The sequence below is a fragment of the Corvus kubaryi genome, unplaced genomic scaffold (assembly GCF_017639235.1).
Source record: "Corvus kubaryi isolate FWS band 111438036 unplaced genomic scaffold, C.kubaryi_AGA036_p1.0 37308, whole genome shotgun sequence".
NCBI classification, from domain to species: domain Eukaryota; kingdom Metazoa; phylum Chordata; class Aves; order Passeriformes; family Corvidae; genus Corvus; species Corvus kubaryi.
In genome coordinates, this window is record NW_024581096.1 from 13,674,729 (window position 1) to 13,742,261 (window position 67,533).

Genomic DNA, 67,533 nt, shown 5'->3' on the forward strand with positions numbered 1-67,533 from the left:
TGTACTTAGGCCTGAAGTGCTTCTGGAGTACCCCTTACCCCACCTATAAAACTCTTCTCCCATGCCAGCCTCATCTCCCTGTGGCTCTGTTTCCCTGGCTCTGCTCTGAAGGACAGCCAAGCTGCCCACCCTGCCTGCTCCATCCTTGGGAGGCACAAGCACAGCTGAGTCCAGGCTGGTGTTGTTATCAGTATGATACAGGGTGTGAGTTGCAGTGTCTCAGCACTGCTTTTAGTCATGGGGCTATTTCACTGCTCTGTTGCTGAGCTCTGCTGGATCGCAAGGCAGCACTGCTGGCTGCAACACAGGGAAGCAGTCTGGCTCTCCCCAACACTGCCTTGCAGCGTTAACACAGCTTTTCCTCATGTTGGGTTTTGGCAGCTGGTTTGAAGCTGTTCAGGAGAGAACCAGTCCAGGCAGTCAAAGGCTGCTGTTGGCAGATTCTTCCTGGCTGAGCCCAGGGGTGTTTTGCTGGGCAGCCTTGGCCTCTTTTCCAGTGTTCTCCTTACTTTCCTCCACCACTGGGCTGCTGGGAAGCTTGCCTTCTGGGTAGCACATAGAACCACTTCGTGGTCAAAACATTTCTAGGAACTCATGCTCAGAGCTGAGACATGTATGAGAAATGCATGTCAGTAATGAGGTCCCTCAGTAACTCTTTCCTAGTTCCTGTGCCAAAGAACGTGGTGCAAGCCCAGGGCTAAGACCCATCTGCAGAACAGCTCCTGTAGCCTGGCAGGGATCATGCTGAACTGAGGAGGGTGGAACCAAGAGTGCCTCAAGTACCTCCTGGGTGCTGCTGCAGGCAGAGCTCACAAGTGACACAGAGGAATGACATGAGGAGAGGGTCAGGACAATTCCCTGCATGGCACATCTGGCAAGCTTTCCCAAACTAGAGCAGATCAATCCCAGATTTCTTTTGCCTCTATTGCAATGGGTGGGAAGTTGAATCACAGTGTGTGCAGCCAGGAGCCTGGCACAGAGCCAGGCAGCACACCTGTGCTGGCAGGTCAAGTTTCTTTCACATTTGTTATTTCTGCTTTTTCTGTGGCAAGGCAGGAGGGAACCAAGTGAAGAGAGGGTGAGAAGCTGCTAGTCAGAGGAGGTTATGCAGCACAGGAGGCACTGGCATAATTTCTGCAGGGGTCTGGTTTGCAGAGTTATTAGCAAACAGTCCGTGCCCTGCCTACATGCAAAGTCTAGCCAAGCATCTGGAGAGCAGTGTGGCTGGTGTTGGGCTGTCATGGACACAAACATGTGCCAGCAGTTGGGAAAAACTGAGGGAAGAGCTGAGAATACAATAGGCTGCTGAAGAATAACAGGCACATTTGGTATCTCTAGTGTGGTCTTTGCCTGTGTGCCCCCAGCTCATGGCCAAAGTCAGCTCTGTGTGGAAGCTAAGAATTTATTTAATCTTCTCGCTGAAGATGACCTGTCCTGTGAAGACAAGCTATGAGAGTCAGGATTGTTCTACCTGGAAAAGAGGAGGGTCTGGGGAGACTTTATAGCATCTTCCAGTACCTAAAGGGGCTACAAGAGAGCTGGAGAGGGACATTTTATGAGGGGCTGTAGTGGTCAGATAAGGGGCAATGCCTTCAAACTGACAGAGGGCAGGTTTAGATCAGATATCAGGAAGAAATTATTTGGTGTGAAGGAGGTTGAAGCTCTGGAACACGTTTCCCAGAGAGGCTGTCCATGCCCTATCCCTGAAAGTGTTCAAGGCCAGACCAGATGGGCAACCTGCTCTAGTTGGAAGTGTCCCAGCCCATGGCTGGGAGTTGGAATGAGATGATCTTTAAGGTCCCTTCCAACCCAAGAGTTTCTGTGATTCTGTGATCCAATTATCCATTGAAGAGGAGCAGGTACATGGGCAGCCCTACCTCATTTCCTACAGCAGCATCTTACCTTGTGGCACTCAGAAAATCATGTCTCAGAAAAAAGCGAAGAAGAAATCATGTAAGCCAAAGTGGGAAGACCTTTCATGATACATCACGCTATATTTCAGCTGGTGTATGATGAACTGTATGGGATGAGGATGCCCTCACAGAGGGCAAGTGCCAGCCTCTGTTGGGCTGAGTGAGCAGGGGCAGCACTCAGAAGGGGGTCAGGCAGCCTGCAGATCCCCTGAGCACTGCATTTCACACCCTATGGGACTTAAGGTGAGCTCTGAGAGGAAGCATAGGAATAGAAATACAGGCATGGGGAGCTGGGCAGGGCCAGCACACAGGAAGGTGGGAAGAGCAGCAAGAAGGATTTGCAATCCACAAGAGTGAGAACTGGAAGTGCTCCTCTGGCTCTGAAGGCTTGGGAGGAACTTTATATCATAATTTGGGCCTTAATAGTCATCTCCCTACACTCCATCTCTGCAACTGCTGCTTCATATCATCCTTTAGAGAGCTTCCCTAACCTGCTTCCTTGTTTTTGCAGGAGGGTTTTGTGCCCCTCTCTAACCTCCCTCTGTCCTTTGCATTTGAATGATCTTGGCTGCAGACATTTTAGCCAGTCACTTTAGGACTAAGATCTACTCCAGGTTAGTCTTGTTCTGTCCAAACTAAAACTCTGTCTTGCCTCTGGCCCTTGAGGTATCTGACCAGTACCTCCCCATCAGGCTGGCTGAAACACAAATTTTCACTCTCTTTCCATTCTCAACCTTTCTTGTTCTCCTTTTTCCCAGTTCTGTTTTTCCACCTCCTCTTCTCGGTCTGACCATCATCTCTGGCATACACTTGAGTTTTAGGAATGCAAACCTGTAACCCAAGTGCCAGTATGGCACTTACACTCTTTTCACAAAACTGGCAGCCTTCACATTGTTTGCTTTCTTCCTGGGCAACTTTATAGTGTATGATGACATGTTTCCTTCCCCAAATGTGCCTTAAAGATCGATTTGGCCCTCAGCCCAGACAAGGGCTATTCCACACTACCCTTAGGCTCACTCCAGCCTGTGTCAAGTGACCGTGGAGTGTTTAACTGTTTCTCTGAGATACACTCTTTCCTATCTTCTAGATAACTGTTGTCCAAACCGAGTGCTCGCATGGTGTGGCTTTGCTTTGCAACAACATTTAGGACAGGCTACTTTGACAAGGGTTTTGCTTATCATCTTGCTCCTCCTGGTGCATCACAAGAGCATAGAAGCCACTGTGAGATTTAGAAACAGCACTGGATTCTGGCTGTGAAGGTGGCCAGGGAGGTATGCTTGGAGCAGATGGAGGAGCAGTGTAGGCATAAAGCCATACTTTCTCTGCCACGTTTTCAGTAATGCTCTGCTTAATCTTATTCTGACCAAAGTATCATTTTGCCTAGCAGTTCTTGCTGTGTTGTTCTTCCATAAGAGAACCTGATTTCTTCAGATCCATTCTGCATTGTTTTGCATCCTAGAAATCCTGATTAACTAATTCCTCAGACTTACAGAATCACAGAGTGGGTAAGGCTGGAAAGGACCACTTTTGGTACAACCTCCCTGCTCAAGCATAGTCATCCTAGAGCATGTTGCAGAGGATTTAGTCCAGATGGCTCCTGACTGTCTCCAGTGAGGGAGGCTCCTCAATGCATAGCAAAAAAGTACTTAAATTTGCTTTAATCTGCTATGTCATTACTTGATTAATATGCTCTTGTTCCTATACTATAACACGTAACATGTTATCATTTCCAAATTACCTCAGTCACTGCAAATAGTTTTCAACAGATCAGTTTGTCTCCTTTGGCTGTCTTCTTTGTCCTATGAATTTGATTTTCCGTTGCCCCTTTTCTGCATCTTCTTAATTCCATGGTACCTCCTCTGAGAAGGAAGGGAGAAAACCTGTAACTGATCCCCAGGCCACTTTCCCAGTTGGTGCTAACTGGTCTGAACTCCTTCACTGTGCAGGTAGTTTCTCCTTGTAAATACATTTACCCACACTTTAATTTGTTGTTTTATCCCCCAGCTCTTCATCCTGAGATGTCATTTTCACTACGCTGCATTCTTCAGCCTCATCATCAAACTCTTCCCCCTCACTGCTCACACACAGACCATTTATGAGTACATTAAAAATCACAAGCCCTAGCATAGGTCCTGGTGGGACACACTGGTGCATTCCATTTTAAACACTGACTTTTCCGTTCATCATCTTTGCCTTGCTATTAATGGGAATAAGATGGGAATAAGCATGTTGTGGAAGAGAGCAATTCAGGACATTTGGTCTGGGATCTTTCTGAAAATGTTTTGGGTATCCTGTAACATCCATCTGTACAGCCACATTGATTGAACTAGATTTCTCACTCCTTTAAGAGTGAGACATCACTTTCTTCTGCCACAGTGGGATTGTTCCTTCCCCTTTAATCCCATTTCTCTATGTGTCCATGGATGCTATTCCGTGGCACTCTGTTGGAATTCCTCCGGAGTTCTTGGATAAATGCCATTTGTATAATTTACTCTGTGTTCTCAGTTTGGGTTTAAACATACCCTGCTAACTGCTTCGCTTGAATCATCTGACCCTCCAAAAGGAGACTGTAGGATGGGATTTTCCCTTCATTCCTTGCTGGTGTAGATTACTCATTTTGCTTTTCTGCTGGGCCTCTACCTTCCCTGAATGGTCTTTCACACCTCTGTTATACTATTTATGGCAAACTTCCAGGGTGAAAATGTTTTTTTTTTTATTGGAATGGTTTGGTGGCTTGGGGTTTTGAGTTTTTTTTAGTTTTCCAGCTTATCACTCTAACAGACTGTTATGGTTTTCCATTTCATTTGTTGTGGTTACTCTTCTTCAGAGAATTGCTGGAGGTGTCGAAATATTCTCAAAGGGTGAGCTGTCTCTTCCGATATGTTTCATTTTCCCTTTTGCATGCTAATTTCATTTTTCGGAATTTGGAGTTTTCTGGAATCCCATTAGAAAGTCCTATCAGCCACCTTTTTGCCTCTCGCAGCCAACTTTAAACACCACTTCAGATTTCAGTAGCTCCATCTTGAGCTCTTTTAGAGCCACTTTGGAGGAGCTTGGAATGTGCAGGACTTTTCGCAAGGGCACGGAGTGATAAGACAAGGGGAAATGGCCTTTGGAGGAAGAGCATACGTTTAGATTGGGTAGTAGGAAGAAATTCATTGAGGTGAATGATGTGAGACATTGGCACAGGTCACCCAGAGAATCTGTGGATGTCCCATCCCTGGCAGTGTTCCAGGCCAGGCTGGATGGGTCTCTGAGCAACCTGGGAGAGTGGAAGGTGTCTCTGCCCACAGCAGGGGGGTAGAAAGAGATGATCTTAAGGTCCCTTCCAAACAAAACCATTCTGTGGTTTTACAAAGCATCCAGAGAAGGTGCAGAATTAATGCCCCATGCAGCACCATGGACCTGAGTCCAGCGGCAAAGTTATGGTCAGTCTTTAGCCCCTTCTGTGCTACATTCACACTTGCATGAGGCTTTGGGCACTTTTTGCTCTCGTCACATATTGGGAATGCTGCATGTTTCCAGCAGAATCTCTGGAGGAAGCACAGCGTATCTGAGGCTCACAGCTGCTCTGGACAGGGCAGGCCAGGCTAAAAGATTTTCAGCTTATGTTTTGGTCTGTGCATTGAGTCTGCTTACTGTGTCTGGCATCAGCTCTTTGTATCACAGATCCTGGCAGCTGAGAGCCAGGAGAAGCCCTGGTGTACCACAGATTTTGTTCCCAAAGCTGTGCTTGGCTTCCAGTCAAGCAAAAACATTTGGGAAATTACGATGTTGGAAAATTAGTAAGAAACACCACATTGTCAGGAGACCTGGTAGAGAGTTTCAAAGTGTTTCTCCCCCTGCTTTTGTGCTTTGGAGGTGTCTGCCAGCAACTGAGCCCTGCTGTGGCTGGTCTGGCAGGCATCAGCTCAGTTGCTCAGTCCCTGCCAGAGGCATCGTCTCACCAAATATTGGCCGGAATGACAGCAACAGCACAGCTGAGGGCCTGCTGAGCAGCGACTGCACCAGCCTCACCACACTGCATGTGCTAGGAGGAGAACAGAGGCACAGTGGCAGGTAGTTTTGCACAGCCCAGGGACAATGCGGTGGCTCCCCTGGAGGAACTGAAGCCATGGCATCAGGCAGATCCCAGTCAGGAATAGGCAGTTATCACCCCTGTGATAGGCTGTAAGAGATAGCTTGTGTCTTTGTATGCCTGCAGGTTTGCTGTTATCCTGGATGAAGATCGAGGGGGAATGGACTTCAATCCTGATGAGTTAGGAAATAGAAAATATTCACCAGTGCAAGACACAGAAATGCTTCTGTAGAAACCAGCCTGGATCCAGCATGGTCACCCCATTCCACAGCTCAGTATTCCTAACACAAGCCACTTCCAGGTGAAAGAGCAGGTTTAAGGTGCCCACTGTGCTCACTAATATTGGAGCTGGGGGAGGGAGTTGTCATGGGTGCTGTTCCACCTTCAAGCCAGCTCTGCACCACACTGCTCTCATCAGCCAGGAGCTACCTCTGTGTCTTCACATCCACAGCAAGGTTAATTTACAAACTGTCCTCAAACAAGGGAGAGTTGGAGTTTTGGAGGGGACTTTGTATTTGAGATAGAGCTGAAAAAACATAACCCCGTGCGTAGCCAACAACATCCAGCAATGTTTGCCTTTAGCTTTCAATTGCAGTTCTCTTCTTATTTCATCCAAATTTAGGTGCATCTGTTCTAGTTCTCAGAATCTAAATGCAGGACTTCTATCCCTAGTTCCAGTTCTCCTTAACTAGATTTTTCATTCCTCTCTAACCTGTCTTAAAAGAAAGAAGAAAAGGAGCTTCAACTGATTTCTTTGAGGAAGTATCACGGGACGTGGGGAGTGGCATGTTTGTGCTGAGGCCTCCAGGAAGAGGTGCCATTTTTCCTCCAGAGCAGTGCAATCAGCCGGTCTGGTGCACACATACTCTACTCTGTGTAGCTCCTGTGACCAGCTGCAAGCACAGGCCATTCCTCTGGTTCTGGGGCGAGGGAAACCTGGCTGCTTTTCAGCCAGATGGCTAATGGCTGGGGCAGGGGACGGCGCTGCTAGCACTGCATCAAAGGCTTAATGAATTCCAAAATCATGTGCTCCACGTGACAGCTTTAATGCTTCCCTTCAGCGGCTCATTTGGGATTTGGTTAAAAACACATTTGTCTGACAAGTTCCCAGAGCTCGTTACTGCTCTTTTGATCCTGTTATCCCCTCGTGGTCCTGCTGCAGTGGAGCGAGAGGCGGGGGCTGGATCTCCACAGGGCTGGGCATTCCGTGGGCCCCATGGCTGTCCCGGGTATTATCCTTGCCATGGGCACTAGAGCAAGGAGAGCAACACGGTGAATCACAGGAGACATGGGACTCCAGGCTCTGTGGTGGGAGTTCCTCAGTTTTTTTGCTGGGATTTGCCAAGTCCGGTTTTTCTGGGACAGATTTTTGTCATCTGTAGAAGATATTTTTTGAGAAGGAGGCTGCTTTGCAGTTTAATAATAAATGGCCCAGGTTTCCCTGCAGCATGTGCAGATGACTTTGCAGTTGTCCAGGTTTTGCAATAAGACGTGGTGTTTTCTGACCACGCTGGCCAAACTCAGTGTGATGTGAAGCTTTTCTGCTTCTTCTTCTCACATATATACACATATATGGATATGTTTAAAATAATCACATATTTCTCTGTTCTTTCAAAGTTTTGGTGATTAATGTCTTTGTTCCATGTTACCTTCCCACTGGTTCACTTCACACTGACATGGTGTACTGTGTGCACAGTCAATTTATACTTGAACAAGTCCTTCCCTGCCTCTCCCAGCCCAAAACTGCCCAGTTGCTCTTCTTTTGCCTCTTTTATGTAAACTCCATCCTTTTCTGTAGGGGCTGCTGCCAAAGGAGATGATTGATCTAGCTGGACTTGAGTAGGAGAGGAGAATCTACTATTTGCAGAGAGTTTTTGTTCGGTGAGGATTGGTTTTAGTCGCGAATTTGTAGCATGAACTTTGACTTGGCAAGGTCCTACCTATGTCATCCTCATAGGAGGTGAAACGTGGAGCTTTTTGGATGGAACAATGTCAGTCCAGATCAAATGCCAAAGGGTCTTCATTGCTCTTGAGTCCTGATAATATCTGTCAGCAACAGGAGTGGATATAGCACTGAGAAGCTCTTCTGCAGGAAGAGGTGGATAAATTGGGGCATTAAGTCGCAGCCCTGTGATTGCCTGACTTAATGACACTTAATTTGTTATTGCTACATGTTTTGCTGACTCTTTTTCCCCTCTAAGAAAATGGGATCCTATGTGTCAGGTAAATAATACGCTGCAAGACTGTGGGATGAGGAAATTACCTGCATCTGATAGAAATAAAACTGTACTCTCTGCATTCCTGCTGTAATTATACCTGTTAGAGGAGAGTCTCTGTGTAACATGAAGGTCTAATTAAACTACAACCAGGAAAGAACTTGTCAGTTCATGGTGTATTAAGTCTGCAAGAGACCACAGGATCACCTGGCCAGAAGTCTGTGGTGGCCCAGGGGAAGGCTTTCATGCAGCCCTCACATCATGCAAGGCCTCCATCCAGGCAGACTCTGGGCCTGTGTCGGTTTTGCTGCTAATACTTGGCTCATCCCACCTCATTTTCTGTCTTCTCAGAATGTCCGCTTGAGACTTGGTGGTGCATCAGCCTCTGCCAAGTGCCCTGGGCCACCTCCCCACCCAGGGACAGTCTCCTTTCCTGGTGACTCTGGCCTGTCCTGGTATCACTTGAGCAGCATTGGAACTGGTTGCTCTTTCCTGCACTGTTCAGAACATCTGCCCTCCTTCTGCTCCCTGGGCAGCTGGGTTCCTACCATCAGAGGCTGCCTGCTGATATGACTCTCTCCTGGGAGTACACTGCTACAAGGGCCTGTGCAGACTTGTGGTCTGGCTGGTTTGGGCTTCTCCACTTTCCTGGCAGGTCAGGGCAGAGGGACACAGGTGTCATGCAGAGCTAGGGGTTTTCTCATGCTGCCCCTGAGGTCTCACACTGGTGCCTGAGGCAGCAGTGATGGTTACACTACATACTATGTTGCAGCATGCTCTGAGCCCAACCCTCACCACGTCCAGAGGAGCTCAAAAAATTACATAATAGTTTAAATTGAAAAGGGCATAATCAAGGTCGTTTCTGCCACGGGCAGGGACACCTTCCACTAAACCAGGTTGCTCAAAGCCCCAGCCTGGCCTTGAACAGTGCCAGGGGTGGGGCAGCCACAGCTTCTCTGGGAAACCTGTGCCAGGGCCTCACCACCCTCATTAGCAGAAACTTCTTCCTCATATCTAATCTAAATCGACCCTTCTTCAGTTTTACGCCATTGCCCCCTGTCCTATTGCAATGGGCCCTGCTAAAAGCTTTGGCCCTATCAGATCCAGCGGTCCCTCTAGTAGTGACAAATTATCCCAGGAGAGCCTGGTGCCTTCTGTTAGCTTCTGAACCAAGGGTTGCCTGCTCTGGAGCACGTCAGCAGCAAAATTGATGCTAAAAAAAGCTATGAGAGGTTATGAAGAGTTTCAGGAGAAAAAGTACTGGGCGATTACTGTGCAGAAAGCTGCATGGGGTCAGGTCCCCAGCTGCTAGATGAACATCTTGGGAACACTCCTGCTGCCTGCATCACCTTCTTCAGGCATCACACGTGTCAGGAGCAAATGTGACTGAAGAGGAAACTCAGGAACAACTGGGTCAGAGACCTGTTAAGGCCAGCTTTCTTGGTAGCACTGTTTTGGTGAGCTGTTGAGGCTGTAGAAAGATTTGTTAGGGAACCCTCTATTTCTGCAGGAGGCAAAAATTATAGTTGGTCTAAAAATTATACCACAGTGGGCTATAGGTAGGTGTCCCCAAAGTGAGCTGCTCAGCCCTCACGCTCTACGAATGCTTCCTGCAGCTCAGGGTCAGTGCTGAGTAACACCCCTTTGCCCTGTGCTGTTGCAAGCCAAAAGGCACAGATTAGGGTAGTGAAGGAACCAGGTGCACGTGATAGCAAGGTCCTGCCAAGAAAACCAGGGAATAAAATTATTTTGCCAGTGCACCTTGTTCAGGCAATGCTCCCCTCATGCGCCAGAGCTAAATGCAGAGCTTAAGCCCAGGAAAACCAGGAGAGGAGCACACAGGGAGAGGCAGAACCAGCTTGGAAAAAACAGCAGTTAGCTAATAGATGTTGTGGTGAATTGAGGCAGGGGTCTCACAGTGTCCTCCTTTTCACAGTGTCCTCCCAGGAGTCATCAGCACCATCCCCCTCACACAGCTGGGAGTAGGAGTGACACAATGCTCACACATAACCCCACTGCCTCACCCTCATGTTCTGCTCCAGCTGCTATTCAGATTCTGGGCTGCCCCTCTCCCCTCTTTGAGGAAGGAACTCTTCAGCAGTTGTGCAAGGGCCTCCCCAGGACCTGGCAGCAGCACATTTCCATAGGCTTTCCCCACGCTCTTCGCCATCTCAGCTCAGACTGTGCTGCCAATCACGTCCACCCCAACACCCCGCTGGCAGAGCTATCTGTGGGTTTTATCGCCCAACAATGCGTGCAATGTTATTGTGCTAAAAAGAAAACAAAGACTAATCCATTTTAAATTAAAACAGTGCCCCAGTGTCATACATCTGATGCAGACATGGTCTGGCAGCGCAGTCCTGCTGGCTCCCCAAAGGCTTCACCCGAGAGGTGCTGGGCTGTTCACTCTGCTCCCAGCAGACATCAGTCACAGCCTTTAGGCTGGGGGGGTTGGTTTTCCCAGGCCCCTCTGGTCTGAAGCCTGGGCTCTCCTGTCTCCTAAAATGCTGTGTCACTTAGAGGTGGAGCATTGCCATGTGCCAGAAGTTAGCAGCAGACAGAAACCAGGGGAGACAGAAGTGGGACCTTCCTGTGGAAGGAAAGCTTGATAGGACAAGAGGAAACAGCTTCAAGATGCACCAGGGAAAGTTTAGACTGGATATTGTGAAAAATTTCTTAATTGAAAGGGTGGTCAAGCATTAGAACAGGCTGCCCAGGCTAGTGGTGAAATCACTGCCCCCAGAAGTGTGCAAAAAACATGTAGATGTTGGCACTTGGGAACACGGTTTAGTGGTGGATCTGTCAGTGTTAGGTTAATGGCTGGACTCAATGATCTTAGAGGTCTTTTCCAGGCTAAATTGCTTCATGATTCTATAGTGGTATAAGGCTAAAATAGAGGCTTTGCCAGGCCTGGCTTGGGGTTTATAAAATCTCGAATGGACTGAAGAGGGAATGAGCATGGGTCTGGTGTTCACAAGGAAGGGCACTGGTCCTTTCAGCCCGAGAGACCATATTTTTGGCTGTACTGCTTCTGTTCTAAGAAAACAGTTTCTATGATGGCCCCTCATACCTGTATTTGTCACCCAGCAGCATTAGAGTCTGCTCAGGAGGCAAGGCTGGCCCTGGGGGTGCTTTCCTGCACTGGGAAAGTGGTCTTTCCCAGCCCTTTTCCATGGTGATTTTGTTTCCAGATGATGTGTGCAAGGACACTGGCCACCCATGGTGCCCACACTGGGTTGCGTGGTAGAAAACAATGCTTTGTGGTTCTGATAAGTAGGCTCACCTCCACCTTTTCTTTATCCCCAGGTCTGGCAAGATGAATACAGTTTCATCCCATTGTGATGAGGGACATGCTGTGCCCCGCTGTGCAGAGCTGTTTGGCTTGTTTGATATATAGGTCTTTTATGTTTGCGCTGTTGTGCAGCAGTCACGGGTGTGAGCTTCGCTCCATGGCCATCACGTGGCAGCGAGCCTTGCCAGTGGGAGCTCTGGCTGCACGTCCTTTCTGACATCCCTGCCTGTCTCTCCTGTGCTGCTTGTCACTGCATGCAGGAGAGCCTGGTCCCCATGTACAGGGCTGGCTCTGCTGAGGAGGCTTAAGACTTGTTAGCTTTTTATAAGCCAAGTGGCCATGAGTGGCCAAATCTCTTTTGTTTGTGTGCTGCATCTCTCTGCATCTGGCCGGTGTCCCTCTGTGAAAGATGCAGCCCCTGCCCCGTGGCCATGAGTGTGCAGCTGGCATTGAGCTGCAGAGAGGTGCTGGCAGCCTGCAGCATCCCCCAGGGGATGAGCTGGGCTGGGCTGGGCTGTAGCACCTTGGGGGAGTCTCTTCAGCATATGCTAGAGCCTCATGATTTCTGTGCGGTTTTCTGGCTCTCCTCACCATTGTCACAACCCTGCAAGTGTCATTTGTGAATCTGACTTCCTTTTCCTCGGCCTATTTTGCCAACTCATCTCTGACAAGGATGATTCTTAAGAACAGACGTGAAAGAGTGCACTGACCTCCCTTGACTCTGAGATACCCTGGCCTGCTAAGTGTTAAAGACACTTCCAGTTTTCTGTCTATGGGCTTCCATAGGCAGTGTCAGAGATGCTTTGGGCACGGGAGCTCCACAGCTCACTTCTGAGGATGCTTGACAGCAGAGCAGTTCTCTCCTGCTGCTAAACAACCTGCTGGGATGGCTGTCAGGAGTTCTGCTGAAAGTGGCTTTATCTGGGGGTAATCTCTAGTTTGGAGTTTAATACAAGGACCCTCTGGCAAAATCCCAGCAGTGCTCAAAGGCTGGTGAAGTGAGAATTTACTGTGAAGCCTGAGTGACATGGATCTCTTCAAAATCATAGCACATGAAAGCCAAGTGTGAGGGCGGGGAGCAGGGCAGGCTTAGGAAATAAATGGTTTTTTCCTTGGAAATCCAGATGTTAGTAAATAGTATTGAGTAAATATTCAGTATGAAGCAGAATGGTATGAATTCCTACCAGGATACTGTGCCAGAAGGAGCTAATGCTTTTCCAGACAAGGATGAATTACAATGAATCACAGATTGGTTTCAATTGGAAGGGACCGCAAAGATCATCTTGTTCCAACGTTCCTGCCCTAGGCAAGGACACCTTCCACCCTGGATCTTGGATTAGCATTTGGGAGCAGGGAAGGGATTCCTCCTTCATGAGCAGTTTTGGTGAGCCTGTGGCTCATGTAAAGTGTCCTGTTCTTGTGTCCACATCTTCGAAATAACTGTGATGGAAAATTGGAGAACACACAGTAAAAAGTTATGGGCTCTAAGGCTGGAAAAGTGTCCTCCAGACACTAATTAAAAGGGCTTTGTTTTACCAATTTATCAAGAGGTGATATTTATTAATATTTATTAATTTATTGAGAGGTGCTTCGAGTGAGATATGGGAAAATACAGGGATGGTTCAGAATCCTGGACTGGCCACACAGCAGAATGAGAAGCAGCAGCATGGTGTTACAGTCGGACTAATGAAAAACAAATACAAAGCATTTAATTTCGACATCCATTGGAGGAGAGTTCTAAGAAAAATCCTAAGTCCCCTGAAGGTTTATGAGCTCCAGCTATGTTTCCCAGAAGCGAACACTGGATCATGTGCAAGCTGCCAGGCTGAGTGCCAGGGTGATTGGGTAAGGTGATGCCTGGTAGAATGGCCTAGTGAGTCTCTTTGCAGCTCCTAGTCTCTAAACTGCCACTGGGATCTTCCATCCCAGGTACCTTCTATTTTATTTTATCTGCTTTTTGTCAATAAGACACTGTGACAATAGTTCAGAGTGGTTCTTTTTAACCTGCTCTTCCACGAATTCCTCTTTCTTAAATATTTGTCTTGTAGTCTTATGGCCCCAACAGAGGCTTTGCTACTCTATCCCCTTTTTGGAGAAGAACTTAAGGAAGAAAAAGTCATCATTCACTACACCATACAGTCATCCACAATGCCACAATGTCTGAGTAGTCCTAACCAGCATCTAGTATCTCCTAAGCAGTGAAAACATGTTTGGTTTCTCGGGTGTAAAGTTTGCAGTGCTGGGGAAATTTCACCAGAAAGCATTTCACAATTTTCTGTAAATTACAGGCAAGATCCTCAACTCCGCTAATTTCTTATTCATTGAGACATTGTTGCTCTTTACCTAATGCCAGTTCACATGAGGGAGTAACTTGGTAGTTTCCTGTGACTATAACGCAAGTCAGAGTTTACTCTGAAGCCGCTTGCACCAGCCACGGCTTGCTCAATTTAAAGAACCAGGGAAACAGCCCGAGTTGTTGGTCATTAACATTGTTTCTTAGGCGTGTGGAAATTATTGTAGTCAGGCTAGTTGCAGAAAATAACCTTATGCACACTGGTAACAGTTTAATTACACCAAGTGAAAGGTTACATATGTTTATAATCATGATACTTAATTTCAAGGACAGAAACTGGAGCAATAAATTACGGGAACTAGGTAATGAAGTCACCTGGACTGAGCAGCACGAGGACTTGGCATGGAACAAAGAGAGGCATGGAATTTTTTAGTTCTCTCAGTACAAAAAACCATTTGAAACTTGTGTCCTGAATAATGTCTAAATATTTTAGGAGGTGACTCCAGCCCTCTGTGGTCTTATATCTATGGTGAATGATATTGAGGATGAACAAAGAATCTGAGCTGTAATAAAAGTGGTCAATCAACAAAGAATGCTCTGACTTGGAGGTCAGGTTGTGCATGGAAAACCTGAGAATTGTTCCCATTTGAAAACCTGCAGAGGAAACTCTAAAGCTCCATGAAAGGGTCTTTAGTAGTATGTGATGGAGAGCAGCAAAGAGGAGGGGAGCCTGTGCGAAGACTAAAAATCAAGTGTTAGGGGTGACTCCTCAACTGGACAAGCATCCCTGTCCATGTTGTGAGACAGGAGAACAGAAAAAGAGGACAAAATAAAAAGCAAGTATAAGGACAGGCCACCCCATCCAGAATGAAGTCTAGAGATTAAGGTGTCCCAAGGACTTGAAAATTGCAGCCTCAGACCAGAAAGAAGCAATAGTTCCCTACAGGTCTGGTGTCCAACCGGAGGTGGTGCCACAGGAGAGACTAAAAAAGGTACCTCACTTTCAGTGGAGAAAAGGGATATGAGTGTCTCTGGAAGAAGGAAAGTTATGGAATAACCAGGAAGAAGGATAAGAAAAGGAATACAGATTTGCTACAATGATTTTTTAGGGTACTAATCTAGATTCTCTCTGAACGAAGGAAAAGTTCTGGGCTCCTTTACCAGGATTTCAACACATTTTTAAAGTAATTTCAAATGTGAGTATTAATTAGAGTCAGGATGATAAGGAACGCAAAGATACAATTTAAAAAGGGAAAAATAATGGGTCATCCTAAGAAAAGAGTCCCTGCACAGTAAAGAAGATATTACTGAAATGCACTGAAGTGGGTTTTAGGACCCACATTCATAAATACTGTCATTAGAGACCTTCCCAAGGGGGAGAAATGTGCCAATGAAATGAAATGGGAAACACTGCTGCGCAGCTGAAAGTCAAACTGCTGCAGCATGGGTGTGAAGACCGCCTGTCATGGAACCTCGTGTTCCTGAGTGCTTATGAGCTGCTAATCAGAATTCCTGGTATAAAGTACTGTAGGAAAACAAAAAAAAAGAAGAGCATTCAAACCACCTGATTGTGTGCTTTCCGTGAGTGGTTTCACATGTGGCAGGAGAAGGATTTTCCGTGTAGGTTAAATGTATAATTTAGCGTGTGTACATTCAGAAAAGATTAATTAAAACTTGAAGAGGTGCAGAGGGTAATGAAATCCAAAGTAGAAGGGGCATTTAGCCTCTGACAAGCTAAACTCTTTCAGACTTGAGTCTGAACTTTCAAAACACAGTTTGAGAAGGGATAGAGTTGCTGCCTATAAATACATCAGAAATAAATGCTACCAAAAGGGCAGCCTTCATATATGAGCAAATAAATTCACTTTAAAGGAAAATGCAAAGGAGATTCATAAACTGAGGTTTTCTAATAATGCCAAGAAAACACAGGGCAGGAGGACTACTGCTTTCCACATGCTTTCATCAGAACATGAGGGAGGCCATGAAACTGATTTTTTAAAAGGGGGTATCAAAGTCAGTGCCCAGGCAAGTAATGTCAGTCCTAATTTGGACATAGCTATAGGTAAAGTCTTGTTCTGTTCACTGCAATTACAAAGATGATGTATTCACTATTAAAGAGAGATCGTGGTGCACCTCAGTGCTCTTGGAGGTGCTTGCCAGGTTCAAATCTCCACATTTTTGTCCTGCTGGGACAACACTCTCATTGGTGCTTGCCAGCAGCTGCTGGGGAGGTTGCTTTCCTACCTGGAACATACTGACATAAGGATCCAGAGGCTTCTATGTAGATATTGCCTGAAGTCAGATTTTTAAATTTACGGAAGTTTTGATATTTTGAGACTCTGATCCAGAAGCAAGCCTCTTAAAATAAAATTCTGTTTCCCATTATTCAAGCTGTTTTTAGCAATAGGCAGCAATGAGTGTGTAAATATTATACATTATAATTGTACATAGAAACACTGAAATGTGTATTTTAAACCTATCCCTATTACAGCTGCTAGAATTGATAGTTTTAAAGCAGCTCACATACCTCAGATTGGCCCAGGTCCAGGAGCTCCCAGGCCAGGTGGTTCCCCTGGCTACCTCCTTCCTACAGTCTGGCCACGGAGAAGAGCAGACCAGGATCTAGACTGGGTATAGAACCCCACAGCACAGGTGCTGGGGTTACTCTGGAACTGGGAACCATCACACTAGACATCCAAGGGAAAGCAACCAGCTAATTAACACTCTTGCCTCAAAATATCCCTTGTCAACCTACCCTCAGGCACTGAAAGTTGGTTACTTGCTGGGGACAAGCACTGTGTTGGTGTAGGGCTTGGGCAGCCGATGGCACCAGCGCAACAAATGTACAGATGGGGAGATGAAAGAAAAGATAACTGGGAAGAGATACTTTTTGCAACTTTTGCAATTGCAAAGCAAACTAATATCACCTCAAAGGAAAGATTGTTGTTTAGATAATTCTACCCAAATCTCAGTAACAAAATACAAACTGCAGGTGCGGGTATCTGGGATTCACCTCAGTGAGTGGCATAGATCAACCTGATTTTGTTTGGAAATCTTCCAGGGAACTTAACTCTAAACTGTGAATAGGCACAACAGCAGCACTGATAAAATAGTGTCCACAGTTTTCACATTGAAAGTAACAGACAAAAAGCCCTCCATAAGCTCCGGAATTCACTGGTATATCCCGTGGGAAAGGATTACTAGCACAATTTTGAACCAGGCCCAGAGTGCCAAAATTCTTCTAGATATCCAAGCCTTTCCTTAACATGAGTCAATTTTCCTGGGAATTACATCCTTTTCCTAAGAATAAACCCTTTTACAAGCATTTAGAGGTCGTCCCTCCCTACAGCACTGGAGCTAAAACAAGACCAGCCAGTGTTTCCAGAAGTACACCCACTCTGTCTCAGCCTGGTGCATCTTGTGCTGAACGGGATTGGAGAAGCTCCCTGGTATGCCAGTGCTTTGTGCCTCGGGCTGGATCTGTGCTGAGCTGAGCACAAGTTTGGTGCTGCACATCTCCACATAGCTCACAGCAAAGAAGGGCACAGAGCTGGGCTGTTTGCAAGGGCCTGGATCCTTCTGATCAGATCTCCTCTGACATAATTCTACCAGAGAATCCCAGGGGACAGATTTTGGTGAGGATATAGCACTGACGTGAACCTTGCACAGGACAGCAAACCCCTTGTGCTCTTCCCTGTGTGGACTGAAAGGCTCATGGAAGGCGGCTGTGATCCACAAGCCCCAGCATTCCCAGGAGGCACCATCCAGCCCAAGTGCCCTGATGATGGAGTCACCTTTCATTCTAAGTGTCCACAGCAGCCAAGTATCATCTCTACAAAAGAGCTGACAAAGTGTAAGGGATCACAGGTGGAAAGAAGACACGCGCGGTTACAGCGGCTGATATGATATGCTCATCTTTGAAGAGCAATAGAGAGGGAGGACAATGAAACCTAAGAAAGTCATGGCAGCAAAGAGAATGCAGGGTAACCTCCCTGGAGACGCAAGCAGAATTGATAGACTCAGGTGTGAGGTGAGAAGTCCATAGGGCTTGTCCTGAAAAAAGGGTAGGCTGAGTCTGTCATTCCTCTGCTGTATAAAACGGCCTTCTTCATCTCCGTCCAGGATAAAGACCACTTAGATAAACCATGGGAACATGAGCAGGAGAGAGCACTGGAATTACAGTTTATGGTTTGTTTTCCCCCCACACCCCTGTTTCCTTGAGCCTTGACAAATGAATATCTTCTTATCCAACGGTTCTGTTTATCTCGTGTTGGAAGGAACAAGGTGAGTCAGGACAATTGCGTTGATCCTACCTGCAGGTCACCCCTGGAAGCACAGTTCTCCAGCGAGGCCAGGAGTGAGGGACCATCTCTGGCACAGCCCATGGCAGAACCCCATGGTGTCAGGTAGACAATGACCAGCAGCCTCTATTCCCAGCTGCCACCTTTTTGGCACAGATTGCTTCTGCTCAGCAAAAAATCCAGCCCCAGCCAGAACTTCTGTACTGCTTGGTGGATCTTGAGCCCTCTTGCAGTGATAGCAAGCCTGTGGATACAGATGTATTCACATGGCTACGCTGAGCACATTCATAAAGGAAGGTGTTGGGATGACCAGTGACTTGGGCCAGGAAAGAGCTGGGCAAACTGGTTTAGCAGAGGCATGGAGCCTATGGGGCATGGCGTAGAGCTGTGACTCTGGCAGTGCCACAGAGCAAGGCACAATATCCCATTAACTTGTCCAGTACCTTTTTGTGTGTGCACAAATCACACATTGAGGGAAAGGATTTTCCCATTCCCTTCTGCACCACATGAAAAAAAAAAATTTGCTGGTTGAACTCAAACTTCCTGCTGGATTATTATCGTTGGTTGTGCCGTAAATCCGCTATCCCAAGAGAGTAAGTGCTCGTTCCCTGCTCTCCAGTCCAATCCAAGCCAAGATGCTTATGGGCACAGAGTTCTCTCCACCAGGCTGGGCAGCCATGCTTTGCTCCTTCTTTACAAGGAAACCACCCTCACTCCCAAGCAGCCCTGGGGCCCCATGCATGCTCTTTCTGTTCCGGATCCTTTTGTGATGGGAGAAACAAAACCATGGGCAAAAAATTAGAGGAGGTTTCACCCAAGATTTATTCAAGATCAGAATGGGGTGGGTTTTTTTGTTTTGGCTTGGTTTTTGTTTCTTTCTTGATAATCCCTGATGCTTAGTTCAGTTTTTTCTTGGCAAGTGGTGAGCTGACATCACCATGACTCTCTCGTCTGCTCTGTGAGTTTCATTAGCTGATTAACGCCCACCCTGTGCCACACATTGATTCATCAAATGTGCAGCACTTTGCACCTACCAACAGGGACCACAGTCTCTTGTCGATGTGCCCAGCCACTTTTGGTGCAGGATCTTTGTTCAGAGCTTTTTGGTATCCAGGTACACTCTATACACACACTGAGCAGCACCCATATGTTTCCTGCCACCTCTGAAGAGCAGGAGAAAGACTTCTGCCCAGAGTGGGGTTGTGGCATCCTCTAGCATCCATGGAAATCCTTTTCTTAACTGTACATGAGTAAGAAGAGGGGACATCCGCCACTGAGGAGTCCCTTACCTACTGCTGAGGAGAGGGCACAGCCATGGTTGAGAGGTCTGCACCCCAGCAGGGTCCTTCACCCATTGCTGAGGTGAGTGGACACCCACCACTGAGAGGCCCTTTGCTCAGGGTCCCAGCACCATTCCTGAGGAGAGGGGACAGCCAGTATTGAAGGGTTTCACCCGTCTCTGAGGAGAGAGGACACCCATGATGGAGGGATTCCTCATCCACCATTGAGGAGAGGGAACAGTCATGGGTGAGGGGTGCCAACCCTATTGCTGGGGAGAGGTTTCACCCACTACTGACGAGAGTGGAAACCTTTTGGCTGACAGATCCCAAACTCGTCACTGAGGAGAAGGGATACCCGCTGCTGAGTGATCCCAACCACAACACTAAGGAGAGGGGACACCCACTGCTGAGGGGTCTTTCACCCGCTGCTGGGGAGAGGGACGCTCACCTTTGAGGGCTCCTTGACCCATCACTGAGGAGAGGGGACACCCATGGCTGAAGGGACTGAGGAGCCGACTGGGATCCCCCGCCCCCTGCTCCACCGCATGTCCCGGCGGGGGACTGGGGTGGGGTAGGGACACCCCCGTGGGGAGTCCCGGATTCGAGTCCCGCGTCGGGCGGCTCACCTGGCCGGACCGTGCGGCGGCAGACTTTGGCTCCAGCCCCTATAAAAGGTAACGGAGGCGTGAGTCAGAGCCGCCGCCTCCTCCCCGCCCGCTCTCACTTACGTGCGGCCGGGCGGGCGGGCAGGCACGGAGCCGCCGTCCCGCACTCGCGCACTTGCCGGAGATGAACCGCGCCGCGCTGCGGGTCTCGCTCCTTCTCCCGCTCCTGCTCCTGCCCGCCCTGGGCCGTGCCGGCTCCGACAGCGAGAGCGACCAGGAACACGGCGGCGAGGAGCCCCCGCATTCCCCGGGGAAAGGTGAGCAGGGGTCCCTCGGTGCGCGGGGCTCCACGAGGCGTGGAGCACCCCGCTGCTGCCTTTGGGGTCCCCGTGCACGAGGCGCCTCGGAGCTTAGTTAGGGATGGCCGGTGCCTGAGCACCCTGATGCGTGCAGCACCCCGATACTGAGTTTGGAGTCTCTGATACATAGGGTACCTTGATGTGCAGAGTTCCCTCTCTTGCTGAGTTGGGAATCCTTGATGAATGGAGTGCCCCAGTGCAAGGGGTGCTGGATTTGGGGTGTCTGATGTTTTGTGGAGAGGTGTCCCCACTGCCAGGGAGTTCTCCCCTTGCTTGGTTTGGGGGCAGGGGGGCTGCTCTACCTCCTGCTGCACCCTTGTTAGGGCTCCATGTGCGCCCCAGGGTGAAATGCCCCTGTGGAGATGTGTTCCCCCAGCATCGCCCAGCTGCGGGCGCTGCACCCCCCAGCACGTCCCTGCCTTTGTCCCTGCTCCCGCCAACTCCCGTGCGGCTCGACTGGCCCGACCCCTGCCCAGGGGCTGGGCCCTCGCTTTGTCCGCAGCCCTTTTCCCTCACTGGGACCCGCTTGCATCAGACTGAGGGGGTCAGGACTTCCTGAGATGGGAGTACAAGGGTTGTGCACCAAGCAGTCCCTGCTTGCTCCCGCGGACCGCCCGGAGCTTCCAACCCTGCACCCTGGCGCGGTGAATGATGGCCGGTCCCCTTTACCCTGCGGCGTGTCGGCTGGGCTGCCCTGCATCCACCTGGTCCCCCCGCGGCCCGCCAAGAGCGGGGTCTGGTCCTGCTGCAGAGTTGGAGGGGGGCTGCTCCACTGCTGACGATGGGGGACGGGGGACGTGACAGAACGCAGGACTGCAGGGTTGTGTGCCCCTCCTCCTCTCCGTGAGATGTCTTGCTGGTGGTATGGGGGCTTTCAGAGTTAGAGGTTCAGGGGAAAAGTCCTGGGTCTTTGGTCTTGGTCCCTTTTCTGATTGGAGGCTACGGCACTGCCACGGCTCTGCGGGGATTTTGGGGGAGTGCTGTGGATTTTCTCGCCTGGGGATGAGTGCTGCACTGGGATGTTGCTGTCCCTGGCTATGCACCTTGTCCCCTCTTTGCCCACAGGTTTGTTTCCTGGGCTCAGCCTCATAGCGCGTCCTTGGTTTTGCCTTTGGTAAAGAGTTGTCCTGACCTGTGCCAGGACAGCTGCCCTGTGGTAAGGACTGGGAATAGTTTGGTGCCAGGAGCTGCTTTTGTTATTGCAATGAATCACTTTTCTTACCACTCTTGCCGGGCTGAGCACTGGACAGAGATGGGGATGCAGACGGTTCTTGCCACAGAGATTAAGTAACCCAGGCCACACGGTGAGGGGGTGTTGGGTGTCCAGCATACCGGTGTGCTGCGCTGGCCAAGGGGCTGGACACTGTGTGAGGTTTGGGAGGGGTGGGTGGGAGGACTGGGATGGAGAAGGGGAAAGGAGGTGGCCAGGAGGTCGGTAGGGAACAGGCAAGTTAGCCCGTGCTATACCAGTGTTAACGGCTGAAGATCTGGATGGAATCCCATGGGAAGCAGGTCATGGCTGGAACCCTCCAAGGCTCCTGCCAGGTGCCAAGAGCTGCGTGTCTCAGCACCTCTGCTGGGTGATGAGATGGTTCCCTCTTGCTTGAGGCTTATGCATGAGGTAGGGCTGGTGGCCCCCCAGCCCTGGATACTCAGCACATGCTTGGGGATTTGCCGTGAGGTTGCTCCCTGAGAAGACTCTGCTTGCCCAAGGACCTGAGTCCTGTGCTAAGTGTGTCTTTGGGAGACAGTAACTCTCTCTCCCTATTTCCTCTCCCTGCCATTCAGATGTGTCTTGCTCTCAGTGTCCTCTTCTTGGTCATTCCCCCATGTCCTCTTCTTCCAGGAGAACCTATTTTTCTTGCTTAATACTCCTTATTCATGTCTCTCCCCAGCTCCAAGCACTGATCTGTCCTCTGGGATTTCCCCATTTTTATCCCTTTTGCTGGGATGGCCCTTTCTCTGCAGCACTCTGGTTGTTTCCTGCTTCCCCATCACCTACTGGGGCAGCTGGGTTCAGAAGGAGCAGGAATGTGCCTTGGAGTAAAGCCTGCCTTATGTCTTCCTCCACGCAAACCCTCGCCCCTCTCGGGGGAGATGGTAGAGTCTTGGGCTCCACAGCCCAAAGAGAACAGGATCTCCACAGCCTCAGGAGAACAAAGAACAATCCCTGCAGCGACCTGTGCTACCAGTGGCACATTAAAAGCTGATCCCAAAGATTTGCAGTGGGTCAGAGTTTATAAACACAGAGGGGCTTTAATGCAGCCAGGCTTGGGAGGGATCAGTGCCCCCATGGGCAGCACATGGGGTGGTGTCCTGGGCTGAAAGTACATGGGCACAGCTGCACGGGGGTGTGTCTGGAGGGAGAAACCAGGGAGGAGGCGGGGCTGGAACGACACAGCCCTTCCATACACATGCCTCCTGTGGGGCTTGGCAGAAGGATGCTCAGGTTATGCACCCCCCTGCCCAGACCGTCTGCCTGTGCCATGACTGGAGAGCTGGCTTTGGGCAGCATGAGCACAGTCCAGGTACCATGATCAGGTTATTGCTTTCAAGGGATGTGGTGTTTGGATATGTTTTGTAGGCTGGGACCCGGCTGCTGTAGCTGGTTCCTACTCTGGGACCTGCACTCTGTGCATCTCTGCATGTTCTGGTACTTCCTGGCTTACTGGCCCTTGGGAACAACACCCCACTTACCCTCTTTTCTGGGCCATGAGCTCCACTGATCTCTCCATAGCCTGGGACTGACCCATAGACAGGGCACAGAAAGGTGGTCCTGGTCTGGCATCTGCAAGCTGAACTCATCCCATGGGACTTTGACACTGGTATAGCTCAGGATTGGCTCCCAGCAGGAAGAGGAGGCTCTGGCAGCATGCCAGCACTCCCCGTGGCTGAGCACTGGGCACTGTGTGCCTGGCCAATAAGAGAGCAGGATGGGAAAGCTTGAAGTGAGCCCGCTGTCCTGCCTGCCACACACGTGCCATCCAAACTTCTGGAGCTCAAGCTCACAGCAGTGGCTGTGTTGCTGTCAGGCAGCATCCACGCTGTGAGCAGCACATGTGTTTCAGGGTTGTCAGGTATCCTGCAGCAGCCTCAGACTGCACAGAGCCTAAAATATGAAAAACTCAGGATGGGAGGTGCAGACGTGTAGGGCAAACCCTCTGATCCCCTTCCTTATTGTCTGGCTCTGCTGAAGGTTGCCTCCTGGTCTGTGCAAACGATTCTGAGTCCTTTGGGTGCACAGTCCATCCCTGTGTGCCCTTGGTGAGGTCTCCTGGGAGCAGCCTGCTGCATCAGTGCCTTTCCTATGAGTGATTCACAGCATCCAGTGGTTGAGCTGGCTCCTCACGCTGCCAAAAGCTGCTCCTACCCTTCCTCCCCGGCTGCAGGACATGCGGAGCAGCACGCTGGTAATGGCAGCGTCTGCCTGAACTCGGCAGGAAAGTGTTGTTGGATGGTGTTGGATATCAAGGAGGGAAGGGAGCTGGCACTTGCAGCAAAGCCTGTATCCCAGAATGGGAGGGCTGAGTGGAAGCAAAGAACAGCGGGAGAAAGCACAAAGGGAGGGTGTAAAGGGGGGAAACTCGTGGGAAACTTGGCTGGACCGCGGGCTGCTGGGGAAGGGCGGGCGGCAGGCAGTACTCAGGTGAACCGGGGGGGTCTGCGCGGCTGAGCACGGAGGCGTTCTCGCCTGCAAGGGCAGGCAGCTCCTGTCAGCACCCTACTGTGTTTTCCCGCAGGAACCCCTGCAAGGAACCCTCTTCTTGCGCGTTATCTCCCGGTGTGCGTATCGCATCACCAGGGCTGTTTCCCTCCATGTTTTCGGGAGCGCTTTGCAGTCCCTGCCGAGGCAGTGGGTGCTCAGAGGTAAGGCAGGGCATGCAGAGAGCTGCAGCATCCGCTGCCGAGGTTCTTTTGTGGTGAGTGGAAGCAGTTCAGCAGAAGGGAGACCTGGCATCACACGGCTTTCCGAAGGAGAAGACGTGCTCCGGCGGGAAGTGTGGGAGGCAGACTGAATTATGCAAATCACCACTTGGGCAGGGCAGTGGGTTAATGTTCATGGCTGCGAGACTGCAAAGGCCCCCAGGTGGAAGGGATCGGAGCAGTTAGCGCAGGGCTCCTCCGAGCTGTGCCGGGGCAGGGGGGGATGCTGAGAGCCTGACCCAGCGCCCGAGCTGGGCTCGCCTCGGCGCTCTCCTGCAGCGCTCGGTGCGGGCGCCACGGGGGCCCAACCCTGCACGGCTGCGCTCGAGAGATGCCTGCCCGAGGGGGCTGTGCCATCACTACACCCAGAACCACGGGGTGGGAAAACACACCCACGGGGGCTTCGGTGGATGGATAAGAGCTCATGGGTCCTTCTGGGTTTGATGCCAAGACATCCCTGGGGAAGTCTGTTGTGTTGGGGTGGATTGAACTGGTTCCTCGGTGCAGCTGCAGCCTTCGGGGTGTCCAAAGCTGCCGAGCTGAGCTGGCAGGGGGCTGCAAGGAGGGTCCAGAGCCCCCTCAGCTGTGGGAATAGATGTGTGCTGGGAGATGTGGGAAGCTGAGGTAATTGGCACAGTGCTGACACAGCAGGGCAGGTGTCAGCACAGGGCTATTGCTCAACCGGTGATATGATGTTTGAGCTGCTTTCTGTCAAGGCAGAGTCCCTGGAGGTGAGCAAAAAGTGGGGTGTTGGGGCGAGCTGTGCCAGTTGAGGCATGTGCAGTGAACTGAGGTACCGTGTGCCAGCCCTGGGGTGCTGTGCCTCACCTGTGCCAGGACTGCCCCAAAGTGAGTGTTTCTTTGTGCAGATAGTGCCCAAAGGAGTAGGAGAGTGGGAGCAGAGTGGGAAAAGACATATGGTGTTTCCAGAGGAGGGTCTATCGTCTCTCAATTTTGATGCACAGTCAGTGTCTGGGCAGCAGGAATCCTTTGTGTGAGCAAGGTGGGCAGGATAAATGGATCTCAGCTTGCTGTAGCAGAGCTGGGTGCATGCCTGGGCAGTACCATGCAAGCAGGCATGGAGAGGGCACTGCAGTCTGTCCTGGGGCACATGTGTCCTGGTGCATGCAGCTGTGGCTTGCACAGTCCTCTGCTTGCTGCTCCTTCTTTCTTTGCCTTTGGGAATACCTAAGAGATCCCTGAGCATTGCTTCTGAGCGTCAGTAATTCGACAGAGGTGAGTCACCAGTCATACTGGAGGGAGCCCTGAGATCTGTTCCCATCTCCGCAACACACAGTGCCCCTAAACACCCTCCAGCCCTTCCCAGCCCAGTTTGGCTGTGGTCATCCACTCCCCCGAGCAGCAGATGCTCCAAAACCCCCAGCAGTGCCCATGCCTGGATCCTTGCTGAGTGGAGGGCAGGATCCTGCTGGGCTTAGGGCCTCGCATGGGACATCTGGGCCTGGGAAAGCTTGCCTCTTCCTTTCTCACCCCTGAGCTGGAATCCACTCCTATTAATAGCAAGTGGGTGTCGATAGCTCTTGTCAGCAGTAGGGATCGGGGCTGGAGCAGCTCCTGCTGAGACCCTCTAGCATCCTGGTGAGGCTGGCAGGCAGATGGCCCCACCAAGGGACAGAGACGATATTGGGGCTCAACTGTACCTCTTAAATGCTCCTCCATGTCATTGCTGCTGTATGAATGCCCCCCTTTGCCCCAAACCTGCCCCAGTCTGGCACTCTCCACTCCTGCACTCGTGGTCTGAGAAGTGCCAACAGCCTGTCTGCAGTGACAAGCTTGCTGGTAAGGACAAGTCAGGAGGAGCCCATGAATTACATATTGTGCCAGTCAGAGCAGGCACATAATCCTTTTGTGCCATGTTTCCCTGCTTGGGGCAATCTGAGCCCCACATCCCTTTGTCTGGAGCTGGTTGTTTAGAAGGGCTGGTGACAGCCAAGGTGTTTGTTGGGGGGCATCTGAGTGCACTCCTAAGGCTAGCTCCAGTGATGTGCCAGGAATCTGGGCATTGCTGACAGCTCTGGAGGAGAGTGACAGTGCAAGGGCCAGCCCGTTGAGTACTGGGTACTCTCAGGACCTTCCCAGGAGGGCTTTGCCCCCTCTAGATCTGCACAGTGGCATACCACCAGCTGTGGGAAATGCAGGTCACATCTTGCCCTGCTGTGGTCACTGTGTGACCCATGGGTGACACAAGAAGAGCAGAGGTCCCGGCATAGGATCCCCCATCCTCCCTCCCACTTTTCCTAAGGAAAGGGTTTTGCATGGTAAGACCTTATGCAGCTCTGTGTGGGTATTTGGGTGGTCATATGAGTTACAGCTGGGGACAGGAGCTGAGCATTTTGCCTGGCACTTTTTCCTGTGAAAGCACATTCCCACTGCAGGGGCACTCGCTGATGTAAAGAGAAGGTTTTGATGCTCCTTTTCTTCCTCTGCTCTCAGTCCCAGGCAGCTTTCCCAGGTGGGAGGAGGGTGTCTGCATGGTGCAGTGCATCTTGCTGCCCAAACTCCTCGTGGAGTGTGGGAGCTGCACTTGTGAAGTGCCTTGTCTTGGGGCAGTGGGAAGCTTTGGCTGCTCTGGAGCAGCTGCTGGTACAGCTGCTCAGTGATGGAAGCCAATACCTCTGATTTTTCCTTTTTAAGGACAATGCCAAAATGTCAGCCCTGGCGTTTTCCCTCTGACCAACAACTGCAGGGGACCTGGCCGTGCTCTGAGGAGGCAGTACCCTCTGGGAACATGCCCTTTGTTGGGACAGAGGGAGAAGTGGGAAAGCAAAGGCGGGGAGGGGGATGGATGGAAGGCAGTGGGAGCGCAAAGGCCTGCTGCCTGGCAGAGACGTGTTTGCTGACAACCTTTCCCTTCCATTCATGTGGTTTTCTCTTTTCTTTTTTTTCAAGGCCACAGCCACTGGAGCTATGAAGGTAAATACCCTGCAGTTACTTCTGCTTTTTTCCTACTACCCAGCAGATCCTGGGCTTGAGCCAGCCATGGTTAATGATTACAGGGCTTCTGTGTGCACTCCACGACTCACCCTTCCCTCCTGCCTGACCCTGACACAGTGCCCGCACTCAGGCATGGATGGGCTGAAGAGCCAGGTGTTGCTCTGATTCCACCAGGAAGCAGCAGCTCCAACGAGGGCTTTCCTAGGCCCTGGCTGTGGGGGGATGCCCCCCTGGGAAGGGCTCCTCCCTGAATGAGAGCTCCCCTGACCCTGTGGGAAGCCAAATGGGGGAAAGGGCTGCACTCCCCAGGCTGGACTTGCAGTCCGTGCTGGGACTTTGACCAGCCCAGGGATTAGCTTGTCTTCACTTCTGCCCTCTGTCACCCTCCCTCCCCATCCTGCCTGGCCCTGCCCTCGCATCAAGGCTTGGGGGGCCTCTCCACAGCACCCATGATGGGCATCACCACAGTGCTGTGACAGATACACCCCTTACCACTGCACCATCACCCTGAGGTTTGGTTCAGCTGCTAAAGCCCAGCTCCATATTTACAGGGGTCCTGCAAGGGGCTGGCCTGGGGACAAGCCTGGGTTTCCACTGGCCCATGACATGCTAGAAGCAGACCTCTGCAGTGCAAAGGGAGGTTTCTGGGGCATCAGCCGTGCTTATCCCAGCTGTGGCACTGGGGAGAGGTGTCCATTTCAGTGGCCAACTGAGCCATGTGAGCTGGCCCTTTGTCACAGAGCCCAGGAGCACTGTGGTACCTTGCTCAAGCAGCAGCAGGGGCGATACCTGCCAGAGGCCAGGCTGTTCAAGGCAGCAAGTATGTGATGAGCTGCAGGGCAGCAGCTCCTCAGCTTGCCAAGTCCACTTGTAAATGATCTTCTTGCACTCTTCCTAAACACCCCAAAAATAGACTTTCCTGGCAGCTCACCATGCTCCGAGACCTTTCCTGATACAGCTGCATTCAGTCACATGTTGGCATAAAGCTGCTCCCAAGCTAACTTCATGGAAGCTAACCTTATGTGCATGGCTAATTCCCTGACCAGTGCCTGTCCCCTTCCCCAGTACCCCCAAACCTTCTTTCTGGAGGTGTCCTCATCCTGGCACTCTCACTGACAGTTCCTCCCTTCCTTCTTGCACCAGACCTAAAGCACTGGAGTACGGACTACTCGGACTGCGGGGGCACCAAGCAGTCGCCCATCAATGTTGACACAGCTCAGGCCACCTTCAGCCCTGACCTGCGGCCAATCCAGCTCTCTGGCTACAGCCTGCCTGCCAACAAGCAGCTCAAGCTCAAGAACAATGGGCACACAGGTAGGGGCAAAGGCACCTGCAGGGGCTGGAGCACAAACAGAAGACACTCAGACTCTCCAAGCAGGACCAGGCTTCTCTGACACCCTTCCCCTGGGCTCTGGGAAGGAAATAGTCTTGCAGGCTGCAGCCCTGTTGCCTTCTAGGCCAAAACGGGAGCAACAGGCTGTAGAAATTTTGCAGGTCCATGTGTTTTCTTGGACAAAGTGAGAAGCCCCAAGATGTCCAGAGCCTTTGGGAGCTGGCTTCAGAAATTTTTTAACTCCACATTTTCTTTAAAAATGTGTTCTGGTATTTCTGATGCAGGTTTTCAGCCACTGCTTCCTCCCCTGCATTTCATTTTCAAAGGACTCATCAGTTGCTGGATGTGGCTTAACCTTTAAGCTACCTACATCTGTCTTTTAGGGCACAGCTTTGACCACCTTACTTTGTTTGTACTTAAGGATTCTATCTCAAGACCTTAAAACTTTTTTGTAGGTCTTTTGTTTCCCTTCTCCAGTATCAGATGGTTTTTGTAAAATTCTGGATACAACTTATTCATGTTATTTTAGTATCAGCCTCAGTATGCCAGATACGGACAAAAACCACTTCTTTCCAGAGCTGAGGATGGTTGGACCTGGTTGCTACCAGCTTTTTCTCGGAGGAAGCAGAACGTGTTGTGCACACTGGTGTCTGCCAGTCCCCAGGCTAAGAAAAGGTTATGGAGAAAGGGACTTAAGAACTTGCTGACAGTGTGATAAGGCACCTCCTTGCCCTGGTAGCCAACGAGATGGAGCTGACCTGTGTATACAGCAAACTTGACAGGTCAGACTTGCTGCGTATGGCCAGATCAGCTGCTTGGTGCATGCACAGAGCTCTATATTGTGGCCTCCTGCCCTAATGTGCCTGCAGAGTTAAACTAGTTGAGCTCAGTAGTTGCTATTTTAGACACCCTGGAATCTGGTGTTGCTTGGTGTTTAGGAAAGCAGTGAGAGCATTTTCATTGGGGAGGGGGGAAGTACTTTCTCACATGCTTTTAAGATGCCTTTTTTTATTGTGGCAACCACTGGTCTGCTTTATGAAGATCCATAAATAAATAAAAAGTTGCAAGTCCAGTAAGATATTTGTACAGTTACTCATTTTGGTAACAAGGTATTTATGCTATACAAGCGTTTTTGAGGGCCTGAAAATGACTCAGGTAGTTAGGAGAAGGAAAACAATAGTTTAGCTGTACAAAAGAAGTATAAAAGCAGATAAATTCATAGGGAGGGAACAGTTTCTCACTTCCTGTATTTGAGTTTTCTATCTCTGAACCCAGTGGCAAGGAAGCTGAGATGGCCAATGACTCATCACAGCCCTGTTACGTGGTTAATCCCGAATCTGTGCCCTAGCTTGGCAATGTTACTAAGGCACACTTCATCTAAAAAGGGAAAAGGGAAAGAACTTACATTAAAAATTAGGAAAAGGTGCTTAAAAGGATAGGACAACCTCTCTCAGGGTCGAGGGATGCTCCTGATATTTTTGCCACATGTCCAGGTAACTCAGTTTTAGATTTGCCACATTGCTGCCTAAGTCTGAAACAGATGGATAAACCACATTAAAGAAAAATCAATGTATGAATTTATGGTGTCCAAAGAAGCAAAAATTTTAGCTCTAAGTGCTTTCAAAATATTTAATGCTTCTATGCCACTAGTTCCAGTGCTGTCGTACACTTACAGGCTGCTTTATTTGAAAGGTCCCAGCTTGCCAAGAGTTGCAGCTCTCTGTCCAACTGCCCTGCTCTCACAGATATCCACCACTCTGCAAAGTATCTTTCTCTATGAATTTTGTCCGTGGTCTCTTTATATTATTCTCACTTACTCAATAAATTGTTGGATAACATTTGGCTTGGAGCTGACCCTGGGAGTCTTTGCGGAGGGGGTCTTCACTTTCCAGCATTTTCACAGTAGCTGTTTTTGAAGCTGATGTATTTACTGCAGTTTCCTGCAACCTTAAGTCAAAAGTTGAACCCTGGCACGTTGGCAGGCTTGCCCACAGCCTCAAGAGAGATGGAAAGCAAGGTTTTCTGTTACGACCAGTTTCTAGAAAGCCAGGCTGACTGTTTCCCTTGAGACATCTCCTTTGCATACCTGTGGAAAAGACTGGGCTTTATGTTGACTTACTGACCTCTTCCTTCTGCCTCCGCAGTTGTCCTTGAGCTGCCTGAGTCCCTGGCCCTCACTGGTGGCTATGCCCAGCAGTACCGAGCTGTGCAGCTGCACCTGCACTGGGGCTCCCCACTGGGACCTGGCTCAGAGCACACCATCAATGGGCGACGCTTTCCTGCTGAGGTAAGGAGCCCTCATGGTGCTGGATGCATCTTTTCCCTTGTGGTGCTGGGCAGGGAATGGATGCTTCTCACCCATGGCTCTGGTTGTCACTGGATGTAGGCTGTAACCCCTGGCCAGGATGCTGGGCAGCTCTGCAGCAGTGGTGTTCAGTGTAGGAGGCTACATTTTGATGCTGAGCCAGGCACATGTGAAGCCTGGTCCTGGGCTGATGGAGCAGGAGCTGTGGCAGCTCCCAGGCTGTGGAAGCCAGCTTCCCTGGAAGCTGTGAGCCTGCTTTGGGAGCTACAGGGACTGTTTACTCTGTACACACTGTCCTCTTGCTCTGCCAGCTCCCATCTGGTTTTATCCCTCCTTCTCTAGCTGCTGTCATCAAACTGAGCCTGGCTCTGCAGTATGAGCCACTGGTATGCAGGACAGAGTGCTGGTTTGCTGTTCCTGACCAGGAAAGTTTCTGCAGGCAGACCTTCATGCTGGCTGCTTTGCAGCAGCAGATTTTCTTGGTCCCGCCAGCATTTTCCCTTCCCTACAGGGGTACTCGTCACATCTGCATGTCTCTTACAGCCCTTGCATCAGCAGGCTGTAGCCCTGTGGGAGTGAGCATCTCCCAGTGGTGCCCATCCAGGACTGGGATTACGTGTTTCCCTTCCAGATCCATGTGGTCCACTACAACACCAAGTACGACAGCTTTACAGAGGCAATGGTTCACCCAGATGGCCTGGCTGTACTGGGAGCCTTTCTGGAGGTGAGTTCCATGGATCAGCAGGGGGAGGATAGGACTAGGGTGGGCAGAGTTGGACACAGTTTTGGGGACTGGCAGAGGTGCAAATGCACCTTGAAAGAAGGGGAGAGAAAGGGCAGAATGAAGCGGTCACTGGGATAGGGTGCCTCTCTCAAGGGGCGATACCTCCTTGCTGGCACTGCCATCACCATCTTGTCTCCCTTTGGCCCCTGTCCTTGCCATTACAGTAGGGTTTCTTTGTTGCAGGTTGGGCACGGGGAGAACCAGTACTACCATGAAATACTAAAGCATCTGTTCGAAATCCAAGAAGTGGGTAAGGCCCTGTCCCACTAGTGCTTTGTCTCAGGGGCTGCAGCCCAGCAGAGAAGCCTGCTGCTCAGCAGAGCAAGGCTGCAGCAGGCAGCCCACCTGCTTTCCCCTGCCTCCCAGGCAAATCAACTGCTCTTCCTCCAGTGGCTGCAGCGGCACATACAGTGCCAGACTGCCCATGATCTTTATGCTGTTGTCCTCCAAGGAATTTGTACCAGTCTCACTCCCATTATGTTTCCTCTCCCAGGACAGGAAACATTGGTGCCTGGATTCAACATTGCAGGTCTGCTGCCTGCCAACCTGAAACTCTACTTCCACTATAATGGCTCTCTGACCACCCCTCCCTGCTACCAGACAGTCAAATGGACAATCTTCAACCAGACCATGCTGCTTTCTCATAACCAGGTCTGTGTGGGCAACAAGCTCCGCACTGGGTCTTTCCCAGCCTGTCCCAGTAAGCTGATGCAGGTGCCCTGTGCCAGTGCTCTGCAGCTCATCCAGCCCCCAAAGGCAGGATGATGCTGTTCTGTTCACACTGTTCTCCTTCCAGATGTCAATGCTGGTTTCAAGCCTGAGAACCGATGATGACAAGCTTTTGCAAAGCAACTACCGGCCAGTGCAGAACCTGCATGGGCGACGGGTGCTGGCGAGTTTCCAGACCACCCCTTTGGTGAAGCATGCTCCTGGTAAGGAGTGTGTGACTGTGCCCAGGCTGCTCCCAGCTGCAGGGATGCAGTGATGGGGCGAGCACCAGGAGTCAGTGCTTTGCTGTCTCTTACAGAAACACAGCATCTGCATGGGTTAGATGTGCCCGGCAAGTGATGTGTGGCAGCACTGGTCTTAGGGTCCCACTCTCTCTCATTTCTGCACTTCTTTCATGCTCCCTGGGGAAGATTGATTTCTAGGAACTTATAGTCTTGCAGGCATAACAGTAGCAGGACTAGGGGATGCATGGTCAAGAGCAAACAGGCAGGTCCTAGCACTCCAGCTAGCTACTTCAATCCCAAATGCAATAGACAAATTCAGTAGGAGCTGCCAGAGGTACAAGCCTGCAGTGAACACCCCTCCTCCAAATCCTGCAGGAAGGGCAGTGCTGGGGACCCTTCCTGAAAGCTGCGCTCTGCCAGTGGGGCCTCACAGCCGTGCTGGCGAGGCACACAGTCCCCTGCCTGAGAGATCCCTGTCTGCCCACCCTTTATTTCTCCTTGAAGGTCTTTCTTGCATTGGTGATTTCCAGGCATGAGTAGAAATCACTATTAATCCTCAGGTGTGACTATCGCTCTGCATCACTGAATTTTTTGCCCATTGCTTCTCCCTGAGGTCACTGGGGTTTTTCTGTTCAACATCCTGTTCCTTTTCTGTTCTGATGGCATTTCCTACACCTTTTGTGAAGGTGACTAATAGGAACAGCACAGGGTTGGTCCCAGGCCTCTGGGCAATGCCTCAATAACCACACACTGTGGTGCAAGGCACTTCCCTCACCGTCCCACCTGCAGCCTGCTTGCTAATGGCTGTAGGCTTTTAATCACTGTGGTCTTCGGCCTGGCCAGCTCTTTCCCATGTGGCACTGCATCAAATACTTCACTGAAGCCGGGAGAGATAAAATCTAATGCATTTTCTTTGTCTAGAACATCACTTATCAAAGAAGGATATCGGGTTAGGCTGGCATGCTCTATCTTTGGTAAACCTGTTAGATACTTTATCATATTTTCCATTTACCTCCAAGCCTTTCTTTTACTATTTTCTTGCAGAAGCTGTTCCAAAGCCTCCCAGTGCTGGGGCAAGGGGGGAGTTGCCCAGCTCTATTTTTTTTTTTTCATTTTTTGCTATTTCTATACAAAACTCCCAACTGAAACAAAGCCCCAAGTCTCTTGTTCCTGAAGTGCCAGGAGAATGCCCCAGTACTCCTGGATGAGGTCATTGGTCCCCCGCCTTGTGTGCACAGGATTGTTGGGGGTTTCTCCCCACGTCAGTGCTGACTGCCTGCTTTAGCCCTGGGGCTGCTGAGCACTGAGATGGGGTGCTGTGGGGTGACATCTTGTTTTGCTTGTAGTTGCACCTTCTGTGCCCACTCTTGTTGATCTTTTTTCCAGTCACCACCAGTTTGGGATAACCACTCCTGCCCCCAGCTGCCGGGTGGAGGTGGCAGCTTTCCTGCAGCAGCCATGTAGCTGGATAGAGCCCGCAGATAGTGCCACTGTGCGTAACACCCGAGCCGTGTACAGATGATAATGCAGCTCTTTAAAAGCCATGTTTTTATGCTGGGTAAACATTTGTCCAGCACAGCTCCTTCCCAGCATGTAGGGTCACCAAGCCATCCCCATGCCAGGTGCCCTACCTGTAGTGTGTGGCTGCCTCTTCTCTGGGAGCTGCTGACCATCTCACTCCAGGCAACTGCTCCCCCAGTTTCTGCTTGCTGGGCTCATCCCATGTGCCTCTCTGGGGTCTCCTGTGGGGTCCAGTGCAGTCATGGGGTGCTGAAGTGCTCAGAACCCTGACTGCTTCCTAGGCTGTGGCAGCAGCAGTGGGGGGAGTTTCTGGCTGGGCTCAGCAAAGCTCAGGTGTGGGCTGTGGTTCAGGGATCCGTTTTTCTCCCTTTTCCTCCCTTTTCCTCATGCTTCTGCCAGAGTGTCAGGGCTGGGCTTCCTGCAGCAAGATGCTGTGAGCTGCTGGGGATGTGGCAGGCAGCTCTCCCCTGCTCATGGGTGATGGGGAGCCTCGAGGGGAGCCCTACTTTGGGAGGGGGGTCTGAAGGCCTGCAGGCTTGAGATTTCCCTCTCCAAACACTTCAAAGGCAACTTCCTGACTGTGTTGTCTCTCATTACAGGTAGCGATGATTCAGCAACAGCAGGTAGGTGAGGGTCTGGCACGAAGCAGGGGAAGGAGGGCACGGGGTGTACCTGCTTGGGAATTGGGGTCCTGTGGAAGCCATGTGCTGAGCTGGGAGCAGGCAGCCAGTGGGTTTGTAGGGCTGCTCCGGCATCCATGCTGCTGGTTCTCATCCGCTGGTCTTTGTCTCCTTTGCAGAAGGACACTCCAGCTCATTTCATGCAGGTAAGTGTGCTTAGCCAAGGCTGCTCCTTTGTGTCCCCTCTGCCCCTGGGCTACCAGCCTGCTCCTTGCCTCCTCTTACTCAGCCAACAGTCGCAGGGAACCATCCCCAGAGTAACACACCTGTGCTTGGCTTGCAGGAGACGTGCTAGCCGTGCTCTTTGGGGTGCTCTTTGCTGTCACAGCACTGGCCTTTCTGCTGTACATCTACAAGCACCGCAGCCAGAACACACGGTGAGCAAGGGAGAGATGCAGGAGGACAGGGCTTGGAGGCAGAAGGGTCCAGGGCATGAGAATGGGGTTTAATGGTGGTTTCAGGCAACAAGACCCCGTGCCTGGTCTAACACTCCCCCCTTCCTTCTTTCCCCAACAGGCTGGACTCACCAACCAAATCCAAGGTCATCTACACGGCAGCCAGCACTGAGAACACCGCATAAACTCCACACCTCTGTGGCAGTCCCAGCCCCACAGGCTCAGCCTGCCACCCCACCTCCCCTCACTCCCATCCCAGGTCAAGGAAGACCAGTGCTCCAGCATCCCTTGGCTGCACAAGCTGCCCACATGCACTGTTTGTCTAGGGGCAGCATTTGGTCCCAATAGATATTTTTGTTATAAAAAAGGTAAAAAGTATTAAAAAAAAAAGTAAAATCCTCCCATGGCACCAGCTGTCTCTGCTGTCTTTGTGAGAAGCCGTGGGGCAAGAAAGAGCGCCCTGGTGCAGCTGGACTCACAGCGGAGAGGGGTGTGCAGGGACCCCTTCCCAAACAGCAAAGACAGCATCAGCCTCTGTGCACCGGGCAGAGCTCCAGAGTAAGCAGCAAAAGGCTTCTTGTACAGCCCAGCCCTGCCCTCCATCACTCTGGGACTTCTTCCTCCTCTTATTTGTGCAAAGCATTGGAAAAACATAGCTTGGTAGGACTGAAGAAAGGCAGAGCTGAAGGTGGCAGAGCCACTGCTTGCTTGCTGGCCAGCCCCCACCCAGCTCACCCCCAGCTTTATCATAGCTAGATTAGCCAGAACAACCCTAGATCCATGGCTACCTCCCACCTTTCATGATGGCTTCTGTGGAGCTGGAGCCAAGTCCCAGGAAGCTTTATGGCCATGGCAAAACCAGGAGAAACTGGCCCTGTCTGGGAGAGGAGAGGAACCTGCAGGTCTCCAGCCCTCAGCAGCCTCCAGGCAAATGGGGCCTGCAACTGCCAGACCATCCCCCTCCAATCGTATCAGCACAGGCCACTACCACCACTGCTTGTACCCTCCCCACAAGGGCAGTGCTGATGGCCACACACACCCCCACTTGTCTGTGGTACTTAATTTTATTGATATAAAAGCCCACTGTGGATAAAACTGCCTTTTCAGCCCAATGGCAGTTTCTCCCTCCCAGCCCTGTGGCACAGAACCAGGGCTGGTACCCGCCTGAAAATCCCCAAGAACAGGAGAGGGCAATGATCCATTGGAATGGTCCCTTGAACCCCCTCCCAAATCTGTGCCGGCAACAGCTGTGGCATTGCATCTCCTCCCAAGCCCTCCACCACCCTCCATGTCCACTGGGTCTTTTGCATACTGTCTTTTTCCCTCTTCTCCTCCCATCCTGCAAGCTGTCAGTACCCGTGGGTCCCCCAGCACCATCCTGCTGCACCAGGATGCTGGCTCACTGCGCTACTGCAGGGCAGTGCCAGGGCCATGGCTTCTGGGGCAGCAGGACTGGGCAGAGAGGTGGAGAAAGGAGCACTACAGCAGTCAGCCACGACCCAGGGCACGGCAGCACTTTGCAAAGCCCCTTCCTCCACCCTGCAGCGAGGAGGCAACGCAGGCCCCCTGCCCTGGCATGGGGGGCAGCACATCTGTGGCAGCGGGGGGAGAAGCGATGGGTTTCTTTGGGCTCAAGCCTCCGGCAGTCACAGGCAGGCTAACTAGGGCTGAGCTCACAGCAGGGCCAGCAAAGTTGGGTCCCCCAAAACTGAGGTGTTTTATGGGGACTCCCAAAGGGGCGTTGGAGTGAGCCAGTCTCAGCCACACCGGTCGGCTGGCTGCCACAGCTGGACCCCAGCGCCTGCCCCACCAGGGCTGGCCAGGGTCCCCCAGTCCAGGAGAAAAGATATTGCAAAGAAGGTGATGGCCGATCCTGCTGCCAGGATAGAAGGGGAGGGGAGGGGTGGCTGGGGACTGGAACATCCTGCAGGGCCTCAGGATCCTGGCTGGGGGCTGGCTCCACTCCGTAAACCTGCAGGAACCAAGAAGAGAAGTGGTGAGTTTTCACCAAACTCTTTACCCCACTTCTCCTAGGAGAAGCAACAACCTAACCATGGCCTCAAAAACTCCCTGCTCCTCTAAAGTGGGAGACGAGGGGATGACACCCTTGTTTGAGCCACAGAGAAAACCTCTCGCCACCCCAGCACTGGTCCTGGTACCCCATGAGACCCAAAGTGTTCCCCCACGCCCTTTTTGGAGCGGTACTTACAGAGCAGGAAGCGCCGCAGGTTCTGCGCAGATCCCCCCGAGAGCAGGTACGCCCAGGCAGCGGCAGCAGCCATCAGCAGGTAGGAGGGCACCAGGCTGCCCACGTACAGGGGGTTGCAAAACGACTGCGGGAAGAGGCACAAGGAGAGAAGGGTGAGCAGGCAGGAGAGGACAGGAACAGGATGTGTGGCAGTGTCACCACCTCAGTGAATGGAGTGGGACAGGTGGCACCAACCCCAGGATTTGGTTTGTTAAGGACCAGCTGCTTCACTAGTGCCAAAGGCTGTTTCGCCCCAGCATGGGACCAGTACTCTGAATACAGGTCCCAGTGCAGAGCCCTACTCCCAGTTACTCACCGACCCCGAAACAGTGAGATGCATGATAACGACCGCTGCGATCTCCCACCAGCGCCGGTGCTCGCAGCCATGAAAGAAGAGGATCCCCCAGAAGGTGTGAAGGAAAATCAGCACCATGGTCATAAAAGCTGCAGGGAGAAGTGGAGGTGTCACCAGGGAATCACCCACCTCACCTGGCCTGCAGGCCTGGGGAAGGGATGGAGATGAGTCAGTAAAGGGGGGATAGAGAAACAGCATGGGTGGACTGGGAGGTGCTGGGTCAGACTTTGAGTGTGGGAGACATGAAAAGAAGAGCAGGGAGAGTCACAGGGAACAGCAAGAAGGGCTTGTCACAGAGAGATGTAACAAGGGACTATAAGGAGCTCAGGTGGGTCAGGGTGCAGCATGGGCAAGACAATGTAAGAGGGAAAACTCCAGCGCCTCATCTGCTGCCTCTGTGGTGGGGCAGAGATGTGAGCGAAGGGTGCCACTTACTCACCTGAGGTCAGGAAATACAGCTGTGAATCCCCATGGATGCCCACAGTGCCAGGCCCTAACGCGTCTGCCAGGAGATTGATCATGGAGAAGGCGCCGCTCATGAGACCAAAGCCCACGCCAGCCACTGCCATGACAGGGACACTGTTAAGCTCTGAGCCTCCCAAGGGCCACCCCATGTACCACCCAGCCAGCTTTGGCATGAGAAATCTCTCTTTGCTCCCAGCACCATGTGCAGCCCTGCCCAGCCTCGCCCCCTGTCCTGTGCTCAGGCTGCTCTGCTCTGCACAGCACTCACCATATGCCATTTGCTGAATGGAAATGGGGGAGCAGCCGTCCTCACTGAGGGCCACCAGCCCCTCGATGGCCTTCCTGTGGGGTGAGAGCACACTGGAGCCCAGCACAGCCAAGCCACCTCCTGAGGCATGGTGCAGTATTCACTCTGCACCATGCCACCTTCCTGGCAACCTCCCCCTCCCCGAGCAACACCCACCACGGAGATCCTCCGTGTGACTGTACCACCAGACAAATCAGGCATGTGAAAATCATGTGAGGCCACACGGAAAGATTTTCCACAGAGGAATGTGGGTGCCAGCCAGCCCGGCAGAACAGGGCTGGTGTGAGCAGGACGCTGGGTCTAAGGCAAGCAGCACCCCCGCATGGAAAGCAGCCCCACTGCAGGCGTGGGAGGCTGTACCTGATCTCTGCACTTATACTGAGAAGATGTTGACAAACAATGGAGGAGGTGCAGGGAAGAGCTCGAAGAGCTAGAAAAATTCTTTCGGGGGAGAAACTGGGAGAGGAGAGGCTTCATAATTTATGCCAACTAGAGGTGTGACAGGTAAGGAGCATGCCAGGCAGCTCCTCGGCCCGGGGAGGACAGCAGCACTTGGGACCGGAGATCCGCAAGGCAAAGGAAACGCAGTAGTTTGTGTCAGAGGCTGCTCCGTGGAGCTCTGCTACCCTCTGCCTGCCTGCCTCCGGCAGTGCCCTGCCGCAGGGAGCAGCATGGCCTGCAGACATGCTCCCCCCAGCATTCTCCCAGCTTCCAACCGGGAAGACTAGGGAGTATGAAGGACACCTCCCCATGCCTGCCTGCCCAGCCCCAGCACAGTGTCCATCCATACACAGGACAGGGTGCAGCACGTGCTTCCCTGCCAGTACAAGCCCCTGCGCTCCAAGACAATGGTATCACGAAGGCTGGGAACTGCCAAAGCTGCAATGAGACTGTTTCCCAGCTTGGTCAGGGCACCAGATCCTCCAGAGCTTAGGGCTGCTCTGCCCCACCACCTGACACCCACTAAGGTCAACACACAGAAGCAAGTGCCACCCATGTGCTCCCAGTAAGCACTGAGGCAGCTTCGTGCCACACTTGACATTCCCCCCAGTCCAGCAGCTCACAGACGGAATCTGGCACCACCATGGCTGGGAAGACTGTCCAGCAGTGCTGGCACAGCAGGGAGATGCCGTTACCTGAGGAGCTTGTAGTAAAGGAAGCGGAAGGCCTCCTGCAGCAGCACAGAGAACATCACCCCAAAAATCAGGAGCCCCTTCTGCAGCCGCTCATCCTGGGGATCGCTGGCTTTCACTGCGATGAACCAGATGAGGGACGAGAGCAGCAGCGACACCAGCCAGAAGAAAGCCCTGTAAGACACAGAGCTTGCTGGCACCGGTGCTGTGCTGGAGCTGCTGCTGTGTTGGGACTGGCACCGGCAGCTGTGCCCCGGCCTTGCCCACCCTCTGACCAGCACCAGTGCCATTATGGTACCAGTGCTGGGCGGCTGGTGCCTGTACTGGTCCCACCACTGTGTTGTGCCTGCACTCCTGCTCCACTGGTCACCAGAACTGGCAGCAGTCGCCCTGTTGTGCCCGCAGCAGTACCAGCACCTGTTCCAGGCTCATATCCACGCCAGTACCAGTTCCAGTACCATATCCTTCTGGTCCCACAGTGGTACTCGTACCAGTTACCCAGATGCACACAAGCACCAGTACCACTACCAACCCTTCACTGGTACTGTATGAGTGCTGGTGTCCACAATGTGCCAATGGCTGTGACAGTAAGAGAAACAATATTTGTGCTCTTACCATGCAAGCAACAGCACCAGCATGAGTACTGGTGACTCCAGTGAGCCCACAACAGCACCAGCATGAGTCCTGGTGACTCCAGTGAGTCCACAACAGCACCAGCATGAGTCCTGGTGTGTCTGCTGCACCCACGATGGTGCCTCAGCCAGTAGTCACATGCCTATCACACCCCTGATGCTACCAGCACCCTGTCACACCCATACTGGTACCAGCACTCCTGTCACGCCCATCCTGTACCAGCACCGTCACTGGTACCAGCACCCCGGTCACGACTGCAGTGATCGTGTACAGGCACTGGGACCAGCACCCCGACACATCCGTACTGGGACCAGCACCAGCAGCAGAATCAGTGCCCCCACCACGATCGTTCTGGTAGTAGCACCGGCGCTGCTCCTAGCGCCCGGCCACGCCCACACGGCTCCCGGAGCCGATCCTGCTCCCACACCACGGCAGCACCAGAGCCCCCATCGCTGACTGACCCGGCGATGAGGATGATGATGCGGAGCGGGTCGCGGGCGATGGTGAAGATGAAGAGGCCGAACGCGGGCCCGAAGGCGATGAAGGTGCACCCGAAGAAGACGGCGAGCGTCATTTCGGCGGGAGCGGGGACACGGGACCGGGGTCGGACCCGGAGCTCGGACCGGACGGGCCCCGCGGCCCCTTCCCCCTCCGCCGCCCTTCCGGGGCTGATGACGTCACACATGCGCGCGCCGCCGCCGCCGGAAGCAGCGTCCCGGGGCGGGCGCGGGGGGCGGGGCCAGGCCCGTCAGTCACGGCGGGCGCGGGGTTGGATATCGGGAAAGGCCCGTCCGGAGCGGGCCGGGCCCTGGGACAGGCTTCCCGGAGAAGGGGTCACAACGCCGGCCTGGCAGAGCTCAAGAAGCGTTTAGACAACACTCTCAGGCACACGGTGTGACTCTTGGGGTGTCCTGTGCAGGGCCAGGAGCTGGACTCGATGATCGCTGTCGGTCCCTCCCGGCTCGGCATGTCCTGGGGTCCTGTGGTCCTTTGGGGGCGCAGCTTGGCCTTGTCCCCACGGCCCCCCCACGAGTGGGGCCCTGCGCGGCCCCCCAAGAGCGGGGGCTGGGTGAGGCATGGAGGCTGTCCCACCCTCAGTGGTTCTGTGCTCCCCACACTTGGCACCTCGAGTCCAACCCCATCTCAACGAGATTGACACCGAAAAGCACTTCAGGGAACTTCCCACTTACTGATCCCCGCACCTCAACACACACCCTTTCCGCCTCCAGAAGACTTTGGACAGGAGCATTGGATGTAGAGTTCTGCATGTGCTGAACTGGCAGAAGCACCGCACCCATGCCAGTCTTGGCACACATGCAACAAGGTCAGAGGAGGCTTTTGAGGAGTCTGGGTTTCATTAACTCATGGAAAACTGGCCCCGTTTTTAAAAGGCACAACTCACAGCAGAGCACTCCAGGGTGGAGTACAGAGGACTCTCATGAACCAGGGGAAATCCCAGGGGTGCAGCGAGATGTGGGTCCCAGCATATCCCCTCCAGCTCATGGGCTTGCCCTTGCAGCCAGCAAGTTGGTAGCTGGAAACAGGAATCACAGGATCTTTTCCACTTGTTCTGGGGACATGATTGATGTTTGGTTTGATCACCAGGGTTTACAAGGCCACATCATGCCCAAGTACAAGTGATTCCAGAGGAGGAGAGAGGGGAATAGTTTCGTCCCTGCCTGAGATTTCATAGCTTCTTTGCAAAATAGCTCAGAATCAGACCACTTGGCCCAGAGGAAGTCACACTTCCCTCTGTAAGCCAGGGACATCCACTCCCAGTCCCTGTATTACTTTCAATTACGGCTGTGAGGGACCTGCCCACTTGGTCAAGAGAGCCTCTGTGAGCTTGCTCCTGGATGAGGATGGCCAGGACCCACTGAGGGGTGCAGATGAAGGCTGGGGCTTGCCAGCTGGGAGATGTGGCTCTGGTGGCTGCAACATCAAGGAGGATGGGTCACAACAGGAGGTGTCACCAGGGGCATCACCAGGCATCCTCAGCCCCACCACAACTGGATTCTGGTGATTGAGTGAGTGTGCATGCAGAGGAGTGCTGGGCTGGATAGGAACAGGGACAATGCCCAGTCCAAGAAGAGACACAAGCACCTCAGGGCAGGACAGGGCACAGAACTGTGCTTGGGGTTGAAAGAAGAGGAGCTTAGGGCGCTCAGTGGTGGCAGGTGCCCAGAAAGGCTTTGGGGACACCCTGGATGTCCCCAGCCCCCTGCTCCCTCCCACCCAGACCTGATGAGCTCCCTTTCTATCCACCAGGCCTTGGCTCCAACACTTGTGTTCTTCCTGGCTCTGCTGACCATTCAGCCCAGACTGCAGCACCATGACCAGACTGAGACAGACACAGCCAAACAGATAGAAGAGTGTCAGGAATATCTGCATCATGAGATGACTTGGCTGCTGCAGGTGATTGAGGGGAAGAGGGGGACCATGGCAGCCCCACTCCATTCTGCAGTGCAGCAGCAGTGGCTGTTTTGAGGTGCTGTAGCAGCCCTGGTCCTGGTCGCTGTGGGCTGCTGGCTGGACAGGTGAAGGAAGTGTGCCTCTGCCAGCTGCAGGGAGCAGGAGAGCTCCCGCAGCAAGGAGAAGGACAGTGGCCAGGAGGAGTTCAAAGGTGCCCACCATGATCTATCTTTGTGACCACCCCATCCATCACCAATGGGAACATTTGAGCTAAGGCTGGATGGGGCTGTGAGTAACTTGATCTAGTTGAGAGCGCCCCTACTCATTGTGGCAATGGTCTTTAGAGATCCCTTCTGACCCTTCTGATCCCTTCTGTGATTCTAAAGCAGGATCTGCCCAGCACATGAAGCATGGGCCAGCATGATAGAATCAAGACCAAGATTTATCATCCCCTAAGGCAATACTACGAAGTTCACCAAAATGATGATCCTAGCCCAGTCCACAAAGACAATAAACCTCACCATAGGGAAGACATCCTGCAAGAAAGGCATCACATAACAGAACCCTGATAACAAGTGCTTTTACTTTATTGTCTTTTGCTCTGAAAGGCAATAAATCAACCTTGTGACCAGCAACTGCTAAACCAAAGCAATGAATGCCCCCCAAGGGTCCCTTGCTGCCTGTCACCATTGTAAGCCTGTCTTGCAGCAGAGATGCTCCAGTGCTGCTCCCAGATCCCCTGAGCAAGTGCAGCAGGGGCCACATGTCCTCCTGTACTGCATACTCCACCCTCACAGGCAGCACAGCCCCAGGCACTGAATATGGGGCATGTTCATACAAAAATGAGATGGCACCACGTGGTCATGGCTATCCATGCTTCCCTCCAGCTCCCTTGTCCTCTGCTGGCATTGACAAGTCAGTAATATTGATTTGAGGGCTGGGAGATTTGTGTGGCACTTGGCTTTAGGGGGCCTGACCTGTTTTGAAATCCCCCAGAGTCTTGCAAAACCCTCACAACTCGGCAGCACAGTTTTTCTGGTCCTCACCCTAGTGTCTCAAGCTGTAGATGCAGGGAGGGACTGAGGGGTGGCAGTAGTCTGTGCCTGGCTCTGCACAGCTCGACACATCTCATCCAAGCATCTCAGATGCTCTTTGTGTGGTCCTCCCACTCCAGCATGTAGTTCAAGGGCATTGAACAGGAAGGATTCAGAGGTGAAATGAGGCACTGGAGAGATGAGAGAGCTGGAGCAGAGAGCAGAGGTGAGAGGCTGCAGGAGGTTAATGTGCTGGTATATCAATGGGGTGGCAGCCCACAGCAGGGCTGAAAGCTCTTTGGGGAGGTCATCAGTCTGCTAGGCCAAGATAAACAAATCCAAAGGTTGAAATTCCATGGGAGAGGTGGAGAGAGAGGAAGGGAGGAGGGCACCACCACTTCAGTCCCCAGAGTGGGTCTGTGACACCTGTGGGGAGACATGTTCCCATGCCGACAATTCCACAGTGCCCCAGGCTCCCAGAGCTTTCCCTGGTCTGCATATTTCTCTGTGGGGCTGCAGGGGAAAGGAGATGGGTGGGACAATGGAGAAAATGCAAAGTTTTGCTGAACCATGACATAGCTCATGCCTTTCCCAGGCTGAGCATCACCTGGGAACAGCAGTCAGGATCTCGCTGCCAAATCACAGGCAGTTCAAAGGAATAAAAAGTCCCTTGCAGCGAGGTGTAAACAGTTAAGTAAAGTGGACTGGTCCAAACCAGGAGGCAGCAGCAGCTAATGGGGAAAAAACAGTGGGTGTGAAAGGGCTCTTTGTCCCAGCAGGAAGGCGAAGGGCGCCCAGAGGCTGGGCACTGGGACGCACCCTGACCGGGGCACAGGGCAGGCTTGTTTGCAGTACAGGGTGCAGGCTTCCAGAGAAGAGGTGCTTTTACACTCTGGTTCTTTTCAAAACCAGACAACCCCCTGCCTGGAAGGGGCTTTGACTAAACAACAGAATGGCTCAGCTGATGCACTGCAGAAAAGGAAGGCGGGCCCAAGGAGGAGCTCCGGCCCTTGCGCAGGGACAGCTCAGCAGTCCAAGACACCATGTGCTGTCCTCCCCTCTGGCTCCTCCAGGCCCAGGGTGGGAGGCTGCAGCTCACAGCAGACTTTGTAACCTTGGGAGGGTGAACTGAAAATGAGCACCTCATGCATGGGGAGCTTTTTTCCCTCTTGTAGAAGGTCTTAGAACCACGAAACAGAATTACTGGGCTATGGAGAGGGCGGGAGGCCAGCAGCAGCTGGGCAGGAAAGAGATTGACTCTCAACACCCTCCTTTCCTGACCTGAGAGGTACAGCAAATAAAGGAAAGCAGATAACAAAAGCTATCCCTGCCAGTGTCTTGCTGGGTCTGCCTTGACAAGGGGTCAGCATGAGTTGTGTTTCCTGGCAGTATGTGGATGTGCTTTTAGACGGATATCCGCTGGGTAGTGTGGGACAGCAGGGCTCAGTGCACATTATGGAGGGGCCCGAAGCGAAGGGCAGGACTAGATAATGGTTTTGGGCATCCCCAGGAAATCCAGCCCATTTTGGTGGCAGCAATGAGACACATCCGGCTGCTCTTCAAATTGTGTTGGAGAAAATACAGCAAGCCAGGAAGAAACTTCCTGAACACTTTGTCTGCTGCATTAATATTTGCTGGCTTACACAGCTGTCCCTCAGGCAGGCGTTCAGTCACTGGCAATAGAAATTGCAGCTAGTACAAAGGGTGAGCAGCTAATCCCAGACCTGGAGAAGACCCTGACAACTAATAATGTGAGCATGCATGATCATGTGCTTGTGTGTTTCCTCATTGTGATAAACATGAACCCTCCATGGAGACGTCAAAGACCTTGTGGCTTCCCCAGGTGGCCAGCCCAGTAGCATGCAGACTGTGGGAGGGGACACACCAGCAACATGGTTTATCACTGTGTACTTGAAGAGGATGGTGAGTTTGGACTGAGCTTGAGACCTGGAGGTTTCCTCTGCATTCCAAGAAAGTGATGGAGATGAGGGAACACAGTCCAAACCACATGGTTATCCTTCCAAGCCCACCACAGCCACAGAGGTCCTGCAGACCCTCCTTGCATGAACTGGGGAGAGAGACACACACCTCTTATCCCAGTGCCTGCACCCACCCAAAGGACCAAACATAGCCATCCGTCTTGTCAAACTGCTTTAATATTTGGACATAAAGACAGGACAGAGCCATTCAGGCTGTGCACAAACAAGATCCCCATGATCAGCCACAGTGCAAGGCTGCTGAGCTTCCCTTCTCAATGGATGTGTGGATTTGGCCAAGATGCAGTTCAGCTGATGACATCCTGAGCATGCCAGTGGGGTGCATGTGTTGGGTGGGGGAAAGGGATAGGGGCTTGCCAGGGCAGCTCAGAGGTTGTTCAGCTCCAGTAAGGTCTGGTCCAGGACCTGGTGTATTCCCACGTTCTCCTCTTTGGCACTGGCCAGGCTCTCTGTGAATACAAGGGACACCCAGCCATGCACACAGACACAGCCCAAATGTACCCAGGTGCAGCAGGACCCACACACACCACACCAAGCACAGACACACACACACACAGATGGACATTTCAGTACAGCTATGGCCTCCAGTCGAACGGGGCGTCCCCTGCGGAGCATAGTCCACACAAGTAGCCCCATTTCTGGCAGGGATGAGTCCAGCCAGTCTCAGATCTGCCAGGGAGGCCAGGCCAGTGAGGCTGATCTCTGGGGCAGGCAGTTACCACTCTTCAGCATTTCCATCTTCCCAGGGTGCCCCACTGCCCATGGCTGAGTACTCTGCAGCATAGGTGCTGCTGGCAAGTACCATTATTTGGCCAGACACTGGGGCATCACCACTGGCCAGCTGTGGGCACATGCACAAACCTTTGGCCAGGAGAAGCAGAATGCCTGCTGCATGACCCAGCAGTGCTCCGTGAAGAAAAGGAGTGAGAAAACAGCCCATTAACAGCCCAGAAGAGTGGGCAGAGGACAACAGAGAGATAAGGAGCAGAGCTAACAAGGCTACAAGGATAAGCTCTGCCAGGCAGCCTGCTGCCAAGGCAGCCTCCCTCTGGTGTTCACTTCCAAATGGCATCATGCTTCCCCCAGAGATGGGTATGGAACAAGACTGCTGTCCAACCAGCCCCATCTCCCAGTGTGCCCTGCTAGCCTCTTCCCTGTCCCAAGTTTGGGGCAGTGGGTGCTGCTGGATCCCCAGCTCCTATCCCAGCCTTCCCAGCACCCTGCAAGGACCTCTTTCGAAGGGGATCCTCCCTGCACAGTTTGGGGTGACCAGAGTGAGAAGGAAGAGGCTGCCCAGTGACTCCTGGGACAAGGGGAGGAAGGCAGCAATACAAACCACATCCCTCCCCAGCAGAGCCAGGATGATGCCAGAGGACAGCAATCATTACGTGGGCATCCCAGGACATCACAAAACCCCTCATATCTCTCCCACAAAAAACTGATCAGCTCCAGAGGGGCTCCCTGTCCTGCCCAAGCATGGTAGTTACCCCTATTAGGATAAGGCAAGGCTTCACACCCTGCCTCACCCCAGCAGGGTGGGGCTCCCAGCCCTGAGCCAGCCTGGCCAAAATGGGGCAGGGAGGCTGGGCCGGGGCCAGGAGCTCTGGGCAGCTCAGTTGTTAAGTTCAGTAAGGATGACCCGCAGCTCGTTAGTGAGAACACGGTTTTTCTCGGCCTCCTGCTGAGAACGCTCTAGAGAAAATGGAGACATCAACGCAGCACAGGAAAGAGAGAGAAAAAAGTGAGTTAGTGAAAAGAGACAGCATTTCTGAAAGCCTTCGCTGGAAACACCACAAGCCACCCAGACAGTGGTGGGATACAGCTGGACGGGCAGGAGGAGGCAGCCAGTCTTGGTGCAGGCACAAGGCTGTACGTCCATCACTTTGGAAACTGGATTCTGGGACATGGAAGGGTGGTGAGGAAGGAGGAGGGGGATCAGGACCAATTTAGGGCTCACAAGAGATAACTGCTGAAGGGTAGCATCAGACCCTTCACCAAGGGAAGGGGCTGCAGGAGCCATGACAGGGCTGAGATTGCTGCTTGTAGGCAACATCTGGGAGTGGAGACAGGGAATGGACAGGACCAGGACTAACCCTGCTATTTCACGCCAAAAGACTCATGGAGAAGATAGCATGAGATGAGGAAAGCTGTGTACGAGAGTCAGAAGGTGGCTGGGGTCAGCAGAATGGCCCTGTCCCGCTCAGCCTGGCAGCGCAGGAGCCTCTTGGGTCTCAGCCATGGTCACCCCAGGGGGCCTGTGGCTGCGAGCCGCCTGCAACCACCTCCTACCACACTGCTGACAGTACCCACATGAGACAGGCAGGAGATGAGGGATAGAGTGGCATGAAGAAAACAAAGGAGAAACCAATGTTAAAATTTTATTGATATCAACTCATTAACCCAGAGGGATAGAACACAAAAGAAAAGTCATGAGATGCAAACTGAAGAGCAATGTGCAAGGACAGAAGGGTGAGGGAGGAGTGGGGGTCGCCTGCCTGCCGGGGAACAAGGTGTCTGCACAGATGGATCCAACCCTCTATCCCCCAGGCCTGAGCTTTGGCAGTGGAGGTGCCGCTTCCCCAGTGCAGGTCATCCCCATGCTGGGGCCAGCAAGCAGCACCGGGGGACTTGGCTGGAAGTACATGGGGGGGGAAATGGCCCCCCAGCCCCGGAGCTGCAGGGTCCCCAGTGCTTCTGCTGCTGGGGAGCCAAGGAGGGAGCTGCTGGAACAAAGGGCTTCTGGGCACAGTCCTGATCCCCAGGGCAATGCTGTGGCATGGGCCTACAACTACACTGTCCAGTCAGTATGTGGGGCTGTTCTCCTGCCCTGAACAACAGCTCTAAGCACCTACATCTTGTCTCCCCAAAGAGGGGTACAGCGGGAACACCCCTCGTCAGCTCCTGTCCCAAAGGAGCTGATGGACAGGCACAGGCTAGGTAGGACAGAGGAAGACAGAGAGGGTAGGGAGAGAGGTGGGATGGCCAGGCAGGCAAACAGCCGAGCTGGGGAAGGGAGAGACAGGCAGGGAGCGGGTGCAGTGCTGGTGCCCAGCGTGGGGCTCAGAGGGAGGTGATGTCGTTAAGTGCATTGTCCAGCTCCTCGCTGATGGCTTTGTACTTCATCTTCTGCGCATACACTTCATCTGCAGGTGGGGGCAGGTGGGGAGCAGATGGTGGAGTAGAGTGGAGGGCACAAGGTGGAGAGAGAGAGTGGCTGTGAACGGCAGGCTGAGGGCAGCAGGAGTGTGCGGGCACAGGCAGCATGGATGAGACCCTATTCCCGACCCGAGGGCAGAGCACAGACCCAAGGAGCTCTGTGCCCCTGCACCAGACATTGTGACTTCCAGCCACCCTGCTCCCAGAACTTCTGCCCATCCCCTCCCTCTGGCCAAGCACTGTCCAGCCACACCAGGGGCATGGTGTGCCCAGTGCCACCCCAGGAAAGAGGGACACAGGGCTGGTGGAAACATTTTACCTTCTAGGTCATCAATGGTTTTCTCCAGCTTTGCCACAGACCTCTCTGCAAACTCCGCTCGGGTCTCAGCCTGTGGGAAGCACAGTGGGGAAAGGGTGAGCTGCAGGACACAACACGGGAGGTGCAGGCTGCACTGCACTCCAAATCTGCCGCATTTGCATCTTTGGTACCCTTCTCCGGAAGCCCTCCCATGGGAAAGGCAAGGGACAGAAGTGACTAGGGCTCCATGGAGCCTCACACCCTACATCAGAACAGACTAATAAAAGTCATCCCAGATGCAGGTACCTGCTATGCTGCAGGGCTGCAATTTAGGAAACCGTGAGAGGACATGGGCATAATGGCATCAAAACCCATTCAGGATAGCAAGCTCATGCCTGTAGCAGTTCAGCGGTGGCCCTACACCCCTTACCTCCTTCAGTTTTTCCCCTAGAAGCTTGATTTCCTCCTCGTACTTATCCTCCTTGGTGGAATACTGCAGAGACAGAGACAAGCACCTGTGAGTCCCAAGGCGTGCCTCCAGCTGTCCTTCACCCCAGCAGGAGACCGCAGCACTCCCAGCGCCCACGCACTCTTCCCAGCCCCCCATGCACTCTTCCCAGCTCCAGCAGCCTCACTGGGTCCTACCTTGTCAGCCTGGGCTTCCAGGGACTTCAAGTTGTTGGTGACAATTTTCAGCTCCTCCTCTAGGTCACCACATTTACTACATCCCAAGCAGGGCCGGCAGGAGGGGGGGAGTGGGGCCAAAGGGCAGGAGAGAGGCAGGAGCAGAAAGAACAGGCACGGGGAAGCAGGAAAGAAAGAGAGAAAACAAGTTGAGAGAGGAGAAAACTCAGTGCAGGTGGACCAGGAGCAGAGCCACTCCGAGCAGGAGCTGCCGGGACGCATCTGTTCATCCATTCCTTGTGCTTCCTTGCACGGATACCTTGTGCATCACCACCAGCCAAGCTCTCGCTGGCCCCGCCAAGGGAAGCATGGATGGAGGGATGGAGGAGCGTGCCCGGCCTGCACCCGCTGCAGAGGGAGGCAAGGGGAGGCCGGTGGTGGAGGCAGTGGTGCAGAAAGGAGAGAGGTGGCTCGCATGGTTCGAGAGACAGCGACAGAGAGAGGGGGCTTCCGCACATTGCCCCGTGCCCCTGCCCCAGTACCTCTTCCTCTGAGGCAATGAGGGATTTGAGAGACTGGTCCATGGTCCGCAGCTCTTCTTCCAGCTGTCTCACTCGGCTGGGGTGGAAGGGGGGCACCCCAGGAGGGGGACAGCAGAGAACAGGGTCAGGGATGTGATGCCGGTGGGTTGGCACCCCCCCACCCCCAGCCTGCAATCCCAATGATAGACCCTGCTGCTTCCAGGGAGGGACATCCCCATCCCCATCCCCATGTCTGCCAGGGATTTGGGGCAAGGGCTGTGTGGGACCCCTGCACGCTGCCCACCAGGAGCCCCGCTCACCTCTCCGCCACCTCTGCCCTCTCCTCTGAGCGCTCCAGCTCTCCCTCAAGGACGACCAGCTTGCGGGCGACCTGTTGATGGCAGTAAGAGGCCCACGTTGGCCCTGTGCTTGCCCCAGTTGGGGGCACAGGGCTGTGAGGAGGTGGCTCTGGGTGCTGCCAGGGTGTCAGGACTGGGGAAAGGGTTACACACCTCCTCATATTTGCGGTCAGCCTCCTCTGCTATGTGCTTTGCCTCCTTCAGCTGCATTTCCTGGAGTTCCATCTTCTCCTCATCTTTCATGGCCCTGTTTTCGATGACCTTCATGCCTCTGAGGAAAGACCATGCGAGAAGATGTTACGGCTGTGGGTCAAGGTGTCATCTGCACATCCTGCCTGCCCATCTGCACATCCTGTACCCTAAACAATACCACCCTCCAGCTTCAGAGACATGGTACATTGCTTGGGGAGGATGGCATGCAGTAAGGTCACACCAGCAGTACCCCAAAAATGCTCCTGTGCAGAATTAGAGTAGAGCTGGCCCCACGGCAATGTTCCAGAGTGAGGTATGCCTATGGTGCCCCTCAAGCAGGCAGGTCCTGAACCCACATTTGGGGGTGAAAAGGTGTGCAGCCCAGGATGAGCCAGCCACAACCTCCACAAAAACAGCCCAACAGGCTGGCAGCCTGAAGGAAACACTGGAAAACATCCTGTGGCAAAGCCTTTCTCATTCTGGGTGATGCTCACAAACAGGGGATTACCAAAACCCCGCAAACCCCCACAGAAGGGACTCCTGCAGACTCTTCTCTCACTCAGATGCTGTTGCTCAAACTGGTCTTTGCCAATGGAGGGAAGAGCTCATGTAGCTGTCAGGAGTGCTGTGACATGTCTGGGCACTCCCATACAACCTGACTGCCCTTGCCTGCACAGTTCCAGTCTGGGAAACCTGCTTGCCATGAGGATGGGGCAACACACACCCTGTGGAACTCTCTTTGAATGAGGCTGTCTTGTTCTCAAATCTGACCTTAGTTACCAGCACAGAGGTTCCCTCCTGGGCTGTTGTGTCTTTGAGCATAGAAAGCTGCTCTGGGGAATAAAATATGCTCTTATCTTCCTCTGGCTTTGGTTACAGTCTGGTGCTTTTATAAATACAAGATAAAATTTTTCAGGATTTTATGTGTGATCTGGATAAGAATGTCTGTATATGGGGGACTTCTTTGCATTATGGCTTTATTCTCTCCCTTTGAAGTCTGCAGGAAAACCAACATAAACCCCAATAAGGTCACTTCAGAGGGACCCCACTGCAAAATTAAGGGGGCTGTCTGCAATCAGTGGTGACCTGATACCACTCCCACTGTGTCTATCCATCCCACCTCTCGCTCTCATCAGCCGCCTTCTCAGCTTCCTCCAGCTTCTGCAGGGCAGTGGCCAGGCGCTCCTGGGCACGGTCCAGCTCCTCCTCTACCAGCTGGATGCGGCGGTTGAGGGAAGCCACTTCAGCCTCAGCCTGGGGGAACAGAAACCCCTCAGTCATCCCATGTCACATACATATATTGAAAAATACATTTTCAATGGTTACTCCTACATTTACCATCTGGAATGCCCCTTGGCACTGTGCAACCAGCCCAAGTTCACTGGAATGGCATGCCTGACCATGCATGCCCTCACCTCTCTATAGGGTTATCTCCATCCCTAGTGGCTATTTGATGCTGGCTTCTCCCAGCCTTTCAGCCACAGCCTGGCATGTGCAGCCCCACCATGTCCTCGTACCTCCAGCTCCCGCCCTGGAGGGGGACAGGGCACATTCACTGGGGTAGGGTGGCCATAGCAGCCATGTCGTCACGGGGATGGTATTTGGGGTTTGCAGAGCAGTGAGTAAAGGGGGAGGAATGCCCTGTGTGGCTTCGCTCCTGAAAAGGAGATCGGAGCTGCTTGTGGATTTCCTGTTTACAGAGGCGGCCGAGTGAGCCGGGAGTTTCTCCTGCGGGAACCCCCAGGGCCCTGTGCAACAGGGCAGCCTGAAGCCAAGCACGGAGCCCCCCCAGCTGATGTACAGCACGGTGCCGGGGGCAGTGGAGCAAGTCGCCCTCAGCAGGCTGGCGCCCGGCCAAGATGAGGCTGGCAGGACCAGAGCCCTCCCTTTCCCAGGCTCCCCACGCACAGGGCTGGGAGCTGGGGCTGGCCAGGAGCAGTGGCCCTGGCCCTCCGCCAGCCCGTTGACGCCTGGCCTTGCACTCTTTCCATTTGGTAAAGGCCTCCTGCTCCATCGCCACAGTCGGGAAACACTGCCTCAGCAGCTCCCAGCCCCGCTTCCCACCAGGGGGGTGCAAGGAAAACAAACCCCTCAAAATCAGGGGATGGGTGGCAATAAGACCTCACTGTGGGGAGCAGCCCCATGCACCAACCCAGGAGATAGTGTCTCCTGCTTATTCACAGGCTGCAGCAGGACTGGCTGGCTGCGGTGCCTGGACACATCCAGCCTCATGCTTCAGCACTGTGAATGCCCCAGGGAATATTAGCCAAGCACAAGGCCTATGGGAACAGCAAGGGGCTGTCACCCTGCATGGCGCCACTGTGCTCTCACAATTCCCCGTGGGGAGTTGGCAGAATGGGGACAGGCACAGCCGGCACCTCTCTGAGAGGGCTGCCAGCCCCACATCTGCTTCCACCCCATGAATACCCTTTCTACAGACTCTCCGAGAGCTTGTCCCTTGCCGGACTGCCCAATGGGGCGCTGGAGCTGGCCCCCACAGGGCAGTGCTCTGCCCGCAGCATCAACCTCACTGTGTCGGTAGATTTTTTTCCCAGGGAATCACCCCCAAAGTGGGTCAGACCTGCCCGGATGGACACTTGGGAACATGAGCTCTCCCTGCAGCTCCCAGTGACCGGGGAACCCGATCTGAGGCTGCAGGAAAGGGCCATTTCCTCCGCACACAGCCCGAGTGACAACAACCCGGGTACTGCACCCAGCTCTGCCGCTCCTGATATGGTGAGAATGTTGAATGAGTAGGCATAGGAAACAGAAAGAAAGGAAGAAAACCGAAAGCTCCAACAACTAAAAAGACAAACCAGGAAAAACCTGCAGCTTGGGAATGCCATCCCACTGCCAGAATGGAAATTTTGGCCTGAGGCAATGTGAAGGGGCGGCTTGTCCCCAAGAAGGGACAGGCTGGAGAGCTAAAGCTCTGCGGCCCGGACCGCAAAGTCCGCTGGAAGCCAGACAAGAGCCTGGGCGTGGGATTCTGAGCTGTGCACGCTGGCCTTCGAGGGAGAGGATCCTTTCCCAGGAGGCGCCCGATCCCAAGGCAGGGCTGGCCGCTGCCCGCTCCCAGCACCCGGCCAGCCGGGAAGCCCTGGGGAGCCCCGCTGAACGCAGCATCTTCTCTCGGAGGAGGGAGGCGGCTGGCGGACGCTGCCCGCAGGCAGGGACTGCCCCGAGCTCCCCAGCGCCGGGCTCTCCAGCCGGGTGGCAGCTCCCCGCGGCTCCCCGGGGACCTCCCGCCGCTCCTCCGCCCCGCGGGCAGCCAGCCCGGCTACCGCGGCTCGGGGGCCCGGGGCCGCCCCGCCGGAACAGATGCCGGCAGCGGGGCCGGAGCCGGCGGGGCATCCCGGGGAGCTGCCGGGGCGCCCCCCGCCCTCCTCTTCCCATCCCAGCGGCCCTTACCCGCTCCCGGGCCTGCCGCTCGGCATCGGCCTCCCGCTGCAGGTGCTCGGCGCGCTCCTCCGCCTCGTCGGCCACCTGCTGCAAGCTCTGGATCTTCTTCTTGACGGCATCGATGGAGCTGGCGCTGGCCATGGCGGGGACTGCCGGCGGGGAGGCCACACCGCCAAGACCTTTGTGGGATCCGCCCGGCTCGGGCAGGAAGCGCTCAGGCAGCGGCCGCTCCCGCCGCCCGCCCTGCCTCCATCCCTTCCTGCTCCTCCTCCTCCTCCTCCTGCTGCTGCTATTGCTGCCTCCGACCGACCTGCTCCGCCGCTCCTCTGGGCAAGGCTTGCGGGGCTCACCCGCGGCAGGAGAGAGTTCCCACGCCGGGAGGGATGCACAGTGCCCCTCATCCCAAATAGGACAGAGGGTGCCCCCGGGCAGGGTGCGTGGTCCTCCCCAGGCTCTGGTCACCGTCTCTACATCCCCGCCAAGGCAAGATGCACAATGGCTTCGGGGCAGGGCACACTGGCCCCCACCCCGGGTCAGCACGCATAGTGCCAGGCAGATGCATGGTCCCCACTGAAAGGGCACATGGTACCCCCAGAGAGGGCACACAGTGGTCCCAAGGCAGGGGTGCTGCCCCGGATGCAGGCTGCCCCCCAGGCAGGGGTGCACAGTCACACTGAAATCCCCCAGAGCAACGGAGAGGACCCCAGGGAAATGGACTCATTTCCATCAGTCCACAGAGTCTGTGAGTGCTGGAGCCTGTCCTGTGTGAGCCCCCATGGCCACAGGAGCTATGTACCCGTGGGTATTCCCCAAACGCTGCCCTCCACAACCCTTGCTGCAGAGCTAAGGAGGGTTGTGGACTTTTTCCTTATGGAAAGTCAGTAAGAGGCATGAGCAGAGCCCGCTCCTGGCTGCCCTCTGGGGCTACCTGGGTTTCAGCCAGGTCCCCAGCATCCATCATGTTCAGTCCCTTGTATCTGCTCCCCAATGTGAGGACCTGTCTGACAGCCCCACAGGGACTCATGGGGCCCATGGACACCCTGGCACCTCCAGCCTGGGGATTGCGCCCTGTGGGGGAGGCCAAACCTCCAGCTCCTGGCTCTCCATTCTGGCTGGGGCACATGTCTTGATCCATCAGAAGAAGCTGGAGCTGCTGGCGCTCAATCCTCCCTTAAGAAGTACTGACAGCCTTCTGGCTGCACTTCACACCTGCCTCCAGGAATGCCAGTTCCCAGGCTGACCTCACCAGCTGGCTCACCAGGGCCAGGGGTCCTGGGGATGACTCAGCCACACTGCTATCTGCACCTTGCAGATCCATGTCCCCTTGCCAAGAGGCAGCGGAAGAGGCGATACTGTGGGTCCCCTGGGAGCACACAGCCTTGGGCTTGGCCTTGGGCCCAGCTGGTACTGCCTCCTCCCAGTCTGAGGCCTGGATGTCAGTAATGCTCCCAAGCCAGGACATGGGGGCCCAGAGCAGAAACAAGGGTTCCTGGCAGCAGTGGGGCAGGGATGAGCCAGCTGCAGGCAGGAGGGGAACAGGATGCAGGTCAGCCACCCTGGTCCTGCAGTAGCCAGGCTAGGTGCCTCCTGCTGTGGCCCCACCCCGAGATGCAGTCACTTCCCAGCAGAGTGCTGTTCCCTCCCACCAGCTCAGGGAATCGCCAAATAAGAGCAAAGTCTTGGCTGGGGAAAGCAGCTGGGGCGGGAACATGGGTGAAGCCTTTGGGATCATGGCCTGGGAATGGCAGTTTCCCTAAGGCCCCTCCGGGGTGGCTGGGGACAGCCACTGCTGGGGATGCGGGGCGATGGAGAGGGCTGTTCTGGCTAAACCTGCTCTCCCGGCCTCACCGTTTCCAGCAGCCCTTTCCCATCCCGACCTGGACACCATAACTGTCCCTCCTGGGAACAAGAGATTCTGGGGGCATGGTGGGCTCTCAGAGCTGCTGGGAAGCTCTGTGGAGTTGCTGATCAGGAGTCAGGCATTCCCTGCTCTATGCCACTATCTGACACTTCTCCAAGTGCCTGGGGCATTGTATTTGCACTCTTTAGTGCAGTCCCCGTGGCCTTCATACCCCAGCATGCAGTGCCAGCAGCAGGGCAGGGCCATATTGAGGTGGCTGTTTATTCTTTTAAGGCATTGATATTTTTGCCAAGAGCAGGAGGCTGCCTGGATCGCTGGTATGAGCCTGACCCATCTGAGGAATGGGGACACTCTGTGCTCAAAGGCACCCACTGTCCTGACAGCCAGGGAGGGCATGGGGTGCCTGGGGTGGGTGTGCTCTGGGGGTCTACCCAATGCTTCCTCTGCTGGAAGCAGGAGCTGTGCTGTGCCTTGCACCAGGGAGGAGGTGACACCAGCTCTGGCACTTAGAGCTGTCAGCACATTCAGGTCCCTGGCGCCAAGGGGTGACTCCCAGAGCCCCACACATGGTGCAGCCTGTCCAGGCTTTGGCATGGTTCTGGGGAGATCCCGGTGTTGGAGCACTGCAGCCTGACACTGCTCCTTCACCGTGGCTCCGGCTCCAGCCCTTCCCTGGTGGCTCCCATCCACTGTATCTTCTGGTACAGAACTCTCTGTGCTGAAGCCCACAGACTTGCCAAACTGCTGTGGACCAAGAGCCGGGAAACACCCTCCCTGCTGAGGATGGCATCACACAGCCCACTGCCAGCAGCAAACCACACCCCACAGCCGACATCTGCCCGGTACCACTGTTTGCCCCTTCCTCTGAGCCCTGCACAGGGAACATCATGTCCCCTTTCACCCACACTGGGTTTGCCCTGTCCCACAGCAGCATGGACCCAATTAGACCAGCGGGAACCCCACTGCACACAGCAGCCACCTTGCCCAGCTTGACATGGCTGCCCTATGCCAGGTTGAGTGTGCCCTTCCCGAGGATTTTCAGTGTTTTAAAGGAGAGTCATCTGTAGGATCAGCAAAGAGGTCTAAGGAGACCCCTGGCTGCTGCCCAGGGGCTCTGGGCTGCCAGAGGACTGGTGCTGCCATTGCTTGTCCTTGTCCGCTCACCCCTGTCCTTGGCGGCAGCCTCAGAGATTTGACGCATCTCCCCCATTTAGCTCCATAAACCAGCTGGGATTGAATTTTTTGTTCTCAATCCTAAAAAGCCTGGCCATGCCCTGCTGGCTGTACTCCAGACGGCTCTCCTTTAGCTTCTCCTCCAGTTTCCAGGGTTGGTTTTCATCAAAGAGGGGCTGGCTATCAAAAGGAGGATTTATTTATAGGGTGTCAAATACCCTGTGTGGCACCACAGGTCGTTATACTCCATTCCCAAGCGTCCCCGTGGCCGCACACAGCTGTTCTACCCTTCATCCTGGCCAGGCACAAGCCAATTTCAACACCTTCCTAACATCTCCCCAGAGGGATCTATTTCCCAGGAGGAACATCAGTCTTGGCACTAAATAAAACTCTTCCTGGCCTTGCCTTTCTCAGGGTACAAAGTAGCACACCGGACCCAAATCCACCCAAATCCCCTTCCACACTCCCCAAGCATTCTTCCTTGCAGCCAGCACTCAGCAGCCAACCACAGCAAGAGATTTTTTTGTTTCTCTGCTCTGCCACAGTTTAGCAAACACAACAGTTTTTCCTACTAGCATTGAGGAGGTGCATGCCTGGGACTTGTGACACAGCTTGGAACATTTGTCCCTGTTAGCTTTGGGGAGCCAGGTTGGAGGCTGCCCACAAAGCTCAAGACAGGACCAGCAACCCCATCACTGGCCCCCACAGCTGGCCTGGCCCCCCACCCCACACAGGACCCATCAGCCCAGTTCAGTGTCAACATCGAAGGAATGGGATCCTGAGAGTCTTCCCTTCGGACGCTTTCCATATAAGGGCCCCCTCTTCCTTTAACCCCCCCGAGGTCCAGAGCCTGTGCAGGGGAGGAGCTGCTGGCGTGCCTACTTACATCTGTAGCTTTCTTCTCTGCCTGCTCCAGCTTCTCCTGGGCCTCCTTGACAGACTCGGAGTACTTCTCCACCTCATCCTCGGTGCCCTTCAGCTTCTTCTGCAGGCCCTGCTGTTCCTCCTCCAGCTGGGAAAAGACAAAGGGTGGGGGTCAGGGGAGATGGCAGTGTCTGCAAGGCTGGAAGGGGATCTGTCCCCCCATCCTTCCCCTGGTGACACCCAGGCTGTGGGGGGGCACAGCAGGAGAACATGGACGTGTCCTCTCTGACAACTTTGGGTCTACACGTCCTTGAGGTGTAGAGCAGCTGCCGGGACCCCCATCATCCCCGAGCCTGGCGGAGGTAAGGGGGTGGTGGTCTCCCTCCCTTTATAGGGGACTGGAGAGCTCTGACTTGGGGATACAGCTCTGGGGACACCAATCTGTGTTCCCATCTCTGTGTGGTTGTGGTGGGAGTATGCAGTCCGCAGGGCTCTCCCTGGCACGGGGACAGAGGGGTGGCACTGGGGAGTCCCACTGAGATGAAAGATGTTTGGGGAGACCAGTGTGAGGGGTCAAGGAAAAGAGACTGAAGCGTTGGTTCCTGGGGACAGACCCATGTGGAGTGAGGTCCCTGGGGACACAGTCCCAGAGAGGTAACGTCTCAAGGGCTGTCAACCAATAGAGCTGGCATCCACAAGCAGGACACCCAGTGGGGCAAGGTCCTTGGGCCAGGACATGCTTAGGTCAGGGGACTCCAGGGTGGACAACCAGGGGAGATCAGTGTGGGGACTGGGTGAGCCTAGAGAGTGCAGTGTCCCCAGGCTGGACGATCAGTGGGATGGAATCCCCAGGGCTGGGCACCCAGCCGGACGGGGTTTCCAGGGCTGGACACCCCTAGAGTGGAGGGTTCCCAGGTAATGCCGGGGAAGCCCGTGGGACACCCACCTGCTTGCAGCGGTCCTCCGCCTGCTTCTTGTCAGCCTCCGCTTGCTCGGCGCGGTCGATGGCATTCTCCTTGTCCAATTTCAGCATCTGCATCTTCTTCTTGATGGCCTCCATGGTGGCGGGGTGTCGGCAGCGGGGCGCGGGACGGCAGAGGGGCGCGGAGCACCGGGAGCACCGGGAGCGGCGGGAGCACCGGCACTGCGCTCCCCGCCCCGCCGAGCTGCCTAAAAGCTGGGGAGGGGCCGCGCCGGGCGGGGGCTGCCCCGGTACCTCCCCCGCCGCCCGCCAGCACCTTTTAGGGACTGGCTCGCCACCGGCCCTCGCACCGAGCGGAACGGGGGGGCAGCCTCCCCCGGCGGGCATCGCCGCAGCCCCGGCGCCCGGCACCCACCGGGGCAGAGGACGAGGGACACCCCGGGTCACTGCGCTGGGGACAATCCGATGGTACTGGGCAAGGGACAGCCCGGGACACTGTGCTGTGGGTACCCTGGTGGCGCTGGGTGATGGACACCTCAAGACAATGCTCTGGTGGCACCCCAGTGACACTGGGTGAGGGACACTCTGTAGCTCTGAGCTAGGGGTACCCCTGTGGCACCGGGCAAGGGACATGCTGGGGCACTGAGTAGGGGTAGCTTGGTTGCACTGGCTCCAGAGCTGTCCTCATGCTAGTGCCCTAGGTACACCACGTGCCCTGTCACAGCACGCTGGGGCCTGAGGGACCCTGCTTGCTGGCACTAGCGTGGGGACACCTCAAGGGCTGGCATGGCACTTGGGAACACCAATGAATTGGCCAGCACTGAAGGGTAGGGGACACACTCAGGCTGTGATTGCACTAAGGGACATGTTTGGCTGGCATTGCCCACAGGGGGAAAAACCCCCAGGGGAGAAGTGAGCAGAGCTGGGGGAGAAGTGAGCAGAGCTCCTGACATTCCCATCCAGCTGCTGGTGGGGCAGGAGGACCAGAACTCTTTGCAGACTTCTTGGCACCCACCTACTCTCTGTTTTGCACCTTGGTGTCACTGTCCCTGGCACCCACAGGGACACCTGGCACCCACAGGGACACCTGGCACATGCACAGCCCATACAATGGCATTTCAGGGTGACACAGGGCATACAGGCAGCTCACTGCCCCTCTTCATCTTTCTGCTCTAAATAAACTGTATTCCACAGGCAAAAAAATGCAAACCTTTCAAATCCCAGCTCCTCCAAAAATAACCTGTACTTTAATAACGATCGTAAATGCTTCTGGCACATTCCCAGCTGCAGGGTGGGCTGTGGGTCGGGGGGGCTGGAAGGAGCTGGTGGAGGGGCCATGGGAGCCGTGTGGCACGTGTGAAAAGCGGGGATGGGATGGGGACAGGAGGGGTGCACAGGCTCCCCCAGCCCACTGCCCCTGGGCTGCAGCCAGTCCTTGCTTGACGCAACTTCTCGGCACCAATGCTCCAAACAGAGAGGAACAAAAAGATTTTGACAGCTGGAGAAAGTGCCTTTTAGGAGCCCTCAGGCCCAGATGGTAGAGGGCATAGGAGGGGTGGGATAGCTGAGGACCAAGTGGCTGCTGGCTCCATGGGGAAAGGAGAAGAGCCACTGCTGGACTCTGGAGAGCGGCTATTAGTATTGATGAATTAGGCACATATTTGGACAAGAAGGGTCTGTAGCTGCCAGCGTGTGGCTTCTGAGGGGAGGGGAAAGATCCATCTGCCATCATTCCTGGGAGAGAGTAATTGTTTTTTCTGCGAGATGTTTCAGCCTGGAGCAACTTCATGGGCTTGAGCAACTTCATGTACTCAGTGCATGGGGCAAATATAATGATGGGCGTGGTGCAAGGAGCAAGGAAGTTACCCTGGAGCCAGGCCAGCCCTCGGATGTGCCCCCAAAGGATGCTGCTTTCCCTCTCAACCCCCTCCCCTTTGCTCCAGGCATCATAGCCATGTCTGATGGACACTGCTGGAATTATCCAGGTGCTGAGGCCCATGACTCTGCCCTTCAGTCCATCCTCTGGGGTAACCTGTGGGACAAGAGGGTGCAGAGAGTTGTGGGTGCACATCCCTCCCATTGCTGCCCCATGCCCAGGCTTGTCCTGGGCTAAGGTCTCCAAGGATGGCAACCCCCTCCATGTTTCACTCTAGGGTCAGACCTTACTCCCAAGGAAGGGCTCATCCTGACAACTAATGGGACCTTCCCAGGTGCAATCCATGCTGCAGCCTATCACCTCATCCCTGGGCTCCCCAAGAAGTTGGGACATGGTTTGCCCACTAACCTCCAACTTAGTTGAATTTGGATCCCTGCAGAGGCCTGGGACCTCATGACTGTGTCATCCCAGCTCCAAACCTCTGTATGTGCTTTCCTGTACCTGCCTGCCAAAATAACCCTTTGATCAGTATGTGAGATTGAGGGGCGGTGGTTAATCACACCCCCATGTCCCTTCCCTGGTGTTTGTGCCACCACCTCTTGTACCCAAGCTGGAGGACACAGCAGTGGATATGCTTGCAGCACTGTGCAGGAAGTACTGGAGCTCCCTTGTCCCCAGGATGCCAGGGTGAGGCCAGGGCTGCTGCCACGCTGTGCCTGCTCACTGTCCTTGCTGGACACTCTGAAGGGCCCCATGTCCAAGCCGGTACCTGGGTGAGAGCCTGGTGCCGGGTCAGGCCAGCGCAGATTGTCAGGGGACAGCTGGGAGGATTGGGATGCCTGTGAGAGCCACAAATCCACCCTGGATCCTGGCCAGGGGTGAGTGTCTCAGGAGAAACAGCCCCTCCACACCCCCAGGGACGTGACCACAAGGGGACAGGAGTTGCTCTCTGGGATACTGTGGGATGCTGCCCTTGCCACCGATGATGTTTATAGCTCACACTACCAGGAACAGCCCCAGAGGCAAGGGACACGTGCCACCCTGGCCGTGCCCCTGTTGCACCCCGCAATGTCCCTGTTGCACCCCACATCACCCCTGCCTGCCCTGCCACTGCTTAGGCCCCCCAAATCCCTGCTGAGTGACGGGGTGGGAACAGGTGGGGACACACTGGGGCAGCTGCTGCCCGCACAGGTTGGCTCTGGGCGGCTATTTCGGGGCGTGAGATCAACGCCAGCAGCCGGGAGGGCTCCGGCCACATTCCCAGACCCACACCACACCAGACTGCTCCCCACTGATGGGCCACCAGTGACTACGGGGTGGGAGGTCCCCCACCTGCACCCTATGGCACCCTACCCAGGAGTGTATTTGGCTAGTAGCAGGAATGGGGCCAGGAGCTCAGCTCCACACACACATAACCCCCCCCCCGCCTTCCCTGAAGCCCAAATCCCCCAGAAACAAAATCCCCAAGTCCCCCTCCTGCAGTGGTGGCCCCCCGGCAGCACCTGCGAGGCCGGCACATGGCTGGCAGCGGGGGTCCGGCCTGCCGGGTGCCTGGGGCTGGACGTGCCTCAAATATTTTCCATGCTGTATAAGCACCCGTGGTACACTTCCCCCCTCCCTTTGCCGGCAGGGAAGGAGCCCAGGCCCCCCTGCCCTCCCCATCTCCTGGAGAGGCCTGTTGATACCCAGTTGGCAAGAAAGCAGGAAAACCAGATTTTATTGATGAAAGCGTCTTTCTGAGGAGACACTGGCATCCCCCACCCCACCCCGGAGGCTTGGGGGGGAGCTGGTTTCCTTCAATCTTTAATATGGGATGCTTAAAGTATCAAAATGGTGAGAGAAGCCTCAGCGAGTGCAAAGGGGAAGGGACGGGGGTCCCGGAGCCAAGGAGGGGTGGGATGCTGGGCTACGGGACCCTGGCGAGAGCTGGGTGTTAGTGGGCAGAGCATGAGCTGGCAGGGAAATAAATGAACTTTGAAAGCTGCAGGCTCAATACTAGAGAAATGGAAAAGTTACAAAAATACTGTAGATCTTGGAAAACAATGCAGGCACTTGGGAAGAAGGAGGAAGGCAGAGCTGGCTGGGGCCGCAGTTGGGGGGAAGCCCTGCGGGAAGGCAAAGAACAGGTCTGGGGGTGAACTCAACACATCATCCCCCATCCTGAGTGGAGGCACTGTGGCTTCCAGCCCTGCTGCTCCCCAGAGGGGCCCGGGCTGAAGAAGATAGTCATGGGGTGGACTCAGTGCCTTCCAGGGTAGCTATAGAGGAAGATTCAGCCAGCAATAAGGCATTGGAGGTGAAAGACAGCTCCGTGCAAGAGCTTAGCGAGGGGCAGCTGCTCCCTGCACACCATTGCACAGGAGAGGGCAAGCCCCCCGCCTGTCCCCATCCTGCACGGAGGAGAGAGAAAAAAGGGGCACAGGAGGGAACGAAGAAGGCACAAGTAAATATCCCCTTGCAGTGGAGAGCTCTGTGGGCCCGCACCCCGGGGCTGGCGGGTGAGCCCTGAGCCAGTGCAGCCCCGGCTCCCACCCCAACCGAGTCCCTCCGAGCGCTCTGATTGTGCCTTGGGTGTGCATGGGAAGGTGGGCTGGGCAGCGAAGCGGAGTTGCTGGTGAGGCACCGGCTTGGAGGGGCAACTGAGTTAGTCCCGTTGCTCTGGGTGCGGGCAGAGCTCTGGTCTAGCCCAGACAGCCCTTCGCTTGTGGCGGGTCGTCTTAAATAGGAGCAGGCAGGTGGGCGGGTGGGCAGGCAGCAGTCTGTGCGGTGAGCGGTGGGAGGGCGTGCGGCTCAGTTCTGCTCCTCGTCCCGCAGCTCCGAGGGCAGGAATTTGTACTGCTGCTGCCGGATCATTGCCAGCTTCTTCCGCGCCTCTTCCAGCTCCCGCTCCTTGCGCAGCATCTCCTCCTGGGCGGCGATGATCTGCCAGGAGAGAGCCCCAGGGTCACAGCTGCCTCCCACAGGGATGGCCAGAGCCTCTGCCACCGGCAATGTCAACCCCAGAGCTGGGTTCTCCAGCTGCTGCTTCCCTCCCATCACAGCCACTGCCTCACTGAGCATGAGGGCTGTTTGTCCCTGGGGTGGGAGCATGGTACTCTGGAGATAAGCAGAACAGCACAGCTCCCAGGGCTCAGCCCCATGTGCTGTGTAGAGGGTCTCAGCTGCACGGAGCCAGCACTGGGACTGTGGCACCCCACACTAGGTAGATCTCACCCTCTACCCACTGCTCTGCCTTTTCCATGTGTCACAGACACTGGGATACTGTGGGCTCTGCACCAAGGGGAAGCCAGGGCTTTACACTCCTGGGAGCATGCACCATCACCCACTGCTACTTGTGGCAGACAAAGTGAGGCCTCATTGTTTAACTGGTGCTCAGTGGGATGGGTGAACCCACAGCATTTTTGTGAGGCTCTCTCAAGACATGACCTGTGCTGGTGGGTGGTAGGACATGTTCCTGAGACCAGCACACACAGGTTGTGGTGGCACCTAGAGCTGCTCCTGCCCTGTTGGAGCAGCCTCACTCACCTGTGCAATTCCTCCGACCATCTTCTCCTTCACCACCACCGTTTCATCATGGTCCTGGAAGGCAGCTGCCTTCTGCGCTGCCTTCACCAGATTGTCTGATGCTCTCTTCACGGCATTTCCAGCGGCCTGCAGCAGGGAGGAGGAGAATGTCAGCATGACTCACAGCCCCAGGGTATGATTGTTGCCCGGGGGTGTGAAGGAACTCCTGCCCCAGCCCAGGCTGGGCCAGCAGGCAGGACAGGCAGCCAGGAGTGCTGGGAGCTGCAGGCAGGGATTCCTTTACATGGCTCGCTGCCTTGTCACCCGCTCATGACCATTTCAGGCGCTTCTGCTCCCAGCCAGGCTCTGGCTCCTCTTGGAGGAGCGGGGCAGGGACTGGGACTGGGAGGCAGCCCTGCTGACTCTTCCCAGCCCTCAGTCCCAGTGCTGAGACCCCAGGTTAACCCAGGGTTAACACATGGGCATTAACCTCCTGTGTGCCATGGCCTCTGAGGATTAACAGTGATACAGAACATGCCCCCCCACACATTAACCTCTTGAATGCCAGTGAAAAAGTGCACCCATTTCAGCTATTCCTGTGCCAGTTCATTGTTCCTGAATGCTGCCAAGCTGAGCAGCCCAGCATCACTCACATGCATGGCACACAGCTAGAAGTGAAATCCAAACAACCTGGAGCCTGTGTTCCAGTGAATTTCCCACTGACAGCACGCAGGCAGGGAGCATGAGCCCTGGAGAACACCCACATGCTCTCACCCCACTCCCAGCCACCTCTCAAGCAACAGGGGCTGAAGAGGCAGCCTAATACTCACCTGGAGCCGCTTCATGGCCTCTGAGTCATGGTCAGCCTTCACCTTGCAGGCCACCAGGAGCTGGGCTGTGGAAGCAGCCACCTGCTTGGCAGATGAGATGAGCTTCTCCTCACTGGCATGGCCCTGCACTGCAGCGTTGGCGGCTTCGCACAGGTTGTTGGTGGCAGCAGCCACCAGGCGTGCCTGTGGCAAGAAAGGCTGTCAGGGAGGGTACAGGAGCCCTGATTGGCTCCAAGGAGGTTGTGGGGCACGGGATGGAAAAAAACAGCTTCCACAGCATGTGGGAGAGGAAGGAAGAAGCATGGCTGCTTCTTCCACTGAGGAGAAGCAAAAGGGCAGAGCACCCTCATGTTTGAAGCAGGAGTCAAGAGGAAGGTTTCCCCCTCAACCCCTCAGCACGACCTTGATACTCACGGCTGAAATGAGACCCTGGGACCACTGTCCATCATCCACTGCGTTGGCTGGGATGGCGCCCACCTATGAGGAAGGAGGGGAGGAAGAAAGGTCATCACCCTGCACACCTCTTGTCACAGGGCATGAGGGTTACAAGTAGCCGCAGAAGAGGGGAGAACCCTTCTCTACATTTTCTTCTTCCCATCTTATGGCCTTACTTTTCCTTGGGCCACTAATTCTCGCTGGGCTGCTGAGGCTGCCTTCACCAGGGCACTTGTGGCTGCAGCAATGGATTTGGCAGCTTCCAGGATCTGCTCCTCAAAGTTCAGGCTCTCGTCTGCTTGCTGTGGGCAAAAGCAGAGTGTGAGTCCCAAGCAGGAGTGCTGGGATAGATGGAGCAGAACAGAAGGATGGCTCCAGGGGGCCGAGGGAGGCACATACAAAGCTGGATTAAGGGCTATGGGGTGCAGCATAGGCTACCTGAGGAAAGTCCAGCTGGGAATGTGGGAGGTAGCAGGAGTACAGGAAGAGGGACCAGCTGTCAGATGGGGCTTCAAACCTGGCTAAAGCACAGGCAGGAGAGCCCCAGCCCACCCCAAGCTAAGCACGAGGGTCAGACAAGGCTCAGCACTGCTACCTTGGGCTTGGCTCTTGGTTTCAGCTGCTCCAGCTTCTTGGCTGCAGCCTCAATGGCAGCTGCTGCCCCCAGCAGCTCATTCTCAGCGATGACAGTGGGGTCTTCTGGGTCAACCCACTCTGTCCCTAGGAACACCGGGAAACCAGGCAGGTTACACCTGCATGCAGCCTCATTTCCGACTTTCCCTACCTCCTCCAGCAGCTGCTGAGCCCTCCACTCTAATCCCAGCCCTTGGTCCTGCCCCTTTGAGCAGGATCTTTCCATACCTTTCATGGCCTCGGCTGCCTGGATGAGCTCGGTGACGGAGCTGGCCACGCGCTTGGAGTAGCCTGCCAGCTGCTGCTTCAGCTCGTGAGTTGGCTTCTGCAGGATCTGGGGGGAAGGAGCAGATGTAAGCACCTGGAAAAGGGGGACTTCATAGGTCTGTTTGGGGTGCGCTCCCCAGGGAAGGAGGGTGGGATCCCCCAGCCCCCGCCCACACGTGTACACATCAGGCACTGTCTGAGCAGCTTTCTCAAGTGACTCTGTCTATTCTCTTTATGCCCCAGGATAGGATGAGCTTCCCCAGGGCCCTTCTGCATCCACAGCTTCTGGGACATCTTTCAGACACAAGACCCTCAGCACAAGCCCTTCTGCACTCAGCAGCTACGCAGGCCAATATTTTTCCCCTGCAAATCATTTCAAGCTCCAGAAGCATTTCCCCTTCGCTGTCTCCATTTTGGAGGTTTGTTTGCAAATGCAAGCTGGGCAAAGGGGGGTACCCTGGAGCCATGTCCCCACCAAGGAGGGCTGGCCCCAACGGGATGAAGTGGCAGGCAGTACCCTAAGGGTCCTTCCCTGGGTTGGAGGGACACATGCACACACCACAGCACACATGTGCACGCACACAGGGTCTGTATGCACAAGCAGAGCTCACTGCTGGCCCAACTTGCACCACACAGGCAGCAGCTGCCCATCAGCTAGAGCAGGGGTGAGTACACACACACAAACACATGGACCCCAGGGTCCCTGTGGACACACACAAGTGCCACCCCAGCACTGGGCTGGGCACACAGACACGCCATGAGCAAGGCTCATGCTGAGGTTAGAGACCAGCAGGCACCCCAGTGTTGCCTTACTCACCGGCTGACAGAGAGGAGGGAGAAGAGAG

The 67,533-nt window shown here is 54.2% G+C and overlaps 4 protein-coding genes across 18 annotated transcripts in view; 1 reads left to right on the top strand and 3 right to left on the bottom strand.

Moving 5' to 3' along the window:
* The first annotated feature begins 20,074 nt into the window (after positions 1-20,074).
* CA9 (carbonic anhydrase 9) lies at positions 20,075-35,596 on the top strand. Of its 3 annotated transcripts, XM_042028582.1 has the most exons (12): positions 20,079-20,295; positions 27,172-27,195; positions 28,360-28,530; positions 30,694-30,836; positions 31,486-31,578; positions 31,822-31,888; positions 32,132-32,289; positions 32,435-32,570; positions 34,712-34,735; positions 34,912-34,938; positions 35,076-35,169; positions 35,309-35,596. In XM_042028582.1, the coding sequence occupies exons 1-12, from the start codon at positions 20,163-20,165 to the stop codon at positions 35,370-35,372; spliced, it is 1,134 nt and encodes a 377-aa protein (XP_041884516.1). In that variant the 5' UTR covers positions 20,079-20,162; the 3' UTR covers positions 35,373-35,596. The 3 variants fall into 3 exon arrangements, with proteins under 3 accessions (XP_041884515.1, XP_041884516.1, XP_041884514.1); XM_042028580.1 differs by lacking the exons at positions 20,079-20,295; positions 34,912-34,938; positions 35,076-35,169 and adding exons at positions 23,715-23,747; positions 24,078-24,204; XM_042028581.1 differs by lacking the exons at positions 34,912-34,938; positions 35,076-35,169 and having other exon boundaries at positions 20,075-20,295.
* Positions 35,597-36,232: 636 nt separating this feature from the next.
* LOC121664905 (gamma-secretase subunit Aph-1b-like) lies at positions 36,233-41,009 on the bottom strand. The gene is made up of 7 exons (XM_042028583.1): positions 40,790-41,009; positions 39,699-39,869; positions 38,524-38,597; positions 38,230-38,352; positions 37,752-37,879; positions 37,397-37,520; positions 36,233-37,159 (listed from the first exon to the last, which is right to left on the bottom strand). The coding sequence occupies exons 1-7, from the start codon at positions 40,900-40,902 to the stop codon at positions 37,122-37,124; spliced, it is 771 nt and encodes a 256-aa protein (XP_041884517.1). The 5' UTR covers positions 40,903-41,009; the 3' UTR covers positions 36,233-37,121.
* Positions 41,010-45,912: 4,903 nt separating this feature from the next.
* On the bottom strand, positions 45,913-59,374 carry TPM2 (tropomyosin 2). Of its 11 annotated transcripts, none has more exons than XM_042028590.1 (9): positions 59,168-59,374; positions 58,244-58,369; positions 52,042-52,175; positions 50,883-51,000; positions 50,691-50,761; positions 49,871-49,946; positions 49,656-49,718; positions 49,247-49,316; positions 45,913-46,220 (listed from the first exon to the last, which is right to left on the bottom strand). In XM_042028590.1, the coding sequence occupies exons 1-9, from the start codon at positions 59,279-59,281 to the stop codon at positions 46,138-46,140; spliced, it is 855 nt and encodes a 284-aa protein (XP_041884524.1). In that variant the 5' UTR covers positions 59,282-59,374; the 3' UTR covers positions 45,913-46,137. The 11 variants fall into 11 exon arrangements, with proteins under 11 accessions (XP_041884524.1, XP_041884522.1, XP_041884529.1 ...); XM_042028588.1 differs by lacking the exon at positions 49,871-49,946 and adding an exon at positions 50,392-50,467 and having other exon boundaries at positions 59,168-59,373; XM_042028592.1 differs by having other exon boundaries at positions 46,185-47,463.
* Positions 59,375-62,708: 3,334 nt separating this feature from the next.
* TLN1 (talin 1) overlaps positions 62,709-67,533 on the bottom strand; it is a 34,977-nt gene continuing 30,152 nt past the window's right edge. For all 3 annotated transcript variants that reach the window (XM_042028586.1, XM_042028584.1, XM_042028585.1), the window contains 7 exons: positions 66,650-66,755; positions 66,384-66,508; positions 65,965-66,090; positions 65,768-65,830; positions 65,354-65,536; positions 64,545-64,670; positions 62,709-63,941 (listed from right to left, as the gene is read on the bottom strand). In XM_042028586.1, the coding sequence (XP_041884520.1) occupies positions 63,810-63,941; positions 64,545-64,670; positions 65,354-65,536; positions 65,768-65,830; positions 65,965-66,090; positions 66,384-66,508; positions 66,650-66,755 (861 nt within the window). In that variant the 3' untranslated portion in view covers positions 62,709-63,809. The remainder of the gene's footprint in view (positions 63,942-64,544; positions 64,671-65,353; positions 65,537-65,767; positions 65,831-65,964; positions 66,091-66,383; positions 66,509-66,649; positions 66,756-67,533) is intronic.

What these genes read in the sequence shown, in the direction of transcription:
- CA9 (XM_042028580.1), top strand. An exon ending in GAGGCAGTGGGTGCTCAGAG is followed by an intron (nt 24,205 to 27,171) that starts GTAAGGCAGGGC and finishes TTTTTTTTCAAG; the next exon opens with GCCACAGCCACTGGAGCTAT. An exon ending in GTTCGAAATCCAAGAAGTGG is followed by an intron (nt 31,889 to 32,131) that starts GTAAGGCCCTGT and finishes TTCCTCTCCCAG; the next exon opens with GACAGGAAACATTGGTGCCT.
- LOC121664905 (XM_042028583.1), bottom strand. Translation starts at nt 40,902, where the DNA reads ATGACGCTCGCCGTCTTCTTCGGGTGCACCTTCATCGCCTTCGGGCCC. An exon ending in GCTGTATTTCCTGACCTCAG is followed by an intron (nt 37,880 to 38,229) that starts GTGAGTAAGTGG and finishes TTCTCCCTGCAG; the next exon opens with CTTTTATGACCATGGTGCTG. An exon ending in CCTGCGGCGCTTCCTGCTCT is followed by an intron (nt 37,160 to 37,396) that starts GTAAGTACCGCT and finishes TGGTTCCTGCAG; the next exon opens with GTTTACGGAGTGGAGCCAGC.
- TPM2 (XM_042028590.1), bottom strand. Translation starts at nt 59,281, where the DNA reads ATGGAGGCCATCAAGAAGAAGATGCAGATGCTGAAATTGGACAAGGAG. An exon ending in TAGGGGAAAAACTGAAGGAG is followed by an intron (nt 49,317 to 49,655) that starts GTAAGGGGTGTA and finishes TGCTTCCCACAG; the next exon opens with GCTGAGACCCGAGCGGAGTT. An exon ending in AACCATTGATGACCTAGAAG is followed by an intron (nt 46,221 to 49,246) that starts GTAAAATGTTTC and finishes TTGTATTCACAG; the next exon opens with AGAGCCTGGCCAGTGCCAAA.